Below are 72,089 nucleotides of genomic sequence, written 5' to 3' on the forward strand. Positions count from 1 at the left end.
GTGGTAGCTCTAAATTCTTCAGCCCCATGCTTGTGGATTTTATCTATCGGAGGCTTACCAATTTTAATAGGTTCAGCACCCTGTGGTACCTCAAGAATCGGTTGAAGAGCAAGTGGGGGAGGTCATTGTATAGCGGGGTTTGTTCTCAGATATTGTGTAAACCATTCATTCATCATTTGAAAGAAGGCTTGTTTCGCCTCCTAACTTCGACCCTCAGACACGGGTCTTTCACTACCAGACACAGAAGCAACTCTTTGAACTGAAGCTGAAGCATTTCTCTCAAATTCCTTGGATTCGGCTCTAGCTCGATTGGATGACATTACTATATGAAAAACACATTTAAAATTATTAGAAGTCATCACACTATCCAAATTATATAATAGCATGTATAACTAAACTCGTGTTTGCTACGTTAAATTTGAGAATCAGCTAAACCGTAACTCTGATGCCACTAAATGTAACACCCCTAACCCATATTTGTCGTTGAAACAAGGTTTCAGAGTGTTAACGAAACTTTCAAAACAAATTTAAGGTAATTCTCGTAAATTACTATGCATTGACTGAGATCATTAAAAAGTCCCTTAATTGGACCCTTGAGGCCCAATACCAGCATTAGAATCGAGTCAAGACTTAATCGAAAGCTCTAAGAATTTTTTGTAAGGTACAGGGCTTACACGCCCATGTGGTCCAAGGGACACGCCCGTTAAATAGGCTGTGTTCAAACCCATGTCACTCTCTGACTTGTCAACACGGCCATACCACATGCCCGTGTGCTAGGCCGTGTGGTTAATTAATTCAATTCGAAATTAGGTGCAGGTTTCACACGGCCAAGACACACGCTCGTGTTCTAAACGTGTAGCACATACGGCTGAGACACACGCCCGAGTCTCTGCCCGTGTGCTCAATTCTGAATATTCTATTTCTCAAAATTAAGGTGCAAGAGACACAATGACGGTCTAGACACACGCCCGTGTGTCTACCCATGTGGACAAAATATAATCATTTCCTAGCCTCAATTGTCACCCAAATTTACCATTTCACTGCACTAAAACATACTAAACACATTCCAACCAATTCAAGCATTCAAATTAAACAAATTCCATCATTCATCATGGCATACCATTATATGCATACATGCTTACAATCTTACCTTGGTTCAATCCATATATTAGACATAATTTGATCAACTATTTAACATATATTTAGCTGCCATAACATGAGATTACAAGTATATCAAAACAATCATTACTAGCCATTCCAATGGCTAGATTACAAGCACCATTATCAAGCCACTAATGGTCAAGTTGCCCTATATATGCCATTATACCAAAATGATTTTACTAAGTATACCCAAAATAAGCTAGATGATAGTGTGACGATGCTCCAATGATCTCCAACCTTCGCGAGTTTCCGAGCACTATAAAACAAGGGAAAATAAAATGAAGTAAGCATTACATGTTTAGTAAGTTCATATAACGGAAACTAAACTTACCAATCCCGTTTATTAAATCTAAGCATACAATATCATGTTTTCCCATCCATTAGAAAAATTGCCTAAACACATGCATTCAATTAAACATGTTAGTCACCAAAATCTTCATATCAATCAAGTAAACATAGATGAGCTCATCATGCAATATTCTTTCAAGTCATTATCATTTCATCTCATAATTCTCATACCATGTGAAGAGTTATGTTTGTTGAATTGTTGAATTTCCGATGGATGCTCAAGTAGTACACTCGAGGCGTACGATTCAATAATGCGTCAATTCTTATTTAAGAGTACCCATTAGGACACTTGATCAAGGAACACACTCTCGAGCCATATATCATATAACAGGATTACCAGTCCAGGCTAAATCCTTTATATAACGTATGCCTAGAAGAGCTTAATTAGGATTACCAGTCCAGGCTAAACCTTAATGTATACTCGAGAGGTATTATATCAGGATTACCTGTCTGGACTAAATCCTTTCTACAATGAGGTTAATAGGATTACTCGTCCTTTCTAAATCCCGTCCGCAACAAATACAGGACCTCATCCATTTCAGGAAAGCACATGTTTTCATCTTAATTCAATATTCAATCGGGACTTAACCCTTTTTCACCATTTCAAGCATGTATTAAATTGTCTAGTATAACATTCAAGTAATGCATTCCAATATAAGTCACATTACATACAAGCATAACATTCAATTAACATAATTACATACTCGATTAAGTTACACGAACTTACCTCGACACTTGTTCGCGTATAAAATCGACTAATCCGAAAACTTTTCTTTTCTTCGGTTTAACCTTAAATTTGTGTTGTCTGGATCTATATAAAAAGCTTTAATCATCAATTTCTCATTTTTCATATTTATTTGAACTCAATTTATGCCCTAGGAAAAATTATCGTTCTGCCCTTAACTTTTCCATAAATTCTAATTTCATCCCTAAGCTCGGAAAATGAAACTTATGCGATTTAATCCCTATTCCAAGCCTAACCAAAATCCCATTACAAAATTTACACCACAATATTCATAAATATTCAGCATTTTTCTTCATTTTCACAAGTTTATGTTTTAGTCCCTAAACCATGTTTTCATCAACAATCACTTTGTAAAAGTTATTGATCTATCAACAACCTTTCATTTTCTACCTTAAATTTCTAATTTTCAGCAGATACATCCATGCCCCATTTTCCACACTTTGATAAATTTTTAAATAAATCCCCCAAATAGATAGTTTAAGCTATCCAGGTTTCAAAAATATCAAAATTACTAAAAACGGGACAAGAAAACTTACCCAATTAAGCATTGAAAGTTTTTTCTCTCTCTCTTAGGGTTTCCATATAATTTTGGGGTTGAAGATGACAAAATAAGATGATATTTCTTTTTATCATCTTTTAATTATTTATTTATTTTAATTTTCAATTTAGTCCCTACTCTTTTCTAATTTTTCCATGGATGAGTCACCGAAAAACTCTACATACTTTTCTTTAATGACTTAATTACCATACTCTAGTTTTGAATTCCATAGCTATTTAATCCTTATAGCTACTAGAATTCAACTTTCGCATTTTATGCGTTTTAGTCCTTCTCGTAATTAAACACTTAATCGATAAAATATTCGTATCAAAATTTTCACACAACATGTCTATCATAATGCAGACCATATAATAAAATGAAAATAAACTTTATTTTTGGGTTGAATTTTTGGTCTCGAAACCACTGTTCCGATTTCACTAAAAAATGGGCTGTTACAACCCAAGTAAACCAATGTTCAGCATTTGTTGCGAACTTTCGCGTTATACTTTCTGTTTGGTGTGATTCGAGTGGATCAACTCTTACAAGCTTCTATTCAGCTCTTACGAGCTTCTGTTTAGCTTTTGAGCTTCTATTGGCATATTCGAGAGGACCAGCTCTTATGAGCTTTTGTTGACGATGTACTCTTACCCGTAAGTCGTTCTTTGAATGGAAAATCTCAATAAGGTAATTTTTTTTTAATAAATCTGAAAGACATGTTATTTATTTTGTATTGATTTGAATACGAATGTATTTATTGATTGAAGTTGTGAATGACAGGGTGTTCTCTTAGATGGTTTTTATTGTTTGAATTATTATAGTTAGTTCGATAATATTTATCATTTAACTCGTCGAACTTACTAAGCTTTATCAAGCTTATTTGTGTTTTTTAATGTCATTGTAGATTCTTGGAAGGTTAGACGATCAGATCGACACTTAAGTCACACTATCCAGCTTATCTTGGTAGTTTTTGAAACGTTTAATTCAAATTATATGGCATGTATAGGTTCTTGTGTGATTTTAGTTAATGTTTGGCTTATGAAAATATCATGAATGATATTTTTTGCAAATAACCAACTTACATATCATATGATAATGAGCTATAGATGTTATGCTAATAAGTATATTGAATATATAGTTAAATTGCTGTGATTGTGGTACCTTTGATAGGTATTTTGATTAGGTATTGCTTGAGTGAATTGATGAATCAAATCAATGTTTATTTTGTTGTATATATAATTATGGTACCAATGAGGGTACATTGGTTAGACACTTATTAGGTTGGTTTTGATGTATGTTTAGCTATAACAATGTCATTTTGAATTGGTATTTTGGTTGGTATTTGAGCTTCTTAAGGTCCAAGCAACTTGAAATGGTAAAATTGTGTTTTAGGGTTCATTTTTTAGCCAAACGGCTTGAGACTTTGGCATGTGTCTCAGTCGTGTATAACGCACGACCGCGACACGACTGTGTGTCCCTTTGTAGGTTAAATGCATACAAGTCAGGTTGTTACACAGTTTAGCACACGGCCTAACACAAGGGCGTGTGAGGTTATTTCGAAAGGTACACGGCCTGGCATACGGGTGTGTACCTTGGCCGTGTGACCTAAGTCAGTGAGTTACACAGGCGTGGCCTAGCCATACAGCCGTGTGACCCTTGCTGTCCAAATTTTACAACTTTTTCCTAAAATTTCAAAATATTTTTTATTTAGTTCCAGATTGTTTCTATAGTAATTTTAGGGCTTCGAGGGCTCGATTAAGGGCATTATGAATTTATTTGAATGAAATTTGATTATGATTGTATCAATGTGTGATTTGAATGGTTTACTACTCTATTTTTCTGGTAATGCTCTGTAACCCTGTTCTGATGATGGATACGGGTTAGGGGTGTTACAGGAATCCCTCCATCTTCTCCATTGCTTGGCAAGCCATAATATGTGGAAAGAGAGGTGATTTGGTCGCTTATTTTGAGCATAAAATCATGCTATAATTAGGCATAGAGTGGACGGTTTCAAAGGTAATCTCCTAAGGCTCTTTTTTGATTAAATTGCAACTGCATGGATCTCCAACAAAATATCCTAAAGCTGATTTTTGGGCAGCCATATGCTTGTCTCAAAATTAGGCTTGACTCCCCCTTGTTGGACGGTTTCATGATCCAATGAATAACTAGACATATCCTCTTTGTAACAACACTTTAGCTGGATAAAAGTAGCATTCTTCTGACCCAATTTTACATGGTTTTTTTGTCCAAGTAAGGTGGATATGTTCATGTCCATGAAACTTTATGATAATCTAATCTTCCATGCACCCATTGCATAATAATAATTAACTTGAAAATAATATAATTTATGCACAAAAATCATGTAATAAAGCATAATTTTGCATACTTTATAAATTCATGTCCAATATTAACATTTAAACAAAATCCACTTAATTTATTAATAATTACTCAAGATTAATATAATTATTAAGTCAAAAGGTGATAAAAATTGTTAGAAAATCCCTATATAATTTCAAGTTTACAAAAGCCTTTGTGGCGAGGTTATTTAGGAAGCCTTTATGATGAGTTATTCAGAAAGCCTATAAGGTGAATTGTAACACCTAAGTGACGAGTTGTTAGTCCACCTTTGTGGCAAGATTTGGGTATGCCTTTGAGGTATTTTCTGAAATAGATCACAGTAATGTATCTGACTAATGAAATCTGACATAAGTACTCGCTAGGTCAAAGAGAGAGAGAGAGAGAGAGAGAGAGCTTGGGATATATATATATATAATTATGGATGGTGTAAATGTCCGCCAAACTTGGAAGTTTTCACATTTTGTATCGAAGTCATTTGAGCTTTTATTGGATGATCTAAAATATTGTCTTCATCGACGAAGTTCATTGTCTAGATCAACTTAAAGATACGGTGTGACTGAAATTCTATCAACCGCCATAGCCAATATAAGAATCTGCCAATATTAGTATCTGCATGTATAAAATTTTGAGAAATGCATCTAAATTCTATCTTAAAAAGGGATTGTGAAATAGGATCTACATTATGGTGTGAAGCTTATGATACGCTCATAGGGTGAAATGTGTATAAAGTGATTAAGTATAGAGACAGGCATACAAATTAAGTGTAGAGATAGACACATAATTGTCCATCGGGAATCAGAAAAGTATCTACCAAAGTCTCAAGGAAGTCCAAAATCTTCAATTAGAGGAATCCAATAACAAAGTTAAAGGTAATATTGTTTGAGACTCACTAAGTTCCATTGAACTTATAGATGTTTATTTGTAACGTAGGTTCTAGAATGGAACCAGTGCACCAGAAGGGATTAAGCCAGGAATACACCATGGTGGCAGTCGAAGAGTGATATTATGCATACAGAGGGTATGTAACACCCCTAACCTATCTCCATCGCTAGATCAGGGTTACAGAGTATTACAATATTTAACAAATCAAATGATAACATAAACCATTCAAATATTACTTCAAATATCAAATTTTCAAAATCAATCATCATTCATAGCATATATACAAATACATGCTTTATATTAAGCTTACGGTACCTAAAAATCAATTTGGAAACAATTATGGACTAATTTGAAATAAAATAGAAAAAATGTTGAAAATTTGAAAAAAAGGGATCACATGGCCGTGTGGCAAAGCTGTGTGACAAAGCCCAGGTAGTGTGGCTTAGAAACATGGTCGTGTGGCCAAACCATGCACAGTTTGATAATAGGGTCACACGGTCGTGTGCCTAATCGGGTGCAATTCAAAAAAAGGTCACACGGCCATGTCAGAATTTGTGTAACAATCTGTGACCATGTGGGACAAACCTACACCAAAATATAATAGGCCAAATGCCCATGTGGGGTGATTGTGTGAGACACATGGCCATGTAGTAGATCGTGCCCTAGGCCGTGTGCATCTGAAATAACTTCAAAATCAAACCATTTCACCTACCATTGTGATAGGCGTCAAAACCACCAAGAATAATTCCTACAAAATAACTCTAAATAGTAAGAGTGGTAGTAGGGTCAAGTCCACAAGGATTGGATATTATAATCAACTTCCACGTATAACTTGTGATCAGAATTTTTTTCGTGTCAAAGTCGTGGCAAAAGTTGTGTCCATGACTCTAAACGGACTTGTTGAAAAAAAAAACAAATTAGAGGAGTTTTGAAAATGTTTAGAAACTAAATAATTGAAACAACATAAATAAATAATTAAATATATTAGAAATTAAATTGGAAATTAAACTCAGATTTTGTAATCAAAGATAATAAGCCTTAGCCATAGACTCGGTAGATTCCAGATTTTTGAACCGATCCTTGAAAAATAATTTTCTCCTCCTAGCAATAAGCTGGTTATAGTAGTTAAGAACGTCCTAACCACAAAATCTTCTTCTCGTAGCTGGTCTTAGTACGACATACAAACCAACCGTTACTGATTATCTAACCGAAATACACGTGTTCCGAATGCAAGATTCCGATAGCCTTGCACTCTGAAGAACCCAACTCGAATTAAAGGCCTCAACTGCGTGGGTCATTTAAAATCGATCACTTCTTCCTTGATTTGTTCTCGGAGATCCAAATACAACACGACCAACTCGTTTCTCCAACTATTAGCAAACACGACTCCAACACAACATGCACTTTTTGACTTGAAATCGAGTTAACTTTAAGGGATGAGTTGTCAATCCCGATACTTAGAAAAAATGTGAATACCAATTGGAAGGATTTTTAGTATGGATACGTATCTCATGATTCTCGACCGGAAATAACATCGGCCTAAAGCTAAGATGAAATTTAGTGAAACATGAATTTAATCATGCTTCATAGGTTATAAAAGGTGATTTGATGATAATGTAGGAAATTGGGAAAGGAAATGACTTGAAAGGCAATTAAACGAATTTTGAAAGAATATAGAAATAAGAATGAAAGTAACAGAACGCTACTTACGTCCAAATTTTGAAGAAAAAGAATAATGGCTCTTTAATTCCAAATGAAAATCAAAATGTAAAATATAATATGTTTTTCCTAAGTACATTAAAGCCCTATTTATATACATGATATTTACTAATTTTGGCTTTAACTACTTCAACATATAATTAAAATTAAATAAAAATTAAAATTATATTTTTTCTAATTTTGGCTTTTACAAAGTCAAAAGAATCTGATGAGTCCTTGGCTTTTTCCACATTTTTTATTTGGCTTCACTTTATTGACTATGTTTCAATTTGGTCCTATTCTGCTCTTTTTTTTTACTCTTTGCATCCCAATTGCATTCCTGTTAAGATTAAAACATAAAAGCACTAATTCAGCAGGGGTCAATTCAAAAATTAACCAAATTAAACACAAAAAGTCAAGCAAATTAACATGTTATCAAATCCCCCTACTTAGCTCATGCTTGTCATCAAGCATATTCTAATTTCAAACATTAGAAATTATTCAATAATTTATTAAAAATCGAGCCTATTTTCTGCATCCATAGTCAATGCAAACAACATATGCAAAAATAAATAAATGCTCAATATATATAGTTTGATCAACAAGTGTCATAAAACTGAAATATGTTAACTAAATCATTTCACTAAATTGAGTTTGAATCCAAAATTTGCAAGGTATTATTAATTAATCACGCAGTAATAAAAATTTTAGACACAGTCAAACCTTTTTACCAGAACTAGGATGACAACCCAAGCACCCTATCCCGGTTGCTCAGTTCAAACAATCTTTTTTTTAGGCTTGGTTAGCGGAATGTTTGTAAGTTCTTGATTTGTCACTCAAACCTTTTTACGCAAGATGAAATGACAATCCAAGCACCTCACCTCGGTTATTAAATTCTGTCACGTTTTCAAAACTTTCACTCATAACTTGAGCCTTTATTTATTTATTTTTCATTTTATTTATTTATTTATGTAAAAGAAATTTTTTTTCAAACAATCAATTTATATGAAAAATCAAGTTACATATATCAACCTTAAAACACAAATGTCGAGTAATCTAGATACTTAAACACTTTAATTCAAAACTTACCCAATTGTCCAAATTGACTAAGTAATGAGATTAGAGGCCCAATGTCAAAATAAACTATCGAATAAATCTAGCATAAGATTGAACATATGCAAAAGAGAGACATGCAGCAAAAATCAAGCATATTTACCATTTTTCATGCATATTTACCATTTTACTTACCATTTCAACCCCCCACTTAATCTATGCATGTCCTCAAGCATGTTTTATATGAAATAAAAGGTAGTAACCCAAATAACAAGTAAAAAGAAAAGTTAAGAATACTCCCCATGTGTCTTTTAACGATGTTGTCAGTGTTTGGGGTAATGACTTTACAGGATGTCGAGGATTGTGGAGACTTAGGTTTCCATTGTTCCAAGTCGAGCTTCGATTCGGCTTAAACGTGCCTCCACAGATTAAGGTTGCTCAACTTGCTTCTTAGTAGTAAAGTGTGGACGTTGGCGAAAGACCATATTTCCATGAGTAGTTCGTGTACCTAGAGGAACAAAATAACATGCAATAGGGGTGCCGGCAAGCAAACCCATAGAATCCAAGCAATATTTATCTAGGCTATCCATATTATATGCACATATTAAGGACGAGAAATCAACTTCAAGGGGAAAAAGTTGAGAGGTTAAATTCGTAGTATATGACCTAAGTATTAGTGGACGATTACATCTCAAAATAGCATGAAAGTTTTGTGCAAACCAATATTCTATATTAACTTTAAATCTTGAATGCATACACCACAAAAAAAACAATTCAGTTTTAGTTAAAAGAGATGACGAATTATTTCAACTTGAAAAACTAAAAGCTAAAAATCGATGAATATACCTTAAAGCGGGTCCATACAGCAAGAAGTCCTTTGTGGTCTTTGGATTATAAATTGATTTCTAGAATGAGTCAAAGCACAATAAACATCTTAAGTATCAAAGTTACTTGGAATATCTAATAGAGTAGTATGATAGGAATCAGGTTGAATATTGTTAGGGTCGACGAAACCCATGGCAAAGTTAAATTTAGAAATCGACATCCTAAAGTCCTTTCCAAGTAACCGAAAATAGATAATGCTTTGTGTTTCAACTGTTTGTAATACATTAATATTGAAACTAAATGTGGTGTAGAATTCATAAATCAATTCATAATATGCATTACAGGAAATATTTGCAAATGAACTCTAACCAATAGCATCAAAATAACCAATCACAACATCATGAATATTTAACATATCAAGAGTGTAAAGATCGATTTACTTACAGACCGGGAGCGGATGTTGTCAGATGTCATCGTATTTTGCGCGACGTTCCAAGTTCAAAAAGTTTAGAAACCCTCGTAATCGTCCTTCGATAGGAAGAGTGTTTTCACAACCTCGTCTATTGCGTTAACTATCTCGTGAAGGTCAAACATATTCGTTAAGAGTCGAGTGGGGGACTTGAATTTCTAGCAGCGTCAGTACTGCTGTGTGAGAGTGTCGCTGACTCATATGTTGGTCGTCGACGGGTTTGAGTGGTGGACGATCATGTTCGACGTTGAGAGACATGCTCGTTTATAGTTAAGGGACCTTCGATATGGTTGTTAGAAGTCCCAGCCTCCTCAGAATAACCTACATAATACATTAGTAAAGGTAAACCAAGTTGAGGATTAGGAATCGATCTTTCAGGACTAGCGGAGCTACTGTTCAAATGTTCTGTTTCGATCGGAGTTGGACTTCATCAGTGACGAGTTCTTATTGGTGTGGTCGTTCATATTGTAGGAGGTGTAGAAGGTTCCGAGTTATAGTCATCTAAATTAATGAATGGAGGCTCTGAAAATCAATGTCAACTTTGATTGAATGAAGTCAGAATATTGTCAGTCGTTTGGTTCTGAGTTCAAACCATGGTTTTCATATAAGTTTCACGAATAAATGGTTCTGCTTGCTACGGTGGTGGCGATGGTGACGATGGCAATGGATGATGGATGGCGTGGTTTGGGTCAATTTTTTGAAGGGTGATGGTGGGGTTTTAAATATGGTGACGGTTAAGGTGATAGGAGGGGTGATTTGGGGGTTTGATGGTTATGGTAGAATAGAAGAAATGAAAATAAATAAGATGGTGTTTGGGGGTTGGACAGAGCAATGGCGCGTGGGTGAGGGTTCCAATCTGCAAGAGTGCGGCGTTGATATGGTGAAGAAGGCTGTCGAAAGGTGTTTGAGAGTGTCGAACAGCAAATGGAAAAAGGAGAAGAACTATGGTTTGAACGACGGGCCCATGGAAATTGGTGAAGTCCGTGCTCGACGGTGACCGTGGATGATGATGGTGGTGGCAACACTTGACGACAGTGCAGACGATGGTTGAGGCGATGGTGATGTGGTATGGGGTTAAGGTTTTTTTTTGAAGAAGATGGAAAAGGAGGGAAAGGGGGAAAGGAAAGTAGGGGTTGGGTTGTTTTATTCTTTTTCTTCTTTTTTTCTTGTGGCCGGTTAGGCCTCTTGTCCATTTTTTTCTTTTTTTTCTTTTCTTTGGGCCAGCTAAGCCGTTCGGCCCAATTTCCTTTCTTTTCATTTTTTGGGTGTTAGGCTTATTTTGGGTTTATTGGATTTATTATGTGGGTCATTTGGTATTTGGGTAAGTGGATTTGGGGTAGGTATTAGATTGGTGGATGGGTATTGGATTTGGGTTTTGTGTTTTTATAAAGGTTAGGGAAGTTAGTTTTTTTTTATTATTAATAGGTAAATAATTGTCACCATTTAGCATGTCGTGCCTACGCCACCATCAATATCTGATTCTTAGAAAATTGACAACCTCTATTATGTTCCTAACCATATCAAATTAACTAGATTAAATAAAAATTTATTTATTTATTTACAACCTAAATCTTACTAAAACTCAAAATTAAATAAATGAAAATAAATTTGGGTTGCCTCCCAAAAAGCACTTTTGTTTAACGTCGTTAGCTCGACGACCTAGAAATTTATTTAATCGACTCTTCGAGAATTAATTCATCAACCATGTGAACTTGAAAATTTTCATAGAAAGGCTTTAATCGCTTTCTGTTGACCTTGAAAATTGTTCCAGACTCTTCACTTTTAACCTTGACTACACCATGTAGAAACACGTGAGTAATAACAAAAGCTCCTAACCACTTAGTTCGAAGCTTACCTGCAAAAACTCTTAATGTAGGGTCATAAAGTAATACTTTTTATCCTATTGAAAATTTTTTACGAGTTATCTTCTGATCATGGTATGCCTTGATTTTATACTTATAAATTTGGGCACTTTCATACGCTTTTCATCGAATTTGCTCAAGTTCCTGAATATGTAACTTACGATACTTACCTGCAGCTTCCAACTCCATGTTGCATTGCTTAACCACCCAAAACACTTTATGTTCTAGTTCAACAGGAAGATGACACGGTTTACCAAAAATTAGTCGATAAGGAGACATACATATGGGTCCTTTGTAAGTTGTACGGTACGTCCACGGTGCATCATTTAGTCACAAACTCCAATCTTTCCTATTTGGCTTAACGGTCTTCTCCAAAGTTAGCTTGATTTCTCGATTCAACACTTCTGCTTGATAGTTTGATTGAGGGTGATAACCGTAGCAACTCTTGCATCACCCCGTATTTTTTGAAAGTGTGTGGAGTACCTTATTACAAAAATATGTTCCCCGATCGCTGAGTAATGCTCACGGTGTGCCAAATCTGGAAAAAATATAACTTTTTAGAAAACTGACTACCGTTTTGGTATCAGCATGATGAGTGGCTTTTGCTTCCACCCAGTTTGACACATAGCCAATAGCAAGTAAAATATAAACATTACCGTATAATGAGAAAAAAGGTCCTATAAAATCAATGCCCTATATATCAAATATTTCACAGATATGTATAGTGGTTAGAGGCATTTCATTTTTTTGGCTCAAGTTTCCTACCTTTTGACACTTTTTGAATGTTTTATAGAACAAATATGCGTCTCAAAAAATATGTGGCCAATATAGTCCACATTCAAGTACTTTATGCATAGTTCGTTTAGGGTCAAAATGTCCACCACATGCGTAAGAATGATAAAAAGATAGAATCGATTTTACTTGAGTTTCTGCAATACATCGTCCAATTACCTTATTGGAATAGTACTTTCAAAGGTAGGGGTCGTCCCAAACATAGTATTGCGATTCACGTCTGATCTTATCTTTTTCATATCGCGTTAAGTTAGAAGTGACTATACCTGTAGCAAGGTAATTCACCATGTTTGCGTACTAAGGAAAAATTGTCTCAGTAGCAAGCAGACTTTTATTCGAAAAATCATCTTTAAGTGGCGTGACATCTTTCGATGGAGGTATTCGGCTCAGATGTTCAGCTACCAAATATTTGCGTCCTTTCTTATCTTTTATTTTGAGATCGAACTCTTGCAAAAGTAATATCTGTATGATTAGAAAAAACAACAATTTTAGTCCCTAATAAATATGAACGAAAATTTTCCAAAGCAAAGACTATAGCTAGAAACTCTTTTTCAGTAATTGAGTAATTACTTTGGGCAACATCCAAGGTCATAGATGTATAGGAGATAACCTATGGTTCTTTCTCGATTCTTTTCCCAAGGATTACTCCTATGCTATGGTCACTTCCATCGCACATTATTTCTAAAGGATAATTCAAATTTGGTGGTTAAACGATGGATGCCAAAATGAGCTTATGTTTGAGCGTGTCGAACGCATCCCTGTATGATTGGTCAAACTTGAACTCCTTGTCCTTCTGTAAGAGATTACAAAGCGGTTGCACAATTTTTGAAAAGTTTTTAATGAACCGCCTGTAGAAACCTGCATGACCAAGGAAAGAACGAATCTCCCTCACAGTTGTGGGGTATGACAGTGAGTTAATGATGTCAATTTTGCTTTATCAACAGAAATTCCCTCAGCAAAAATGATATGACCTAGGACTAATCCTTTATCCACCATAAAATGGCATTTCTCAAACTTTAGAACAAGATTAAATTCTAAGCATCTTTCCAAAATTTTTGCAAGATTTGACAAACACACATAAAAAGACTCACCATACACAGTAAAGTCATCCATCAACACCTCAATTATTTTCTCGACGTAGTCGGAAAATATACTTACCATACATATTTGAAACGTGGCTAGTGCATTGTAAAGTTCGAACGACATCTGTCTATAAGTGGACGTGCTAAATGGATATGTAAACATCTTCTTCTCTTGATCATTCGGTGCCACTGGAATCTGGAAAAACCCTGAGTAACCATCAAGATAACAATAATGAGATTTCTTAGATGTTCTAACATCTGGTCAATAAAAGGAAATGGAAAATGATCTTTCTGATTCAAGAAGTTCAACTTCCTGTAATCAATGCAAACTCCCCACTAGTTTTGGATCCGAGTGGGAACCATCTCACCTGCCAAATTCTCAATTATGGTTACGCTAGTTTTTTTGGGTACTACATGGACTGAGCTGACCCAATTACTGTCAGAAATGGGATAGATCATCCCAGCATCAAGTAAATTTTGAACTTCTTTCCTTACCACTTCCATTATGGGCGGGTTCAGACGCCTTTGAGCCTCTCTTTTGGGAATAACATTATCTATAATTTAAATTTTATGCATGCAAGTCGAGAGGCTCAACCCCTTAATGTTGACTACCGTCTATCCAATTACCTCTTTATAATCTCTAAGAACTCGTACCGAGTTTTCCTCTTCTACCTTTGAGAGTTTACTCGAGACTATTATTGTTAAGGTATTTCCTTTACCTAGTGGAGAAAATATTTTCCCCCACACTTACCTTTTCATTGCCCACGAGTTTCCTCTTACTCCTGCATAATTATTTTAAGAATTTTGCATATCGTGGAATCTGCTTAATCGCATCAATAAGAGGTATGTTGATTTTTACCTTTCGAAAGTTGTCGAGGATCTTCTTAGGTATGTTGATTTTTACCTTTCGAAAGTTGTCGAGTATCTTCTTCTCTTTTCGCTCCTTCTTGCATTGGACAAGTTTTCCAAGAAACAGAGGTGGTACTGCAAATGATTTTTGTGGTGCTGTCTCTACTGGATCCTTTATGTCAAGTTTCTCCTTATCTCGACTAGTGTTGTGGGCACAACTTGTGCCAGGTACGAGCTCCAAAACCTTTCCACTCATCAATGTCATAGCACTTGCATTGTGTCGAGGGTTTGACTCAGTTTGGGATGAAAGTTTACCTTGGGACTCCAAGCAGCTAACCGCGAACGCAAGCTTACTCACTTGCTTATCCAACTCCTGCAATTGCATGTCAGTTTTTTGTTGAAATTTCTCAGTACTATTGGTCAGCCATTCCACTATGGCTTCCAAAGATGACTTTGGGGGTAGTAATTGTTGATTTCGAGGCAGCCTTTGTTGGTATGGTTGATTGATCCGAGTATTCGACCAATAACATAGATCTGAGTGATCTTTTCACCCTAAATTATACGAGTTCGAGTATAGGTCATATAACCTTTGAGGCGGTCCTAGAAAATTCCCAACAACATTTGCTTATTCTGTCGAGTCCTCATGTAAAATCGGATATGAGTCAGTCGGATGATCTGGTTTAGCGCAAATTTCGCACAACCGTGCTGGGCCTATTTTATCTATGAGCAAAGTTTGAACAACATTAGTTAGCTTATTAATTTTATCTTCTAGGGATAAAGAACATAACCCATGAACCTATATTGTAGGTTCTGTGGCTAGTAGGAATTGTTGAGAGTTAACAACCATTGTTGAAATCAGCTCTTGTGCTCTCTAAAGATTCATATTGACTAGTGCCCCTTCACTTGGAGCATCTATCATTTTCATTTTCATCTGGAGCAATCCCTCATAGAAATATTGCAAGAGTGACTATTCAGTCAGTCCATATTGTGGGCAACTTGCACACAACTTTTTGTAACGCTCCCAAAATCGTAGAGCGATTCAACGTCCATTTGATGGATTCCCACAATGTCCCTCCTTAGTTCGGTCGCTCGAGCTGTAGAGAAGAACTTGTCAAGAAACAAACATGACATGTCAAACCATGTGTTGACAGATATCGGAGGTAAATAAAATAGTCACTCTCTAGCAGAGTCGACTAATGAGAAAGGAAAAGCACGAAGTTTAATTTGGTCTTCGGTTACTTTCTGAAGCTTCATGCTTATGCACACCATATGGAATTCTTTGAGATGTGTGTGCCGATTTTCATTTTGTAACCCACGGAAGGTGGGTAGTAAATGAATCAAACTTGACTTTAACTCGTACGGCGTTCCTCCCGCTGGATAGGTTATACATAAGGGTTGTTGTTTATCTGGTGCTACTGTGAGTTGGTGTATAGTTTGTTTGACCATCTCGTCTGGTTGTCAAACTAAAAAATTTCCTCGGTGTAAGATATGGTTTCAAATCCTGGATTTGGTCTTTTACCACGTTTAATGGCTTCTTTCTGCAACTGTCGGGCCAATTTCTTAATTTCTAGTTCAAACTCTAGAGTTCCCGGTTCTAATCTGGTCATAAGGTAAATAAACAAAAATTAGAACAATATCTCAAAGACGCCAAACTTTGATGAGTGTCGAAACCACCAAAAATAATTCCTACAAAATAACTCTAAATAGTAGTAAAGAGTGGTAGTAAGGTCGAGTCCACAGGGAATTGATATTATAATCAACTTCTGTATTTAACTTGTGATCATAATTTTTGTCGTGTCGAAAGTCGTGGCAAAAGTCGTGGAAAAAGTTGTGCTCACGACTCCAAATGAACATGCTGAAAAAAATAAAAAAAAAACAACTTAGGGGAGTTTTGAAAATGTTTTAGAAACTAAATAATTGAAACAACATAAATAATTAAATAATTAAATTAGAAATTAAATTGGAAATTAAACTCAAATTTTATAATCAATGATAATAATCCTTAGCCTTAGACTCGGTGGATTTCGAATTTTTGAATTGATCCTTGAAAGTTAATTTTCTCCTCTAAACAATAAACTGGTTATAGCAGTTAAGAATGTCCTAACCACCAATTCTTCCTTTCATAGCTGGTCCTAGTACGAGTTACAAACTAACCATTACCGATTATCTAATTGAGATACACGTGTTCCCAATTCAAGACTTCGGAAGTCTTGTGCTCTAAAGAACCAACTCGAATTAACGGCCTAAATCGTGTGAGTCGTTTAAACCCGATCACTTATTCCTTGATTTGTTCTCGGAGATCCGAATACAGCACGACTGACTCGTTTCTCCAATTTTCAGCAAACATGACTCCAACCTAACGTGCATTTTTTTACTTGGAATCAAGTTAACTTTAAGGGATGAGTTGTCAATCCCAATACTTAAGGAAAGTATGAATACCGATTAGAATAATTTTTAGTATGGATACGTATCTCACGATTCTCGATCAGAAATAACATTTGCCTAAAGCTAAGATGGAATTTAGTGAAACATGGATTTAATCATGCTTCATAGGTTATAAAAGGTGATTTGATGATAATGGAGGAAATTGGGAAATGAAAAGACTTGAAAGGCAATTAAACGAATTTTGAAAGAATAAAGAAATAAGAATAAAAGTAATAGATTGCTACTCACGCTCAAATTTGGAAGAAAAAAAATAATGGCTCTTTAATTCCAAATGAAAATCAAAATGTAAAATATAATATGTTTTTCCTAAGACATTAAAGCCTTATTTATATACATGATACTTACTAATTTTGGCTTTAACCACTTCAACATATAATTAAAATTAAATAAAAATTAAAATTATATTTTTTTTTCTAATTTTGGATTTTACAAAGTCAAAAGAATCTAATGAGTCCTTGGTTTTTTCCACATTTTTTATTTGGCCTCACTTTATTGACTGTGTTTCAATTTGGTCCTTTTCTGCTCGGTTTTTACTCTTTGCATCTCAATTGCATCCCTGACAAGATTAAAACATAAAAGCACTAATTCAGCAGGGATCAATCCAAAAATTAACCGAATTAAAACAAAAGTCATGCAAATTAACATGTTATCACATTGCTTGGTTACCAAGCCATACCATTTGCATCTATAATTACCCATTTTAAAACACACCAATTCATGTCAAAACATGTCATATACCATTCAACCTAAGTGCCTAACCAATATGCCCACAAAGGCATCTCAATTTACATTTCAAAACAACCAAATTGAATGAACTCAATTTACATTATAAGACACTTTTTCAATCACTTACCTAAACACAACCAACCTTTAAATCATCTTCATGCTTTAACATCAAATATATCAAAACACATCAAACATCTTTCCACATCTAAACATCAACCAAGAACATATAATAAGATATTTCTCTCATCTATAAGGATATTAAACATACAATTCAAGCAATTTGACATTTTATCAACCAAATACCATTACCTTCTCACATATACATACTTATATGTGTATATATATATACTTTATAAACATAATAAGCAAAACCATCAAGATACAAAATGAACTTATAACCAAAAGACTTTCTAGGTACATGTCAAAACCAAAATAAGAGCATCACCAACACTTGAGTTTGAGATTATCATTAGATGTTGAATCGACATACAAATTGAACAATACCTAACCTGGGCGTGAACAAATGAAAATGTACGCTAAGTATAACTCAGTGGTATTTCTATAGCCAACATTGAATTATAATATAAATTATGTAATGCATCACTTAACAACAAGATCTAATGCAAATTAATATTGAAGAGCTACATGTCATAATGCACCATTTAATATTATAATTTGATTTACTTATAATAATTCAATATAACATAGTTGTAACACATATACTTCTCCCTATAACAATCAAAGTAATTTTATCACTTCAATATTATATACACATTTCCAGACTTAATTCCAGTATCCTCTATTCAATTTCATTTATAATCAATGTCCCAAATCCATACCATTATTTCATCCATCATACTTTAATACATGTACACAATAATATATATATCATATCTCAAAACAGATTCAATTTCATATTTATATAATTATACGATATTTCCAAAACTATTCACTTTAATCCTCTCCGCAAATAATAAGTCTGAATCAAATCAATTCAACTTTCTTTATCATTTTTAGCTTACCTTGTGATCTTCCCATGCAATACAATTCATAAATGCAACAATTGAAGTAGTTCAGCTTATAGAAACACAAACCGTAAACTCCAAGCTATTTGTCGATAACTTTATCTTTTCCTTTCCGTCTTGAGGAATCCTGGTCGACGTTAACTACGAATTAACATAAATACACCAAATCATCAATACACAATCATTTTCACATTCAATTGCTAATTTATGCAAAACTTGCACTTTATTCAATTTAGTCCCTAAAATTGGGAATAACGTAACTTTCAATTTAAGCCTCAAATTTTTATTTCAATTTTACTATAGACCTAATTTAACTTCCTATTTTTCATTTGTACCACAAATTTTGAAATTTATTCATTTTAATTCCTATTACACAAAATCATCAATTGACTTTACAAATTAGTCCTATTTCACTTCTAACATTAAAATCTATCAAAATAACACCTCAAACTTCCATAATTTAACAATAGAAACATCTTCAATCTTGAACAATACGAAAAATACTATATGGGTTAGTTAGCTCGTATTATCGAGGTTCCAAAAACATAAAAATTACAAGAAAATGGACTAAATTAACTAACCAATTGAACTTCAAAGTAACAAAACCCTTCACCGTGCATTCTCCCCTTTCTCCAAGCTTCGAAACTTTGCCTAAAATGAATAAGAAATGTTTTTGGTTTTTCTTTCCACTAACTTAGTTTATTCTATTATCATTTTATCATTATACGTGATGCTTTATTAATGTTTTATTATATATAATACATATAAGTTTTATGTTATAACCAGCCACCATAATTGATTCAAGGGTATATTTGCTAAATAAATCCTTAACATGAGTTCTAATTATAGAGCCTTAAGTAAATTATATATTTATTACTTTTGCAATTTAATCCCTATACCTTAATTAATTCTTAAATCACCAAATTTCCTGATTGAATTTCATTTAACGTTTCTAATACAGCTATTTAATTATTAAATAAAAATATTTACAAGCTCGATTTATGGAAACGAGGGCCAGATACCTCAATTTCCAAAATCACTGACTTTAGAACAAATACACTTGTACCTTGTCTAACTTTCCAAATAACCAAAATTATTAGACCAAACTTCAGTTTAATACGATAATATATCCTCGTAAATATTAATAAAATAATATTTATTGACTTTATCATTGGAAAATAGAAATCTGAAACCATCGTTTCAACACCCCTGACTTTCGGGTCATTACAGGGGCATTCTTTAGAATTTAATGAATACAAATTTTAATGCTACGATTAAGTTTGTTTACAAATATTTAAATTGTAATGTCTTATACTAATTTGAGAATCTATTGAAATTAATAAACGCTTCCTACAACATCTTTTGACTTAGAAAATAGTATAAATAAATAAGAAGTATGTTCTATATGATTTTTTCCAGTTGTAAAATTTTTGTTAAGTAGTTAAGTATTGTGGCACTGTAACACACCTCACTCGTATCCGTTGCCAGAATAGGGTTACGGGGCATTACCAGTCTTATTTAACAATCAAACATATATTTCTTATACAATTATCAAATTCAAATACAAGTCATTCATAATTATTCATCAAGTCCCTAATACGAGCCTACAACGCCCACAACATGCTTTAGAAGTGGTTCGGGACTAAACCGATAACTCAGGAAATTTTCAAAAAACTTAGAAAATTTTTCAAAATATAGGGGACACACACCCATGTGGCTCGGTCATGTGTCTCACACGGCCGAAGACACGCCCATGTTACAGGCCGGGTGGACATTCGAAATGGAATCGCATTCTCAATTCACTTAACTAGATACTTCACATATGCATTTTCTTACCTAATTTCTCGTGCATACCAAATCTCTAAATATCAACTATTTGATATTCAATTTACCAATTCACAAACAACCATTCACCACAGACATTTACCTAACAATTACCATATGCATAACAAGGCTATTTACACATATATATGCATCACCAAATATACCAAATTAAGCCAACTCTCATGGCTATACACAAGACCAAACACTTAACATTTACAAGCCAATTCAAATGGCTAAATTCATTACCAAACCATAAACCAAAATGACCATAATTCCTATACATGCCATATAACCAAAACACAAGTTCAAAAGTACCAAAGTAGATGCTCAATAGTGTGATACAATCTCCGATGACTCCCAATCCGAGCTAGCTTCAATATTCACTATAAAACACAGGAAAATAAATAGAGTAAGCTATAAAGCTTAGTAAACTTGTATGCTAAATAAGTAAAACTTACCTACCAACAATTCAATAACATAAACATCACATAATACAACTCAAATTTGAAGCATAACTTAACATATATATATTCAATCCAAAGATTAAACACAATTCCCTTCAACTTCTTCAATTCACTGATTGTATAGTTCACGCACATAATTGTACAAGCTCGTATCGATCTCATACTCATCCATATCTTTGATATACCTATTGAACCATTCAAAATACTATCGAATACTCGGGAATCTCGCACCCTAAGTGCCATATACATAGTCGAAGCTATCTCAATCACATATATCATATAATGCTCACTCTCGAGCTATCAACGGGTCTGCTCACACAAGATGATGATCATGACGTAGATACACGGTGTTGCTCACACAAGCTGACGAGAATCCGCAACACATGCCAAATAACTCAGCCACCGGTAGGATGTACGGACCAGTACCCAAATTACATAACCCTTAATGACATGTCATTTGTATCCTAATCTATTCCTAAGGTTCAACCGAGATTTCTTATTTGTCGAATCATTGTCAAACATTTTCGTACAATCATATTCTTCAACAATTCAAATATAAAGCATTTAAAACACAATTACGATAATACTTATTAACATACGAACTTACCTCGAATGCAAAAACGATGAAATGAATCGATTAGTCCAACACTTTCTTCCCCCAATCTAAATTTGAATTTCGCTTTTCTTGATCTAGATGCAACCAAAATTAACTTATTTAATTATCATTCTATTCAATTTAGCCCAAAATACATATTATGGTAACTTTACACTTTTGCCCATAATATTTCAATATTTTTACAATAGTCCTTAATTCATATAAACACAAATCCATGCAATTTAGTCCTTAACCATGCTAGCCGAATTTCATATAAACCCCTAACAGCCTATATTTTTCATTTATTTCACAATTTAACCACAAACTTCACACATTTCACAATTTAATCTCTAATTGGAAATTTTACTAAAAATCACTTTACAAATGTTGTTTATCTAACAACAATCATACATTTTCTATCATCAAACATCAAAATACACCTATATTCATCAATGACAAAACCCTAAACCTTTAAAAATTTTACAAATTAGTCCTTAGGCTAGCTAGATTAAGCTGCAACAATCTCAAAAACATAGAAATCATTAAAAACGGGACAAAAATCGTACCTAGATGCCAGGATTGAAGATAGCCGAATGAAAACCCTAAATAGCTTGTTTTTATTCTTCAAATTCAGTGGATGTTGAAGATGAGTGAAAAGAATTTGATTTTGTTTATTTAATTTTAACTTCATTAACTAAATTACAAAATTAACCTTAAAAACTCTTATTAATTACACCTAATACCAAGCCACTATCATCCACTATCTCAATAACGGACTATTTACCTCATAAGGACCTCCACTTTAATATTCTATAGTTATTAGACACCTTAAGCTAAAAGAATACAAGTTTTACACTTTCCGGGATTTAGTTCTTTTTATCAAATTAAGCACTCAAACGATAAAATTTTTTAATGAAATTTTCACACATTTATACTGTCATACTGTAGACCTCAAAATATAATAAATTAATTATTTCAACCTCGAATTTTTGGTCCTAAAATCACTGTTCTAATTTGACTAAAAATGGGTTGTTACAGGCACCCTATATCAGGGTTCAATATATCTGGGTCGGGTATAAGGTGTTACATATTGAGCAACTTTTGGATGATAGATATAAGAAGGCAAGATCAATATTATTTGAATAAGCATGCAAGTACGTCTAGTTTTTAGGTCTACAGGTTGAGTTAAGCATATACCATAAAACTATCCATAATGGTCTCTGAAGCATATATGCAATTATTTAGTCAGACAAGCCATAAGCAGTTTTTTTACTCGGCGATGGAGTATCTGGTAGTACAGGAATGAAGTGCACCATCAAGCTATCAAAAAGCACATTATCAAGGTCATCCCTGAGCATCCTAATCTCTTAGCTAGACTTGGAGCCACCAAAACAGAATCAACCCTTATGCCTTTTTGACCTAATATCTTGGTAGGTTTCCATTCCATTTGGTAAGGGATCCAATCATGAAAAAGTCTCTTAGTCATTTTTTGTGGCTTAGATTATGGAAATGACATCAATGAATCTATAATTTACACAGTTCTTCAGTCAAATCAGCCTAAACACACCTCAACGCCTACATCCATTGCATCATTTATCTCTGATAGGGAAGCCAAGTGTACACTTCAAGTTATTTTGACAGACGCTTGAAATGGATGATTGGAAGGCAATGATGCACTAATCTAGGATCCACTTCCATGAAAACTAGCACAAAATCAATATCCACCAGGTTGTAAAATGCATCTTCAATCCCAACAGAACTTATGTATTTTTTTAGGGTTCAGTGATTAGAACTTTATGTAATTTATACCATTTATGTGAAATGATTTTTTGTTATTTGTATTTGGGTATACTTATTAATTTAGGATTTTTCATGCAACAATAGAGGTTGAGATAATTGAGAGGTAAATAAAGACAATAAATTTTAGTCTTTTCGGCACTAGTATATAAATTGTGAACATGTGGTCCAAAGTTAAATGCACATCACAATTTATATATATAGGGGAAATTATATCAATTGATCAAAAATTAATATCAATTTGATATATATTTGCATATGAGTAATATTGTAATTGAGTGATATTCTTTTTGAAACAAAGGGCTTGATGGTGGTTGGCCAAACTAGACTCAATGGAAGATGAAAATGGGGGATGAATTGTCAAGCAATTTTTTTTTTTGATGTTTCTATCGGTATGGATGTGACATCATGACACAAATAAAAAATAAATGAATACTATCCATTCCACATATTCTATACCAATGTTGATAAACAAGGAATCTACCAAGTTGGAGGATGTCTGATTAATAACACTTAAATAAAATTATAAATGAATTTCTTTTTTTACCTAAATAATATAAAAATAATAATTAATTACAAAAAAATGTATGAAAATAGGCTAATTATGAAAATAGACATTTGCTACAGTGTTCAAATGGTGTAGTTTGACATATTAACGACGCCAGACTAAAATGTAATGACCTAAAATATTCAGGACTTGATATGTAAATTACTATTTTAATTGGCAATTGAAAACAGGCTTTAAGGGTAAATTGCTTCATAAACCCTTTTTTTATTATTTTCTTTTATTTCCTTTTAACAAAAAAATAGAGAGGCCTTTTATCAATTAGTTCAAAAAGTTTTTTTTATCAAAAAGTACATTTTATAAAAAAATTTGATTTCAACTATAAATAAATTTTATTTGTTCTTTAAAAATAATTATAATTTTATTATCAATTTGATTTACAGACATGATATAAAATTATAATTATAAAAGCTTTAGAAATATTTTATTATTTATAAATTATAATTCTTAGTTAAATTTATAGTTTCCAAATATAATGTGAGTGAAAGAAAAATACTATAAATATTGTTAACTGTTATGTTGAAAAAAAATTATTTTTTGAAAACTAAATGAAATTTATTTCTAGTTGGAATCGACTTTTTTTACAAAAATACATTTTGGTAAAATAAAATTTTTGGACTAATTGATAAGAGGCCTCTATATTTTTAGTGTTAAAGGGGAATAAAAGAAATAATAAACAAGAGGGGGTTATGAAGCAATTTAACTTTTTTTAATGTTTGATGTCGCCGCACTGTCAAGTAGCATCTTAAAGCCCTCTTTGCAATTGCCAATTAAAATGGTAAATTTACATATCAGGTCTTTAAATATTTTAGATAATCACATTTTAGTCTGATGCCGCCAATATGTTAGGTGGCACCGTCAGAACACCATAGCATATGCCTATTTTCGTAATTAATATGTTTTTCATACTTTTTCGTAATTAATTATTTTTTATATTATTTAAATAAAAAAAATTGTTCCTATTATCTTCAAATGGTAAATGCAAAGAATCCAATAGTAAATCTTGAACCCACATAGAGTAATTCATGGATGATAAAGAAACCAATATTTAGCACACACCATGATTTTGTAAAGGGGTCTACAATTCATTAATAATGTTGGATGTGGCCTAAATCGGGTTGGGTTGTATTTATAATTAAATTCCGATGCATTTTGTAAGATATTTACGTCTGATTTATTATATCCAAATCATGTTTAATAATTTTATATATGTTGAATATGCGTTTGTGAAGTTTATAATTTATACGTAGAAAAAGATAAGATGGCATGAAAAACAAAGAGGTGAGATGTTGCTTATTTATATCTTCTCTCTAAAAACTCATTGTTATCTTAAACACTAATATTAAAGGCCAGTTTTGCATTGCTTTTCAAAAACATTTCTGGCTCTAAAAGCACTTCTAGAAGAAAAGCTGTGCAGAACAAATTGTTTTTTGGCTGAAATTTTTAACTTTTCAGAAGCTCAAAATTTTTAGCTTTTCCTCTCCCAAAAATACTTTTAATGCTTAATTACTTTTTCACCCCTCTAATAACATAGTACTTCTCCTTTTTTTTTCTTAGTATTTAATTACAAATGTATTAAAATCATTAATTAAAAATAACAATATTTTTTAAAATACTAATTACAAATATTTAATAGTTATATTTAAATATTTAAAATATAATTTATATATTTTAATTAAATTTTATAAATAATTAATATTTATTGCTTAAAAATATTTAAAATTTATATTTTATATATTAAAATATTAACAAGAAGTTATAATATTTTTTTATATTCTTACTAAAATATAATAATATTAACTAATTTAAATATTATTTAAATGTATATTTGTTACTTGATAATAACATGTCTAAAATGGACATTTTATTTCTCAAAAGTACTTTTTAACAACAATACTAAACACTCAAATTTTAAATCAAACTTTTTAAAAACACTTTTAAAAAATATTTTTTTACAAAACTTTTTAAAAGCATTAACAAACTATTCCTAACTAGTGCTGTTTGAGACATTTTTTTAATTCAATGCAGCGAACGAAGATATTAGGATTGTGATAAACAATGGGCTGTCTCTAAAACCAGCAGCCACCCAAAGATTCCAGCAATCTGGAATTTCATCTTTTTTCTTTCTTTAACAACTCAAGTAAAGCTTATTAAAATTTAGTATGGGAATTAAACTTGTTTAACGTTTGAATGTATTTCAATTCAGTTAGTATCAATATTATTATTAAAATAGAAGGGTTTGAGTTCAAACATGATTACACCTTTTTTTTTATTTAAAAATTTAAGAGTCCTTATAAGTAATTCTAGATTTTATATTAAAAAATACTAAACTTGTTTAATTCAACTTAATGGAATAAATTGAAATCGTTTAACTTTAATGAGATTAAACTGGATTAGCTAATTGGACCAAACATCAGTATCAACTTTTAAGTGAATTGTTTGGAATTGGTAAAAAATAAAATTCGAGAAAAAAAAAGGACAAAACTAGTATATAAATTTTCTTAATTTTTAAGAAAATTTTAATTATTTATTTAATTATTGTTGAATTGACAGTCTAACCAATTCAACCACCAATCCTATTTTTAAAATACTCCCACTTAGAGAAAAATATCATATCATAAGAGTATTAGTAATAAACTAACTCCACATAATAATTTTTAACTACTTAAGTGACTTGTTTTCAACAAATTTATTTTGAAACAATAAAAAAAATAACATTTATCACTCCACGTGGATAAATATATTAATCTTAAAAAAAGATAAAAGTTTATTAAAGAAAGAGAATTAATCAGTCTCGATGAATGCTTTTCACTTCTTCATCTTTGCATTTCCACAAAACAGAATCCGACCTCAAAATTTGTATCCATTCAGATGAAACTCGTCTATTCTTCTTTAACTTCAAATGAAATGGCTGCGCCTATGCTTCGTTAACTTCAAATTCCTCTATTCTCCTTCTAGGTTTAAATTAATTTAAAATATAAATTCATTAATTTATTTTAATAAAATTAGTGTCAGCTTGAATATAAAATAAATTATGTTATTTTTAGCCTTCTTGTCATTCATGCAAAATGCATTTACAATATTTTTTAATTTTATAGTTTTTAATATTTTTCAAAAAACTTTTATTAATACTTTTATTTTGGTTAGTGAAAGTCAATTGAGTTTTTTTTAGTGAAGACAATTGATTTTTGTTTTACCCTAATGGGTTAAAACATGCTATATAAGTCTTATACAATTAGGAATTTAGTTTTTTTATTTCTTAAATTTTAAATTTTAAGTTCAACGGTTAACATTTTTAAATTATTTTTTATTAAATTTGTTGCTATGACATTTTTGAAATAAAAAAGATATTTGTTTAGTTGTAATTACCTTCAATTTAACAAAAAAATAACCATATTAACTGTCACACTTGAATTTTAAAATCTCAAAAATAGATAAACTAAATTTCACAAAATAAAAATACACCGCAAAATTCCTATTTTTCGAAAATGTACAAGTACTATACAAGTTATGCGCTAGCAAACACCTAGCTTCCTTGTTCTACTTCACAGTGGGTACATAACAACGAAAAATCAATCCATGCATCAAAGTTCTATCACGTTTTATAATTTCAATCATTTCTAGCTGCAGCAACAAGAACAATGAAATTCAAACTTGCATGTATTCTCTTTGGAATTCTATGTGTCAGAACAATACCTTCAAAAGTGGGTGCCAGAAAAGCTGCCTACCACGAGCCACAGTTCACTGGGGTGATGGCATAATGTCTTACTTTCATGGCACGAAAGACAAGGAATTCCACTTGGTCTCTGATATTTTCATATCAATGCTCATTTTATTGGCAAGGGAAACCCGAGCGGAAGAGAAGAATGTTCCAACTTGTCTGCTTTTCTCATCAAGCAAAATCTACTAACGTATGCTGTCTCTGTGTACTTAGTACAGTGGAGGTTTCAACTGTACATGTGCTCCTCGTTATACTCTTCATAAACACCGAAAGTGGAGTTATTATAGTTCTGTCTTCAAAGCAACAACTACAATTGCAACTAGTAGTTTATATGAAGTTACAAATATCAATCAAAGAATTCTTTACACATGACTCCTCTGTTTCCAATGTTACACCAGTAATCTCTACAAGAACATAATCCATGACAAGTGATGAAACCGCTTTGAATCTTGAATTATGATGGCACACTTCTCAATCAGTGCTACAGCCTTTACCATACTATGACAATCACCGCATATTCTAAGGTTTTTGTTATAATCAGTGGGAGTGTAGCAAGGCCCAAATGCCATAGCTAACTTTTCACTATGTTTTTGATCATGTTCTCTTTAAGCTCCTCATCAACATCATGTAAAACAAACTCTGTCTCAGACATGAAATCGACTTTCCTTATCTTTCCAATTAATTCTTTCAACTTCTTATATATCCCATCTGCCTCAGGGTGAGATTTATCACCCACAACAAAGCGATGGATTTTATTTACATCCTCAATGAAACTACATCCAGCTGTTCTGTTGAGACCCATCTCTTCCATGACCCATCTCTTCCATTGATGTCCTCACTTTTGAGGCATCTCTCCACATTCCAGCTGCAGAATATATATTCGACATCATGATGTAGTTTCTGGCATATGATGTATCTAGAGAAAATAATCTTTATGCAACTTCCTTTGCAAGTTCAGTATTACCATACATTCTGCAAGCACCAAGAGGAGCACCCCAGACACCAGAATTTGGTTCTCTCGGCATGTAGTTAATCACATCATATCCATCAGTGAGAAGTCCCGAGTTGCCAAGAAGGTTAACCATGCAAGAATAATGATCTAACTTTTGCTCTACCCCGTAAACTTCAGACATAATCTTGAAGTAATGCTTCCCCTCGTTGACAAGTCCTGAATGACTACAAGCACTTAACAAGCGAGAGAAGGTAACATGATCAGGCTGTGCACTTCTCACCATAACTTTAAAGAGCTTTATTGCATCTTTTCCATAGCCATGTTCACATGGCAGTCCATGCCACTTTATCTAAATAGATAATCTCTCCAAAAGCTTTACTTGAAGCAGGTCCCTAACTTTACATACAAGTTCGAAAGTGCAGTTGCAATGGTCACATTAGCAATTAAACCAAACCTTGAAACTAAACCATGAATACTCCCAGCTATATTTTTCACGCCCATGTTTTCACAAGCCTGAAGAACAGTCAACATAGTAGCTTGATCAAACACAACTCCTGCCCTTCTCATCATTATGAAAATTCCCATAATTTCCTCGGCAAGCCCATTTTGAGCTTAAATTGCTATCATTGAATTCCCCGACACCAAATTCAGAAATGGAGTTGCTTCAAATAACGAACAAGCTTCACGTAAAAGTGCGTTCAAGATTTTCACTTCATTTAGCCCAATTTCACTGTAAAGCCATTAATGCACTAGCCTTCACTTAAAGCTCCCTTATCTGAGATAATAAATAAATAAATTAGCGACAAAATTTGGTTGCATATCTATTTCAAATCTCATTCTACAAAACGCACTCATGCATCTAGTTGTAAACCCACTTCGAGATAATCCCGAAATTAAAGAATTCCAGGAGACCAAATCTTGTTCGGGCATTTCACCAGATAAATTCCGTGCATCTTCAGGATATCCTGATTTTGCATACTTAGTCACCAACTGCTCGCCAATGAATCCGTGAGGTAATTCACATATTTGATAACTCAAGCATGAAAAGCCTGACAGTAGGAGACACGACAGCAAGAGTTTACAACAGCAATTAAAGCTGAGACAAGTGAGTCTAATTTTAAATGAGAGTGAAGTAGAAGAGAAGGAATGGCATTACAAAGAGCTCCCGGTTTAAGAAAGAAAGAGAATGCTGAACAAAAACCCGTTTTTCTCATCTCCCAATTTTCAACTCCAAACCATAAGTTTAAAAGGACATGTTTCTTTCGTCCCAAGAATCAAGGTTGAATGGCGCCAAAGTGATGATAGTTCAGCTAAGTTATGCAATTCCAACTAAAGTTCAATTCTAGTTTTACCCCTTATACTATCCTAGATTTAATCTATCCACTTGCATTTTGGTTTAATCTGATCTATCTACCTCAAGCAAACGGCAGGGGTGACCAAATTCTATTAGTAGTCCCAATACTATATCTATGTTATGTATTTAATCCTTGTACTCTTAGGCTATTGATATATAACTCCTAATCCAAACACTAGCAGTTACATTCTACTATTTTTAAAATCCTACGTGGCAAATATATAACCATTATAATGTCTTGTTATTTTCATATAATCCTGATAATAAAAGTCATGATATTTTAATTAATAGATTTAACGATTATCGTTTTAATTATGATTAATCGATAAAGCATAAGACCAAAAAAAATGATCAAATTGGAGAACAAAAATTCAATCTACAATTTATGCATAGTATAAGACTAATAACAAAATTTTACTTGACGGATTTAACAATAAACATTTGCATCAGGATTGAAATTTCAAAATATGAAAGTACAGGGACTAAAAGTAATCCAATTAGGATAAATACACTAAATTGGCAACATACACATAGCGTAGGGACTAAAAGAAAAGTTTGAGCAAATAAGAACCGTTTAGGGTTAATTTACTATTTGGTACCTGAGCAAATAAAAAACTTACGTATCAAATTGAAACAATTCAAATGTCAAATTGAAAATCGAAGCCAAACTCAGGTACCGAATTGAATATTAAAATCAGTCTCAGGTACCCAACGGTATATTAACCTAACTGTCTATAAACAGCAGAAAAGCTTTGAGAAAGGGCCAGACTGCAAGTCATGTTGGGTTGGATTTGGAGTATGGTTGTCTCTGATTCATTGGTTCTAATGGGCTGTTTGTTCACTAAATTGCGTACAATAAATGAATGGTTTTAAGCTACTCCGTAACGTGTCTCGAAGGCAATGGCCTTCAAACTTCTGACCCTGAATTTGTGTGTTGAAGATCAAACGAAATCGTGAAAGAACCATTCTTTCAAGCTCTCTTTTTTTTTTGGGTCTCCATCGACCACACAGTTTAACTCACCGCCTCGCCTATGGAAGCGCTCGGCTCTCAACCCCTCGCCCTTCTCTCCATCTTCTCTCCTAAACGAAAAGATTTCCCGGCTAGAATCATCCGCTTTCCCACCCATTCCAAAAGTACTTAATATCATCCTTTAATTTCAATCTTTCTTCCTTTTTTTTTTCCGTTTATGTCTTTCCTTGGCTGTAATAATCGTTTTAACACCAATATTTTCCTCTCTCTCTCTCTCTCTCTTTTCTGTTTTTAATTATCAGAGGACGGTAACGATTCCGATATCCAATCTGATCCTAACAACACAAGCATCGTTCCTCTCGTCGGCAATCAAACTTTCTCCCAGGTAAAAACAAATAAAGCTAGTATGTTTTTTTCAAGGACAAACTAGTGAATCGGGTTTTGCTTTGTGGATTTCAATTTAGGATGCAGCGATGGGGTTGGTTCTAAGCGCGGCGTCTGTAAGAGGATGGACAACAGGATCGGGCATGGAGGGTCCATCTGTACCCGCCCGAACCGATGATGACCAATCCAATACGGAGCAAGTTTCCACCTTTCCATGGTCTCTCTTTACCAAGTCGCCACGTCGACGGATGCGTGTGGCCTTCACTTGCAATGTTTGCGGTCAACGAACCACTCGAGCCATCAATCCCCATGCTTACACCGATGGCACCGTATTTGTTCAGGTAACTTGTCTAAAGTAAGAGAATCGAATTTCAGTATCAAGGTGGAGTCTTTTATTTGGGTATTCTGAATTCTGGGTTTGGAAGTGATTTGGTGATGGGGATGAATGCAGTGTTGTGGATGCAATGTTTTCCACAAGCTGGTGGATAATTTGAATCTGTTCCATGGTATGAAATGCTATGTCAACCCCAGCTTCAATTATAAAAGGGATGGCCAATGGGATGTTGGATTCAAGTTGTTCGATGAAGAAGACGATGGTGACGGCAATGTGTTTGATGGCTCATGAAGCGTACATTTCTTTGCTCATACTGGGAAACTGATTTCGGTCATGTTTGTATATAACTTTGCCCTTTGCCTGTCTTGGTGAAGTTAATTACTTTAGACACTTTGTATTTCCAGGGTAGTTGTAAAAAAATAAAAAATAAAAAATGGTCTTTAGCGTGAAAACACTAGTAACTCAGTGTGTAAAATTTCCTCAAGGCTATTTTGCCTGTATGACGGTGCTAAACTGCTAATTGACTGTTAATATATTGATATTCAATTACGTGTATATCCTCTTATTATTTTCCCTTTCTCTGATGGAATTCCAAGAACACGTGCTACATCAAAATTAGTTGGAAGAATTACAAAAAATTGTCAATTAGTATAGATTTTGGTGATTGCAATGCCTAAGGTTTCACATTAAACCGACCATGTACATGAAATTCAACCCTGTCCTCTGTTAACACAAGGATGCTTCTGCAATCTACGGTCTATATAGGAAGAGCTAGACTTTCCCCGCCCTGTTCCCCTTTTGTTTTTGACTTGAACCCAAACAGTCGTTTATCTGCACAATATATATATATGTAGGATGAACTAGACCTGCCCCCACCTTGCTTCCCGTTCTTCGGTGTTGAACTGAACCCATACAAGGATATGAACATGGAAAACATTGGAACCTATGTGGTAAGAGAACGAGGAAGTGTTGTTCGAGTTCCAAGTATCTTGCCACCAACATCCGGGAAGGTCTCTTGTCCAGGCAAGTGGCTTACTTTACCATTGCTATCTACCTCAATGGGATACTTGAGTAGGTGTCCCTGTAATTGCGTAAATGCCTCGCTCGTGTAGCTTTTCCAGTTTTCTTCAGCAATATTGTTCACAGCCTTAACGCAATCTAGACTTTCAGGTTCTTTAAACAGATCATCCACCTTTTCCATGTGTTCAGCCCACAGTGACATTCTATATCCATAAATCTGCATCATCATCCATCAATCAGATCAAACATCACTTCTCCAATAGACAGATTTATAATTGTATCGAAACACGAGATTGTGTTTATGATGTTCACATTTGTGGATTAAATTCTATCATCTAGGTATAAACTAAAACAAGGTCCTTCAGGTGTCAAAAATGAAAGAAAAAGAAAACAAAGATCATTCTATTTGTCAGCAATTTTAGGTCTTGGGCATCAGAGAAAAAACTGAGATGGCAAGGATGAAAATTCAAACCTGACCGTGTGGATGTCTTTTCCTCTCACCCCATGTGTAATAGGGTTGGTATGCACCCACTGCTATCTCAGTGTCCCTTGATCCAGCCAAAGATCGTTCATTAATATTGGCAGACCCCAATATCACATACTCGTCATCTACTATCATTCCCTTTGCATGTACGTAAACCATAAACCGTTGGAACTTTTGTGAAGCTGAAACCTGAAAATAGTGATTTACCCTCACATTCTTAGCTCCATAAAAAACCTCAATTCAAATCATGTTGTAAAAGTCAATTCAAGTGGCCCCTTAAAGCTGATAACAAAAGTAAACTTGTCCGAGTTCTGGCTTGGGACCAAACAGAGCCAACACAATCAAGTTCTAACAAGCAATCGACCAAGTATATAAACAAATGACAAAGGTAGTGTCACTGTTTGGTTACCGTTTCACTATGGTTACATTGGGATGAACTTGGCCCAGAACTTTTGGGAACTTCTTCCCTATTACCAAGGCAGTAGAAATTTAGGTAGTCTTGTGGATGAGAATTGTCGATACCCATGGATTTCAATTCTTGTGCTACGACTCCGTACATCATTTGAATTGTCTGCGCCTGAAAAAAAAAGAAAAAGAAAACTAAACTAAGCAATAAAATAATGAAATATTAAGCAATGACTAGAAATAATGATGAATAATCTGTTAGTGTCAATGAGTTTGATTTTACACTCTTCTTCTCCGATTCTAGGTTACATTACTATTACTGTAAAGCACAATCACTGTTTCATTCTAGTAATAAACAGTTCAGAAAGGGGAAAAAAAAGAAGAGAAAAACTAAAATCAGATTACCTGCCAACAGAGTATCTCTTGCACGGAAGCTGAAGTAGGGTCACCCTCAGGCCACATTGGTATAACAATATAAACCGCAAATCTTTCTTTTGCCCTTATCTTGCTAGCAATCTTCAAGGCCAATTCCATAGGAATTAAATTCTGAGCACCTAACAATAGGCCCCAAAAAGAAAAAGATGTCTCAGCTCCCGGCAACAGAAAGCAACACCTTTTCTCAATAATCCAAAGCAGTAAAGAATATATAGAATGTTTCCTAAACCTGAGTCTTTGTAAGATGGCCAACCATATGACGATCCAATGAAATATTGGTTCTCAATATATATGAAGTGCTGAGCAGCTCTAATTGCCTGCACATATGCTGTCTGAATGCTCTTGTCTATCACCAGATTTTTTGCACAAACAAGATTCTGCAGTAAGATAAAGTAAGACCTAAGTGAAAACGAAGTACAGTGAGTTAAAATATTAATATTGTTTTACTGTGGTTTAATCATAAAGAGAGTACAGACAAAGGAAATAGAAATAAAAACCTGAGATTCTGCTTCAAACACATTCTTCGGGAACCCTTTCACAGATCCTGAATCTATAGAGCGGAAAACCTGCCAATTCAAAAAACCCCTTAGCAAAAGGTTAAATCAAACTTACGTACTTTGCTTCAAGAGGCATGTGGTACTTACCTGAGTATGCCAGTTCTCTGGATCTTCTTCCTTGGAAACCCATAATGAAGGATCATCATTTGCAATTTTTGGGGAAGGGCTTAGTATCCAAGAAATCCGTTCTAACTTTATTAAAGAATCATCATGCCACCTAGAAACCCTTTTGAATTTAAGTCCAAACTCCGACCATTTTGTAGCTTTCCTCCAGCGCTGCTCAAAATTGGTAAGAATATCGTAAGCAGCTGGCCCTTCAACCTTACAATGTAAATCATGCCATGGTTGCCTCGGGCCCTTGGTTCCTGCCTAAAAATTATAAAATATTTAAACCAGTAAGAGCAATGACCTAAAAATTCTTGATGCTAATTGAAGGTTATATGGCTAATTAAAAGCATATCCAAATTCAATTTAGCAGATTAAATCAAATTCTCGTACAAAAGATATACTCACAGAAAATGTTGGGTTGTGATAATCATTTTGAAATACAGTATCAAGATCCCGGAACAGTCTATGTTCAGGTGTATCATAGCGACCATCACAAAGGTCCAGACCTCCAACAAAAGCAGTGATCTTTCTATTGTTTCCAGATGCTTGAGAATCCACAATCACACATTTCTGATGGTGCGTAAATAGGGTTCCAACAACCTGGATTACATGCCACACCACATCCTTAGCATTGCTAATTCACCATCTAGCAGTCAGCAGTTTTGATGGAAAAATGTGCAATATGAATAACTAGAGTGTATAAAGCATGCCTGTTGTTTGAAAATGCTAAGTTTACTGCTGGCATAACGGGGCGACAATACACATGAAACCGATGAGTGCTTGAAAAACTTCCGGGTTTCTTCATCATGTGTTTGCATCACTCCTGCCTGAATTTAAACACTTTCAAAGTAAAAAAAATTTGAACACCTAGCATAAACTACAATATAGCCTGGTCCCCAAAAGGAATCTCCATTAATATTAAACTAAAACGTCACTTTCTCAAGCTGTTGCATTGATTTTATTAGAAGCAGCCCGGCAACGTCAGGAAAAACAAAAGGCTAGCACTTTGAACAAAAGCCAAAAACATCATTGACTAGTTTTCTTCTTTAGACTGAACTGAAGTACAAGACTTTGACACAGCAACTTTACAGAGCCTAATGCAGAATCTAGAAACAAAGAAATCTTAGTACAAAATTTCCACTAGAAAAACGAAGACTTTGCAAAAGCTAACATCAGTAAATGCCAAAGACGAGAAAAATAGTTGAAAAATCGAACAACAAATAAAAGATTATAAGTTTGCCAAGGATATCTCAAAAGAAAACCCGTACCGTGTTAATGAAGAACTTGCTATGGGAAGTCTTGTCATCCCAGACTAACAGCAAAACTCTAACCCCTTCTTCGGACTTGTACTTCAGCAAATCCCCTAAACTCAAATTCCCACCGTTTGGCAATGGCCGTGTCGGCTCTCTTACGAGCTTCACCTGCGAAAAAATCGACCATCCGGCTATGTAAACCAAATGATGCGCTTCTAAAATTGCGTGACAGATATCTTCCCAACACGACTCGTGCTTAAACACGGTTCCATTCTCCAATTCAATCTCTGGCACCATCGATTCCTGGATGTGCGCGTCTTGGTATAAAGTAACGGAACCCCCGTGCCGGACAGGGAAATAACAGTTTCTTATTCCGAATTCGGTTGGGTTTGCCGCCATCCCATATCTGTATGAAGGCATTTCCTCGCATTTGATGAATCTCATTTCCAGGTGAACCCCGCAGTCAGGTTTAGGCGGTTTTCCATAAGAACCAATTATAGGGAACCAACCGCTAATGGTTTCACCGGAGAGAACCTTAACCGCAGGCACCGTTCCGACTCCGATTAAATCAGCGCCGAACAAGTCATTATCCTTAACGTGAAACTCGATTTGAGATGTGGGGTGGGCGAGGGCTAGTTTGAAGCGCTCGTTCCAAATCGGGTTTTGGGAATTCGAAATCACGCGCGTGCGCGCCACCGTAGCACCGGCTAGGCAAACCGTTACGTAAGGGTCGCTGGTGATGATATTATGGTGGCGGTGGTTCTTCTTCTTTCCTCTAGTACACGGGGCTTTGCACACGTCAAACACCGTGAAACATCGACGGAGACGCTCCGCCATTAAATCCATGTTTGGCAGACATCGAGCTTCGATGATTTTCAAATCAAGGTCGCCATGCAAAAACACAACAGGATCCGAAACATCTTCCCCCATTGAATCAAATGGAGAAATAAAGAAAAATTATTCAAAGACGGTCAATGAGAAAAATGAAGATGATACATAGCAATGTAAAACGTAGGCAAGGTAGGTTAAAGGAGCTTGAAAATGTTTTTTGTTTTTAGTAATTTATTAGTGTTCATATTGGTGTTGGCAATAACCGGAGAACAACAAACTCACTGCCGTGTAGGGACGTTATTTTCGAAACAGCAGAATCCCAGTTTGTTTTCTCCGACTAAAGCCAACGGCCAAAACCGAAGGCTGTAACAGGGAGCGGAATTCCAGAAGTTTACGGTTTTGTTTCTTTTTGGCTAATGTGGGTTATGTTTCTTATTTATGCTTGGGAAAAAGGTAGTGTTTTAAGAAACACGTGACAGTTATTTACGCCAGGATTTTCCGGGGTTTAAGCTACACCATTTTGATCTCATGTCATAACCATTACTTGTTTTTACTTTTCTTTTAAAACAAAACATGATTCAGTGGAAGGTTGAAAGGGGAAACGAAAAAGGAAGCAAAAGGGGAAAGTTGAATGAAAAGCTCAAACCAACTGGTGAGGATGGGGTTGGAACGTTGCGTAGTTGTCAGTCACGTGATGGCAGGACGTTTCTCAAGGTCCCATGCCACTGCACCACCATGCTTCATTCAAGCATTTATGCCAAAATTATTTGATTCTGCAATCGAGATCTAAAAGTTTTCAAAACCAAATTTTAGATCTAATTTTTGAAGTTGTTCATTATTTTTTTTGTCTTTTTTTTTTTTCACTTAAGATTGTCCTTTAAGATTAATTAGTTTATTCAATGGAAATTTTATTAAAATCATAAGCTGCGCGCTGACAACAATCCGAAGTTTTGGAAGGGAACGGCAGGGATTTTGGTTGGTTGTTTTCCAGCTTCACTTAATCTCAACTCCCTAATTTATTTTGTAATCATTCTATCCATATAAAACATCATTCATACCTCTCAATATTTTTTATCTTTCACCATTTATATATAACCAAATATATCTTTGATTCTTAATGTCATTGTTTATAAATATAGCTTAGAACCAATATGTTGAAACAAGGTAGTGGCTAAGATGGTCTAACACTCTTTGAAGCATTAAATAAATAAATAACACACAAATTTTCTTATAGTTGTATAGTCTAATTTACACTCTATTTAACAATTACAAATAAACTTACTTAATCACATACACTGGAATAATTTTTTTCATTTTTTTACTTTGAAAATATGATACTCTCATCACCATATTCACACTTTATGAACCCAACAAGTAAAATCACAACACAAAAGTTTACTATCAAAATACTACTCTTATAATAATATTCTCACAATAACATATCAAGTGTCTACATTCATTTAGACAAGTCTCTTAAATGTACAGACTTTATTTTGAGACTTGTTTACAATGAAGATCTAATTTAATCCCATTAATACAACAATACCATAAGAAAAATGGATTAAAATAATAACACATAATGTAAATATGAACTCTTGACCGCTCATCTCACAAAATCATCATCCAATCCAAAATCCATGATTCAAAAGTTGCATTGGTAATTTTGAATCAATTCAATCACCTATATACTATTTCCCAAGCAATATGATCTTCTATAATAGCTAAATATCAATCATACAATCAATATAACCCAATAAAACAATTCAATAAATTGTCAACACCCTAAATATGGAAACTTTCGTCCATAAATTTGATAGGCAAGGGAGTGGATACTCTCTCTAACACCAAATTGCCAGTTTCATATTTTTCAACAAATAATTTACATGTTGTAAAAAACTAAAAGTATTATAATATACTTATTTATTAAAAAAAAAGTATGGCAAAAAAATATGAACATAATTTATTTACATGTCCATGCTATATGTTATAGAAATATGCGTATTTATAAAAAAATGTTAACAAATATTGTGGAGAGGATATTTGTTGTTTTAATTTTTTTTTACATTAACAATATCAACTCAGTATAATATAAAAAAGAAACAAAATTGAATCATACTAACATATTGTATTTTTTATTACCTCATTTGTAGGTGAAATTGGGATGGTCCATTGTATGCATGAAAGAGAGATATCATGATAATTTTTAATGACACAAATATAGATTTAAATTTAGATAATGATGAACTCTATCAATGACTAATAAATGATGATAGTAATAAAGAGTGATGTTGTAAATGTTAAATGTTAAAAAAGAGAATTAAGAAAATAATATAGAATGCTAGAGAAATTATATAAAATTGCATATGATGTTTTAGCGATTGTATTATCAATTACTTTCTTGGACTAACAAATTACATATGATGATTTGATTTTAATTTTTGTTACTCTTTTAAAAATTCTTACAATTTGTAATATCAAACATCACATGAGATTACGATATAATTACACTTTCATCCAATTACTTTGTGCTGTCAAAACATACCCTTAATGTTTGAAGAGAGACGAAATTAGCAAGTGCATAAAAATATTTGAACCCATGGCCTATAAAAATATATGAACATGAGACCTTAGACCTTGCTGTTTTTAAGGCATTGGCTTAAGAAAGAAGACAGACGAGTATCCTTGAATTTGGTTATGCCCCCAAACTTCTTGCAGTTTCACCTGCAGGAAAGCTTCATTTCATTTAATGCCAACCAAACATGCTTTTGTTTTTTCTCCCTACCTACAAACTAAAAACTCACCATATAATAAAAAGTTCAACGGATCATAACTCCCAATTCTAAACAAATAAAGACATGGTACATAATGAATTAAAAAAAAATTCATAAATCATGTGCTTTATAGAACGAAGAACCACCATGCAGTGCTTCTTGCGAATGCAATTGAAACAAGGCTCCTTGCAGCAGCACTGATCCACACCATTTCAACTTGAGAAGTTATATTTGAACATTTCCAGTGGTTGCTAATACGTATATTCTCTTTTATAGTAATGCAAAGTTCAGTAAGGAATAATTCAGACCTTGCTTGCCTTCTCCATTTAGTGCAAGTTGCTAACTCTTTCACTTGAAATTGGAGGAAATGCCCTTATCATTAGACTCTGGACAAACGCTATCATCTGCATCAAAAATTTTCTATTAGTACATGAGTACGAGATATGACCCTCCAACAACAAAAATCACAAAAAAAGAAATTGAAAATATCCCAACACCAGCACCCAAGTTTGACTAACATAGACTGAAGGACTGAATTTATATTACTGCATAACATGTCCACAGTCGACTTTCTGCATAGAGGAAAAGAATACCGACTATGAACAAATGATGTTCTTACCGAAGCAAACCCAACGCACATGATACTGAAACCAGGGAAATTAAATGGTGCTCTTTCCGACAGGAACAAAGCTGGAAGATTTGAGTAAAGTATGTCAGTCGTAAGTTAGAAGGAGCCTAAGGATGAAATGACTGGAGTTTTAGTTAACCTGTTAAAGGAGAGAAAAGTAAAGGAGAAGCAACATTAGCAAAGGAACCTATGCCTGATATGAACCCTTGAGCCTTCCCCTGAGAAAAAGAGTCAAAAAGGACAAAGGCATTAGTCTGATTTAACAAACAAATAAACAAAACCAAAGTAACCAATCAGAATAGGTAGATAATTCTTATCAAGGGAAACTATACATAATTTGCATATTTGCATCAAATTTCATTTCTATCCATTTACTATGTGTTTATTGGATTTGCCTGTAAAATATTTTAGACCTATGTTGCTTGAACTCTTCACTTTTCTTAAAGCAACCGTATTCAACACATATTCTGATATGCATATGGGGTCATAACATACAGTCCTCCAAGGATCCACCAAATACATGAGAGGCGGTATGAAAACATGAAAAAGGAAAAGACTTCTACTTATTTAATAAAAACAAGATTCATATTCACAAAACTTGTGGTAAAATGCTGTCGAAAAGGAGCTTATCTACCAAAAGAATACCTGCTCACAGGGTCCAACTTGTTTAGACACGATGCTCCTTATCTGCAAAATTTAAAGTAAAAAAATAAGTTTAAAATATGGTAGATGACGGACGTGTTGAAGATTTTGTAACATTAAATGAAGTAAAACAAACTTACACATGGCTGTGAAAAAACATATAATAAGGAAAACAGAGCTGCTGCATAAGGTACCTGCCATTTTACAAAACCATAGTATCAGCCATATTAAAAATATAACTTAATCTAGTTGAAGCAAAAGGGGCAGTTAATCATATTAAAAATTGAAGGAAAATAAAGTTTTGAATGTTAGTTTTAAGTTTCAAGAATTACCCAAAAAGACCACGCAATGCTGTAGACGATCATCTGCATTCAACCCCGTAAATCATTAAATAAAGAATTTAAGAAACATTTCAATTACAACAGTTTATGCATAAGATCATGTCATAATAATCAAATGATCAACAATAAATCTATGAAACATCAAAGGAACATGTAAGCTTACATGTGCACAGTTAAAGAAAAGCCCTATTGACAGCAATTTCGCTTCTCCAAGAACAGGAGCTAGTATAGGCATGAGAAGAAGCTGAAAGATTGCTTTCAATTTTAGATCAACAGAAAAGTATTGCAAATAAAAGAAGAATCAAATGACTAAAAAAAAAAAAAAAAGAGTCATGCCTGGGATACAGTCCCTGCAATTCCAGTGATGACCATTAAATCAGCGAACTGATCTTTGTTGAAGTGAAACCTGGCCTTCAAATAATACTGCAAACAAAAGTTCAACTGGTTCATCTTCTCAATTGGAGTCGAGTACTAAAATGCTTTATAAAATTCAGAGTCACAGTTAGAATGGGATTAGAAAAGTACCAGTAAAGAAGCATGGAGGCCGACATCGGAAAGAGTGCTGAAAAAAGAAACAATTGCTGCTTGTGAAAACGTCAAGCTGCTTTTCAACAAGGCAAGCATATCTTCTATTGAAGGTAGGGTTTTAAACATCTGAATTTTCTTGTCTGACTCTTCATCCTGATTAACAATGCCATCAAGTTTTCCTTCTGACAAAATTGGAGTAGAAAGATTATCATTTACGATCGAATCCGGGAGGAAAACCCTCATGTAAACCGCTGACAGCATCGCCATTGCTGTCGCGACCTAGTCAAAATGGAGATATTCAAACGCCGCTCATTTTAAAGAAATTTGCATCGGAGATTAAAAGGGAGGAAGAAGGTAATCAGAAACCTGGAAAGTGGAAGCAGTAGAGAGGAAACGGGTAGACAGAGTTCCGCAGACAAAGGCAGAAGACCCAATGCCTGAAAGAATCCCAAAAGCTGATGCTCGTCGACCTTCCGGAACATTGTCTGCCTGAAAACAAAAACACAACTCAAATTTCAGACACTGAAGAACAATTAGATGGCATAGGAATCATGGAGGGAACTGTGTAACTGCAACCGCCGTTAGCAGACAAAACCTCACTAAGCCCAAAAACAAATCCTGACTTGGAACTGTTCCAAACCTTTGTCTCAGCCTCTCTTGGGCTTAGTAGATGTGGCAAGCAAAAGAAGAAAAGGAATCTGAGGCCCAAATTCCAATTTATCCTTCTTGGACAACAATCAACATAGCCAGGCTTGGATCTGGTATGTCCGCAACGTCAGTCTACAGTACAGAGGCAGTCCCTCCTGGGACCAATGATAAACCTCATACCCCCATTTATTTATCAGTGTAAATAACTTGGCTTCTTTTTTTAAAATATATATAGTAAATTGTAATACTAACTTATTTCACTTTTTAACTTTAAAAAAAATTATTTTAACTCTTTATCAAATTTTTTTTTGTCTATTTTAGGTCTTAAACTTGTGTTATTCTTTGTCAAATCACCTCAAAATGGACGTCGTAGTCCTCGTGTATTTCCAGTTAACAATTATTTTTTAAACATTTGAGATTATTAATTTTTTTATAATGTTTATATTTTTAAATTGTAAAAAAAATTAATTAATTATTTCTAATACCATTAAATGTGACACCCTACATCTGACTCAGTTGCCGAATCTAAACGCGTGACATCACGTTATTGCAGTAATCCAAACTATTTCAAAACATTTCACTAAGTAATTGGGCATTCAATCTCATACATTCTCAATTATAAACATAAGCATGATTAATAAATGTCAAATTATCACATTTAAAGTGTTTGAATTCAAACGGGTCAAGTACAACATTTGGATTCAAATCCAAACTCAATTTATCAAAATTCAGCAGTATGTCTTGAGAAATTGAAAACTATGGTTTGAGACATATTTTTCCTATTTTTCTATTTTTACTTCAAAATTCAAATGTCTTGAGACAGTGAGCTTATGTCTAGACACTATCTTTAGACTTGACTTCTTATATCTCGAGACAAGTCTCAATACTTAATTCTCTTATTTCAAACCTCTAGCTTTGATGTTTAGATGTCTAGAGACAAGATAACTATGTGACAACTCACGTATATGCTACGTCAGCAAAGTTAACATCGTTAACTTTTTCTTTCATTTGGGTGATTTAGCAAACAATAAGTATTAAAAGAAACGAAAATTTTTAACTAACAATAAGTGTTAAAAGAAACGAAAAATTAAATAGAAGAATAAAATGAGTTTTTGGTTTTAGTTTGGTCCTCATTATGCCTAGTAAAATTTCATTAATCAGCAGCTCCAACAAACTCCTGAATGGCCAAGAACATTTCGGATAATCCGTATCAAACAGTAAAAGACTATTGTGATTTTAAAATGTGTTATTTGGATTTAAACCAAGGTTAAGTTTTTGGTTAGTCAGTGTGGAAAAAGAGAGGAAAGAGATGTTTTACCACATAAGCAAGAGAGAGGCAATGGACGCTTCCTTCACAAAACATGGAAGTCAGAATCTTGAAGACGTAGTAAGCATAAAAGAATTTCCTGCTTCTGCTGTAAGCCAATATGGCTGCCAACAAAAATGAATACGTCATCTGCATTTAATTTCTCATTATCTTGGACAATTACAGTTATCCAGCTTTCCTCGACAAGATGCATTACAATTTGGTATGCGAAATTGGGATGTAATAATGCTGGATCCTACTACATGTTGATTTATATTCCATGAATAGGGGTAAGAGCTCACTAGAAAATGATCTTTCAGCACCAAGGAGGCCCACTCATCATCCTCATATAATTACACACACTCAACTTTTGACTTATAAAACAAAAAGGGATGGTTAATGCTTTGTTGCCACTCCTCCATGTTCCCCTCTTTTACTTTAAAATAGATTTTGATAACAAATCAAGGCAATCACCCATTCTTGGAGTTTAATTTCCCTGCACGTAATACATTTGCCACTGTCTTTTTCAATTACGAAAATCGACCACTAATTTTATGACCAAAAACTTCTCATAGAACTTTCCTTTGTTGGCTTTCTCTTAAGGTCCAATTTAATTTTATTTGCAAATATTTTTTAGAAAAAAAAAAAACAAAACCCAACGAACTTGATTGAGTTTCCTTGAAACCAATCAAATTTAATCCGACAGCAGAGTTATTTTAATTTGATTGATTAATAATATAGGTGTGTTAAATTACTGTGCCGCACTTGGGTTTCGACATAGCCAAAGTAGGATATAAATTTGATTTTGATTTTGATAGTGATAAAATAAAGGGGCCTGCAATTACCTAATGGAATTATGGTCAGAGTGATAGGGAGTGTCAGCAAAGCCTTCCTTCCATACTTATCCGAGAGATTACCAATGAGAGGCATCATCACAAGGGATCCAAGCCCAATGATCTGCATAAACCGCACTTTCCTTCATGTTATAATTTATATACACCATTTTAACATCTTATTCATCAATTATACTTAATTATTGTATTTTCATAAAATCAATACAAATTTTTACCCATAATTATCAAAATTTTAACTTGGTTTGTGGCGCAAGACAAAACACAATTTTCGTTAACCCCACAAAATGGGGAGTGTATTTGTAAAACAAAAGTACACCATAACATATGTTACTTTATTATAAATGCTGGTTCATAAAAGACGATATTCAGGGAGGGGAAGAAAGAAACAAAGCAAAGCAGCATATCCGACATTTGAAAGACGGATGTGTGTGTGGGGCGGACCCTTCCATTTACTCGAAGCTTTCCCCCACACAAAGACAAAACCGAGAGTTTTTTCCCTGAAACCGAGGGGAAGTTTCCTTTCATTTATCTCAATAAAATTTGTCCTTATGCTAATCAGTCACAAGCTAGGAACCACCAACTTTAAGCCCTTAATATGATCATCTTTTACTTTAACCTTGGATTAGAAAAAATAAAAAAACTACCCCTGGAAAATGGAGAAATGATTACATACTGATTTGGATGCAAAAAATGTCATTAAGGTTGGAATTCGAGAATTTAGTATTGAATATTACAGTAAAGTTGAAATGAAAATTCTGATAAATGTATCTAAATTACCAAAACAGCATGCAATTAGGTTAGAAGAACACAGAAAGAGAGGGGAATAGTACGGAGTACCGCTTGCTGAAATCCAGAGAGTAATATAGCGAGGGAGCATTCGATTTCCCCAGGACAAAGAGCAGACATGGTAACATCGACGATGACGGGAGCCGTCATGAATGTTGCGAAGTTATAGAGAAAGAATGTGAAACAAAGATGGGTCAAAACCGGTAATTTTACCATATCTCTTTCTCTGTCAGGCAGCTCAGAGATCAGAGAAGGTTAAAAGAAGAGAGTATTTTGGGAGTTGGGAGATGTTGGACACCTCGCTTGTTAACTCTTTCAAACTTAATAACGTAAGCGCCCATTGGTGCATGTCTATTTAACTGTTGTAATAATTTTAGAGTGACAGCACAGAGGAGGGAAATCAAGATTCATGCGCCAAGCGGCACTCTGTTAAGTATTAACGCCGTTGAAACTTGGATCAACCGATTCCCAACATATGAAAAACGATCAAAGGGCGAAGATTCATTTAACTCGCCTTTTTCTATAGGGAAAAACACCATAAATCACAGATTATATTAGTTTTGGTATTTTTGTTTAAAATTTTATTGAATTTTACCATTAAAATAATCAAATAGTTACACATAAACTTTATATTAATATACAAAAATTAATTTTTAACCATAAAAATTTAACTAAAAAAATTAATTTACTCTTTAATTTAAAATATATAAATTTCTTTATTTATTTTGAATAATAATAAAATAAAATTCAACTCCCCTCGATGATATTTTTACTCTTTTTATCTATTTCCTATCGATAGCGATGTTTTCAATTGCTTGAATTAGCATTGTTGGCAACACTTCAAAGGATTAATGACAATGACAAATTATTGCTTCTGACTTGTGAGTTACTCGATTATGCAGTTCCCTTTTCAATGAATTTAGGAAACAAGATCAAAGAAAATTATGTACCTAATATTTATTAAGATGAAAACAAAAAAACCCCGGGTTTCCACTCAAAGCAAGCAATTGTCCTTTTGTACCTTATGTTTACCAATATTAATCTATCTTAATTCTCAATCAGAAATTAAATTAAGGTTAATTAATTATAGGTATAGTGAAGTTTTTAGTCCTTCAATTTAAAAATAAATATATTTATTTTAACTTTTCATTTAATTTTTCACCTATTTTAACCCTTGAACTTATAATTTTTTTTATCAAATCACTTAAAAATATATGCAAAAAGTTAATATTTGTTAACTTTGCTAACATGATATATACATGACGACATCGACAATTAATTAATTTTTAAAAAATTAATTAATTGTTAACGTGACATAGATGGGACAAATCATATATAGCGAAGTCAATAAAAATTATTTTATTTTTATTTTTTTCAGGATGATTTAACAAAAAAAATCTAATTTTAAAGTTAAAAAAGATAAAAAAATTAAATGAACAGCTAAATGATTTTTTTTAATAAAATTGGAGAGAAAAAATCATTATATATGATGTAATAAAGTTGGATAGAAAACTTCGTGGTCCACATATATAATTGGGGTGAACTAAAAAGTAAAAAAGAAAAGAAGCATATCCTTGAAAATTAAAATTGAAGGGAAATTTCGTAGAGTGAGTGAGACAAAGAAAGATTTTAACTTTTTGCCATTGCTCATATTCTCCATGGATGAGCTTACTGTTTCCTAATGCTTAACATACCAGTTCACCAATATTCTACATTTCTACTTTACAATCTAGATATCACTTTCCAATTAACATTAATTACCCAAGACCGACCTTCAATTAAATGTAATTATGAACACCTTAGACATTTAGACACTCAACGACAATAAGAGCAGAATTCTACCTACTGAGCTATATCCTGAGTCAACTCAGCTTATTATTGTGCTAATTAGGTGGTAAAATTGGAATCTAATGCAACTGAATATCTGGGTTTGGAATGCAATGAAGCTTCAACATACTATATAAAAATATGTGTAAAATTACTATAGAGGCCCTTGTATTATAAGTTAAAGACTTAAAATATAGATAAATTAAATCTTATATATTATATTAAAAAGCAAACTAATCTTTTTGTTAAAAATTTTATCTATTTTTATTGTTAAAAATTAATTCTTGCATGTCAACATGAGATGCACAAGTTATACTATATGTAATTGTCTGGTTATTTCGTCAGTCATGTTAGTTTTTAACAATAGAAATAGATTAAAATTTTAATAGAAATAACTAGTTTACTCTTTATTTTAATATACATAAATTAATTTACTCACTTTTTTAATAAATGAGTCAAAATACAAATTGAGTCTTTGCATAAATTCTTTACGGTACTTTTACCAAGTATATGCAAGAAAGAAGTAAAACTAAAGCATGACAATATTGTTACCGCATGTTGCAAACCGGAGAAGTAAATTGCGATAGAGCATTCATCTTTTCCAGGACAAAGCGCCGCCATTGTAACATCTGTGATGGCAGGAATCACCATGAACGCGGCAAAGTTATGCAGGAAGATTGTCATAAAGAGGTGGCTCAGCCCCGACAACTTCTCCATTGCTCTGTTTCTCTCAACTTGTCACACTAGCTAGAGCTATATATAATGGGAGGAAGCACGAAAAGCAAAAAAAAAATCCTGAAGCTAGCTCTCTCGATCTACAAGCAAACACTTTCAAAGCAAGAAAGTGGTCAAGGAAGACGTCAGTTTAAAGACAAAGTGAAGTGTAAACCTTTCCGTTTTATTCACATATAAATGTTTCTTGCAAGTCGATTTCGATACTCCCACAACACATTGGTGTATCGACTTTATAGAAATGACAGACAAAACAGAACAAACTCGATACGGAGTCTAGTGTAAATAGATTTGTCTTCTTGATGCCGAAGTAAAGAGGGAAATTTCACAGCTTGGAGCTTTAATCACCCTTCTTTTTCTTTGGTTAAAATGTGCTATTAGTCCCTGTATTTTGATAAATTTTGAGATTTAGTCCCTCTACTTAAAAAGTTAAAAATTAAATCCTTCTATTTTTGTAATTTAAGAATCTCAATCAAATCATTAACATTGTTTTTTTTTTTTGTCAAAATTTGTCAACTTGACATATCAATTAGGCCAATTATTCTATCCACTACTAGTGGATTAAAAAGACTTCACAAGCAAGCCTAGGATGATGCAAGCATTTTTTAATTATTTTATTATTATTTATTATACCGTAGAAATAATCGGCATCAATTCAGATCTACTTGTAGAGTTTTTTACTCTACTGGCAATATATAGGATAATTATCTTATTAATTACACTAATCTCATATGACATGGTATATGATTGATGAAAAATAAACATGCTAAGTTAACAAATTCTAATGAAAACTACCAAAAATGATGATGATTGAATTAAGATTTTGTAATGACCCTATAGTCAGAGGTGTCAGAAAGCGCATTCTCGGGGCTCCATTTCCGTAAATCGGACTCGTAAATATTTATTAAAAAATATTTACGAAATTAGTTGTGTAGTTAATTAGATTTCGGTTAAGTGAATTTGCATGAATTAAGAATTGTTTTGTATAAGGACTAAACTGTGTACGTAGTTAATTAGATTTCGGTTAAGTGAATTTGCATGAATTAAGAATTGTTATTGTATAAGAACTAAACCGTGTACAGGATAAAAGTTGAAATATAAATTAAAAATTAATTAAAGGATTAAAGTAGTAAATATACCTTTATATATGTATAGTGGACGGCATTTATGGTTTGTATTAAATATATATGATAATTTAATATATATTATATGTTTTAATAAATGAAATATAATTTATATTTATAAGTTATAAAATAGTAATAATAGTTATTATATTAAAACAAAACAAAAGAAAGGAAGAGAACATGCAAATTAAATAGGAAAGAAAAGAAAGAAAAGAGAAAGAAATAAAAGAGGAGAAAGACGCACGGCTATAGGTACCTTAGGGTTTAAATTCAAAATTAGCTAGTTAATTTAGTCCATTTTCTTGTAATTTTTATAATTTTGGAATTTCGGTGTTAAGTACTACCCAACCTATGTCAAAATTTTAACATTGATTAAGATTTTGGATATTTTTATTGTTGAATAGTTTTAGTATTAGTGATTTAATTGATAGATTTTTTAAGTTGGAAATGGAAAAGGATTAAATTGTAGAACAAATTGTAAATTTTGAGTAATAGGGACTAAATTGTAAAAAAAATAAAATTTAAGGGTTTAATGGAAAATAGGGAGCTAAATTTAGCTTAAAGTGAAATTAGTATAAAAATATGGGATTAAAAGTGAAGAAAAAAATTAGTCTCGGTTTAGGGATTAAATTGGAATTTAAGCAAATATTGAGTAAAAATTGAAATATTCAATGTGGAATTGAATTGTGTAGTATTAATGTGTTTTAATTGTTTTAATTCCTAGCTAACTTCGTACAGAAATCCTCGACTATAAAGAGGAAGGATTAAATCGACGTCAAATAACTCAAAATCCACAGTTTGTAATTCTATAATCCGAACCTAGTTGTTAGTTGTTATAATTTGATTTAATGCATATGGTAAGTGGTTGAGGTGAGTATTTTGGCACTTTGATAATGAATTGAAATTATAGTTGATTGAAATGGATTGAATTGATATATACATTATGAATGTATTGATTATTTGAATTGAAATGAATATATGTGTAAATGTGATAATGTGCAAATATGAGTATCGTATATTGGTTGTATTCGGAAAGTGAAATGAAACCTTATTAACTGTATCGGGCTGAGTCGGATATAGATAGCATGCCATAGGATAGGAAGAGTTTAGGGATTTCTTCGACTTCAAGTCGCTGAGGCACTGGGTGCCAATTTACTTCGGTTTAACCAATGAGACACTGGGTGTCAATTTATATAGCGCTAGGTGCAGTTATTACTTCGAATTTATCCGATGAGGCACTAGGTGCCAAACTGGTGTGTTGGTTGGATCCGTATATTTGTTCGAGTCCGAGTCATGTTAATAGGGGTAAATAAATAATAAAGTTCTATAATTGATATTGAAATGGCATGGTATGTGAAATGGAAATGAGATAGTGAATTGAAAATGAAATGTGAAATATGTTGTGAACAAATGGAATATATGAGTTATGTACTCATGAATTCAATATGGAATGGATAATGTCATTGTTTAAATGAAATGTGGATTGATATGTGAAAAGCTATTTATATAGCAAGTGATGTGAATTGAGATATTTGTTAAACAAATCAAATATGATACCATGTGAAAAATTAATATGGTATGAAATGATATGGTTGTATGCATGAAATTGAAATGATGGTATATGGTAATTGTAAGCTTAGACAATAATATGTTCGTATAATTCAAATTATGCATTCTTGTATCGTTATGTCTTTAATTGTTCAGATTATAGAAATATCACTGAGTTGTGCGGTTTTGTTTTTAGTGCCTAGGTTAGGTACTTCTATTTGATCACCGACTCAGCATCCAAAACGGTCTTGATCTCAAATGTGGTGATGTTTACCTTTTGTGACGGCATGTTTACCTTTTGTGACGGCATATATGAGTTAAGGGTGTTACATATTTTTAATTGAAAAAGTAAGAAAATTAAATTTTCACTAACAAATAAATACTAACAAGAAAATGATCTTGATCTCAACTCCAAAATGCTTCCTATTTTGAAACTAAAAGCTAATTATAGACGTTTGAGACGAGAAAAATGACAATGCAAAGGTATTGCTAGTGATAAATTGATAGGTTCATTTCTTTGTCCTCTTTTGGAATCATTTTTCACATGTTATTTGAGGAATTCTTTTGCCCAAGTTAATGGATCCAAATGGGAAAAAAAATTGGTTGAAGATATGCATCTTGCACATTCATTGTAAAAATTTCAGCTCTAAACTCAAAGTAAATTAAGAAATATGATCCAAACACGAAAGTGCATCAAAACTGTCGATCAATTCGAAACTTGTAACTTTCTCTTTACTTTTGGATTTCTTCCTGATGCATTTTGGCATTGGTGTTCCAATATTTGAATAGATCTTCATACTCCTTTTTTGACGATATAAAGTATACCCAAAATGGAGTCTTGGAGCTCGAGATATGATCGAAACACTAAAAAGTATTATAACTAGAAGTTGTAAATGTGTCCAAGTTATTATAACATTTGAATCTTTAAAACATTGGACTATCACTTATTATCTTAGATAAACTTTAGGCTTAGTGCATTTGATCTTATGGGTCCACGTATTGACATCTTCTTCCCAAGTATATTTTACCCACAAATGCCACAATAAATGTTTTATTGAAACTAAATGCATGAAAAACACTAAAAACAAACAATATTTACAATGCAATCATGAAAAGCCAAGTCAACTAAAATGAATCTAAAAAAATATAAAAACACTCAAGAAACTAAGAAAATGTAAGTAAGATATAACTCAGGATAATCATGTGATGATGACTCATCAAACACTCATAACTATCAAGGTCATTATGTAAAAAATATCATACCTTAACATCCATGGGTGTCGAGCTCTTACTACATCAAGCTAAATCTGTAACAACAAAGTACAAGATCCCTAAAAAAAATTCTAAAGTCTTTAGATGAACCTTGACATCCATATGTGTCAAGGTCATAGTGGTGTCATCTCATCATCAAAAATTGATTAAATGACATATTAATTGTTCTAAACTATAAGGGAACATAACATGTAACGACTCGATTTTAAGTGGCATCGAAAAATGCGATTTTGAAACCCTATTTCTGTAAACCGAGTCTGTAAGGATGAAATATAAAGATTAATGAAGCTAACATGAAAATATATTGAAGATTAATTAAGTAATTTAATTGAGAAATAGTTAATTAAAGCTGGCGAACTAACTTGTAATCGTTAATGAGTTTTAATTTAAAAAATGCTTGGGAACCTAGATAGCAATTACCCAAAGAACCAAAATGATAATTGAATCATTTTTTCTTTTAAAATTAGTGGAAAATGATGATGAATGACACTTAGTTTAATTTATAATAAAAATGTTTTAATTAATGCATTAATAATGGTTAATTAAGTTAATTAAGCTTGTAATCTTAGTATAAATAGCCAATATAGTGGGAAGAAAGATGAAAGCTTACCATCTTCCTTTCTTGTCATCCACCATTAAAAGAGAAAGAAGAAAATTTCAAGCTTTCAACCTTTTACATTCGGCTATTCAATTGAGTAAGATAACCAAGCCTTTTCTTATAATTCCTATAGATTTTTTTTATGGGAGTTGAATTAGCTAGCTCATGTATCAATTTGTTGAATTAGTTTATATTTAAGAAGTTTCTATTGAAATTAAATTGATGATTTTGAGTTTTAATTAAAGAAATTAATAGTTAGCAAGCTTAAATTATGATAAGACTAAATTAGAAAGCAAGTTAAACTTGTTAGATAATATTTTAACATGATGAACTAAATTGAATAAGCTGAAAACAACCATGAGATTATGTTGTAGATGAAAAGTATAAGTTCCCTAATGAAAGAATGTGAAATTGGATTTTGATCTAATGTTAAATATTGAAAAATATGTGTATTTTGAGTATAGGGACTAATTTGAATAAAATGAAAAATATATTGGTTATGTATTTGGATGTAAACTAACATTGTTTTTATTATTGAATTATTGAACATAATTAAAGATGACACCAGGCTATCATGAGAGAAGGGAAAGTCGAGAATCGTAGACGAGTAGCAGACAATTTTTGTTTGTACTTTTATTATTCGAGATTGTTATACTTATATATACATGTTGATTGCATGATTAACTTTCAAGGTAGGCTTATATTGATTATTTAAATTGATTCATATTGAATGATAATATGTCGTTACTTGAATTAATATGTGCATATCATAAACGATCAGATATGAACTTGATAATGGCATTTGATGTGAGTTGATGATGAAATGGTATGAGATCATGATATGTGAATTGGTTTATAAAATTTAATTGGACCATTGGTATCCTATTAACTATTCAAGCATATTTGAATATAGTTTGCATGCCATAGGATTAGATTTTGTATGAGTTACACTTCAGTTATATATCAATGAGTGCTAAATGCATATTACTTCGGACTTTCTTGTAACACCCCTTGCCCAACTCGATCACCAAGTCCTAGCTACAGGATGCCACATCTGTTTCTGGAGCAACTATCATCAAATACACCATACATAAATCATTCAAACATTTAACCATCATAAAAACATTCACATTATGATACACGATTAAATCCAAGCCTTAATTGAGCTTATCAAAACTCTTTTGTTGACCCAAGTATGAGATAGGACCAAATTGTAAAGTTTTAAAAAATTTAGGGTCGATGTTGTGACGTCACCTCTTCTACGTTGTGATGTCGCCAAACAGTTTTTCATGTCGTGACCTCTGGCCACTTGACATCGCGAGGTGACTCACTGTCGATCGATGTTATGACAAGGAAGATTGCCTGTATCTCTACCCATGTGCTCAATTTTGAGCATTCTGTTTTGCAAAAATTAGAGTGCAGGGGACACATGGCCTAAACACATTGTGACAGCCCTAATTTGACCCTAGTCGGAAAGTGGTTTCGGGACCACTGAACCGAATCATAAAAATAATTAACCGTTATATTCCATGCTTATTGTATGTGTACATGCATGTGTGAAAGTTTTATGCTTTAATTTTGTCATTTGTATGTGAATTATTAAATAAGACTTAGGTGAGACAATTGGGAAAGATGATAGGTAAAATTAAAAGTGGCCTATTAATGCATGTCATAAAAAAATTGGATTTGCATGTCAAATACCCATTTTTTTGTTTATGGTGACCGGCCATAATGATGGTGTTGGGATAATATATGTTTATTTAAGTATTATAATATGATATGGCATTATTTTGCAATAAAAATAATTAGTAAAATAAGGTAAAGATAATAAAAATAAGGGAGACTCATCTTTCTTTCTTCATTGCCGAAATTGAGAAAGAAAATTTTGAAGGAGAAACCACCAAGGCATTCGGCCATGGCTATCCTAATTTAAAGGTATGTATAGTGATTTTTATTTTAATTGATTATGAGACTAAATTGATAAGGGCTTAGTATAGTTAACCCATGGTTTGAATTCATGAATCCTTGATCATATAGCCATTCAGCAAGTACATAAATTTGTGTTAATTTGATAAGTTTTTTTTAGAAGATGTGGTTTATATGTTAAAGTAGCTTAAATGAATAAGTTGAATTCATGGTTGGGAGGTGTGAATTGAAGTTGCCGTATGTATATAGATATATGCATTTTAGAAAGAAAATTTTGTGTTATTTGAATGCTTTTATATATGTGCATTCGGTCATTAGGGGTAATTAGATGAATTTAAAATGTTGTGGTTGTTTATAAGATTCGTTGAAATTTTTGTGGTCATTGCCGAATACATGTTTAGTTAAGGAAAAAATTCTAAAGTGTTTAGTTAATTAGTAAATTAATGGTGTGTGTGCACAAATTATGTGAATTATAAAGGTTGTATGAATACTTAAAAGATGTACATGAATTTGGTTTAATTGATCCAATTATGTTAGGAGAATAGGAATAAATATCGGGCTGATGAGCTATATAAATATATATGTATATATATATTCGGCTATATATATATATATAGATTTGATGTGTACATGAAAATATGATAAGCCTTATGAGATTGTATTTGTGTATGTGAACTAGATGTTTAATGGATATTCGGCTAAAAAGGAGTTAAAGGTTAAGTCATAAGAATTTTAGGTGATATTTATATTTGGACATTAAGGTTACATGTACTTTGGTTATGTGAGTTATGTGTTAATTAAGCTATTTATTTGATATGCATATTCGGTCATTGTTCAGCAAGACTGAAACCTATGTGCAATTTGCTACAATTGATCATGAAATGAAATTGTATATGAAAGCTAAGTTTGAGTGTTTAGGGTCGAATGTGGCATATAATATATTAAGGCATGCTATAAATATATATGTGTGTTTACGTGGTTGTGCATAAAATGAGTAATCGATTAAATTATGTTAATCACATATAGGTATATATATATGCCTCATGTAAGTACCTCGTGACATAGAGACATTCGGTTATATATATTATATATAGTTAAATTGTGATTATGGTAACCATGACTAGTTGGTTGTTGAATGTTTTGAATTAAAAGAAGGTTATAAGTTGAGCTAATGTTAAAAGAAAATTTTGAAAAGATGCATAGCGCCGAATGTGTTTGAATGTAACTTATAAAGTACATAAATTTGAAAATGAAATGGTGATAGACTTAAAGTGGACAAATGATACAAATAAATTGGTTTTTGAAATGTATATGGTTGTCGTATGTATGTGTTTGATTGAGAATAAATTTGTTTGATTTAGCTCAAGAGCTTAGAGGACCAAAGTTGGATAGGGGAAAGGAGAAAGTAACCGAATAGCCGTTGAAATCGATCGACAACATCTGAGGTAAGTTTTAAGTAGTTTCCTTTAGTATATAATTGATGATGCCTTTATAAGAGTATAGTAGGTGAATTGCGATCTTTGGCTTGCACTTGAATAAAGTTGTATATTAGATAATGCATGTATATGACTTATAATCTGATGGTCACTTTGAGTTTAAGATTAACTGGTGAAAAGAATGAGTGATATGAGATATAACTCCTGAGATGAAATGTGAATGATGATGTGCATATTGAGTTTATATTCGAATGTAATATATGACTATTAAGTGATAAGATGACTGAGATGTGTTAAAATATGACCAAATATATATAAGATTGGAAATATATCCGGACATGAGGTCCGCAGGCTGTATGCTGGAAATATATCCGGACATGAGGTCCGCAGGCTATATGCTGGAAATATATCCGGACTTGAGGTCCACAGGCTACGTGCTGGAAAAATATCCGGGTTAAAGACCCGCAGGCTTACGCTAGTAATGTATTCTGAGCTCTAAGACTTGACAGAACCGATGCCAGTAAGTTAAGTAAAATTGCGACTTCGAATGTCCGTGGTAAACATCGTTGTGTAAGTATTATATATTTTACATGTTAAGGTTCGTGTTATGTGCTCATATTTGAATTGAATTCTAAGTGATTTATTAGTATCAAAAAATGATATATTTATGTGTGTGAATGAATTCGGTGTTTGAGGATAAGACAAGGATATAATTGGTCAATGTAAGTCATCATATGAAAGTATGTGACTAAAAGTATAGTATAAGCTATGTAGATAGTGAAATATGTGCTAGAAGTTTTCTTGTGTATACATACATACATAATCGGCCAATAGGTTTTATAACTACTGTACTGGTGTATATTTGGCCAAGTGAATTACAATTAGAATACGAGTTTTGTGATACTCAATGTTCAATTTTAATGACAAGTTTTAATAGTATGAATTGCTTAAAACTTACTGAGCCTCGAAAGCTTACTCTGTTTCTTATTTCTCTATTTTATAGATTGTTGATTTTGGCCACCGTCTCGGGGATTGTCAGCAGTTCTTCATACTATCAATCTTTTTGGTACAGTTATATTTTGGACTCAATATGGCATGTATAGGTTAGGTTGTTGACAAAATATGTTTTGTAATTGTAAATATTTCGGCCATATGAAAATGGCATGTATATAACTCAAGGTTCGGTATATGTTCAGCTCGATTTCTGCCTTTATTGCTAAATTTTGTGAATGAAAAATTAAATGTTTAGCTCGGTGATACCTTATAGCCTAAACTGGTGATCGGACTCTGGCTAGGGGTGTTACACACATGCCAGTGGGGTAAGCCATATGTCACACACGGCCTAGACAGAAGCCCGTGTGTCTACCCATGTGGACAAAAATAAGGTTATTTCCCAAGCCATTTTCCCACCCTTTAATGCACACACCTACACAACATAACATAGCACCAATTCTAGCACATATATACAACCAAATCAACCACAACCAAGACATCAACACATCATTCGCATGCTACTATCTTTCATACACAAACATCACATACTCATCAACCCAAATCATGTAAATTTCCACATCCATGAAAGCATCATGATATAAATTACTTATACCAATAGTAGCCTATTTCAAATGGCCTTATACAAAATGAACTTCCAACCAATATAAGCCAACACATTTGGCCAAATCAATTATGACACATAACAAAATGACCAAGTTCCCTATACATGCCATAACTCAAAATATTGAAATCATTTGTACCAAAATAATTGTTGGTCATGTGAGTGGATCTCCGACGATCACCTATCCCCGAGCTAGCTTGGTGACACTCTAAACATGGGAAAGGAATGGGAGTAAGCTTTAAAACTTAGTAAGTTCCTATGCAAATAAAATGCATCATAACCAGACATTTAACATACAATTAACATGATGAAAATTAGCATGAATGTTATTAAAATCTTATAGTCATAACTTACTCAATTACAACCTTACCAAGGTTTCATCACATATCGAGCTCATTATGTATGAGTTTTATGTACATATCTGTACCAACTCGCAACATAACCATAATCTATCACAACTTTGACATTCTTGTTGAACACTTGGAATATTAACGGATACTCGAAAATTTTTCACATAAGTGCTATACATGTAGCCAAAGCTACTTCATATCTTATAATACATATAGACTCGTTTTTGAGCTATTCTCGAGCCTACTCACACAAGCTGTCAGTCAAGACGTAGCTACACAGTACTGCTCACACAAGCTGTCAGGTTTCCATAACATATGCCAGCATACCCAGCCATTAATAGGACATACAAGACCAGCACCCGGATCACATAAACACATGGGTTCCTAGTGACATGTCACTTGTATCCTATTCTATTCTTAAGGCTCAACCAGGAATTCTCGCTTGCCGAAACTTTGTCGAATACGTCCAAATAGTCAACCATAAGTAATACAATATTAAAGCATTTAAAACATAAATATAACAATACATTATTTACATACGAACTTACCTAGGTACAAAAATAGTAGAATTTGACCTAATCGTCAAATACTTTGTTTTTCTCCCAATTTAGGTCCGAACCTCGTTTTTCTTGACTATAATAAAAAAATTTAGCTTATTTAATACTCACATTGTTCAATTCAGTCCAAAAATCATATTATGACAAACTTATATTTTTGCCCCTAATATTTCACATTTTTACAAATTAATCCCTAGGCTCGTAAATTGAAATGTATTAAATTTCTTCAAAACCCAAGCCTAGTCAAACCATTTTCATACTAATAAACCCACATTTTCCACTTAATCACACTTTTACTACTTATTTTATAACTTTTACAAATAGGTCCTTTTTGACATTTTTACCGAAAATCACTTAGCAAAAGTTATTTTTCTAACATCAAACATGCATTTTCTACCATTATCCATCAAAATACACACATGTCTAACATGGGTCAAACCCTAGACCTTAATCATACCTCAAATTAGTGCTAGAAATAGGTAAATCGAGTTACAACGACTTTCAAAAATGTAAAGAGCATTAAAAAGGGCCTAGAACGGATTTAAATCGAGCTTGGAAGCTTGAAAAACCCTAGCTATGCCTTCCTCTTGTAAATTTCGGCCAAGGGGTAGAAGATGAGCAAAAATTGGCTTTTAATTTGCTTATTAATTCATTTAATTACCAAATGACCAAAATGCCCTGTTCTTAAAACAATAAAATTTCTCTTACTTCATGTCCATTTTTGTCCACTAACTTAACAAATGGTCTAATTACCATTTAAGAACCTTCAATTTAAAATTTCTTAGCAATTAGACACCTCTAGCTTCTAGAATTCAAGTTTTGCACTTTTTGTAATTTAGTCATTTTTACTAAATTGAGTGTTCAAACGTCAAAATTTTCGAATGAAATTTTCACAAAATTATTCCATAAAATTGTAGACCATAAAAATATAAGAAAAATAAATTTTTTGTGTCGAATTTGTGGTCCCGAAACCACTGTTCCAACTAAACCCAAAATCAGATTGTTACAACTCTCCCCACTTTAGCGATTTTCGTCCCCGAAAATCTTACCAGAAAATAGGTTTGGGTACTGTTTTCTCATAGCTTCCTCGGGTTCCCATGTAGCCTCTTTAACTCGATGTCGTTGCCACAAAACTTTCACTAGGGTTATACTTTTATTTCTCAATTGTTTAACTTCTCGAGCTAAGATCTTGATCGGTTCTTCACCATACGTCATATCCGGTCGAATCTTAATCTCTGTTGGAGAAATCACATGTGAAAGATCAGAACGATATCATCACAACATCGACACATGAAACACATTATGAATCCTTTCCAACTCTATCGGTAAAGCTAACCGATATGCCACTGGCCCTATTCTTTCGATAATCTCATATGGCCCAATGAAACGTGGACTTAACTTGCCTTTACGGCCAAATCTCAGAATCTTCTTCCACGGATATAGTTTTAGAAAAACCTTATCACCAATCTGAAATTCAATCTCTTTTTTTTTCAAATCTGCGTACGACTTTTATCGATCTGAAGTAACTTTTAAGCAATCACGGATTACCTTTACTTTTTCTTCTGTTTCTCTAACCAAATCAACCTCGTGAAAATATATTAATAATATATAAATAATATTAATAATATAATAATATAGAAAGAAAATATTTGTCTCTCACTGAGCTCGGTCCAGTAGAACAAAGTTCGACATTTGCTGCCATAAAATGCCTCATAGGTATCATCTTTATACTCGACTGAAAACTGTTGTTATAAAAAAATTCGACTAAAGGTAGATATTTATCCCAACAACCTTCGAATTCTAGAATACAACATCGGAGCATATCTTCAAGAATCTGAATTACTCTTTCAGATGACCATCGATTTGCAGATGAAACGCGGTACTAAAATTTAACTTCGTACCCAAAACCTCTTGTAATTTCTTCCAAAATTTCAAAGTAAACCTCGGTCTCTACCCGAAGTAATAGAAATAGGCACTCCATGCAATCTCATAATCTCATAAATGTACAATTCAGCTAACTTATCAAGTGAGTAATCAGTACGTACTGGAATAAAATGAGCCAATTTCGTCAATCTATCAACAACAACCCAAACGACATCTTTCTTTTTCAGAGTCAAAGGCAAACCCATCACGAAGTCCATTGTAATTCTATCCCATTTCCACTTGGGTACCATCACTGGCTGAAGTAAACCCGAAGGCACTTGGTGTTCGTCTTTTACTTGTTGATAAACTAAACATCTCGAAACAAACTTTGAAATATCTCGTTTCATACCTGATCACCAATACAATTTCTTCAAATCATTATACATTTTCGTACTACTCGCATGAACTGATAAGCAACCACTGTATGCCTCGTATAAAATTTTATGAATGAGTTCATCATTTTTCGGTACACATACTCTATCCTGGAACATCAAACAGTCATCTGAACCGATCCGAAAGTCTGTATCACTACCCGATTCACACTTACCTTTTTTTGCTTGAAATTCACTATCATTTTTCTGAGCTTCACAAATTTGCTGAATAAATACCGGTCTAACTCTCAACTCGACCAAAATTGAACCATCATTAGACAAGGTAAATCTCGTATTCATAGCTCTCAAAGCAAACAAGGACTTTCTGCTCAAAGCATCTGCGACTACATTCGCTTTTCCCGGATGATAGTCAATCACTAGTTCATAATCCTTCAGTAACTCGAGCCATCTCCGTTTTCGCAAATTCAGATCTTTTTGAGTCATCAAGTATTTTAAACTCTTATGATCAGTAAAGATGTGGCATTCTCACCGTACAAATGATGACGCAAAATTTTCAGAGCAAAAATGATGGCGACTAATTCCAAATCGTGCGTCGGATAATTCTTCTCTTACGGTTTCAACTGTCTTGAGGCATAAGCTACCATTTTGCCCTCTTGCATCAATACACAACCCAAACCATTCAATGAAGCGTTACTATAAATTATAAATTCCTTTCTCGATTCAGGTTGTACTAAAACTGGTGCCTCAGTCAGTAATGCTTTCAATTTCTTAAAACTTTGCTGATATTTTTTGGACCATTCAAATTTAACATCTTTTTACAACAACTTGGTCATAGGAGTAGTAATCATTGAAAATCCTTTGACAAAACATCAGTAATAACTGACTAAACCTAAAAAGTTTCTAACTTCAGATACACTCCTTGGTGGTTTCCAATCAATAATTGCCGAAATCTTACTTGGATCAACCCGAATACCATCACCTGAAACAATATGCCCAAAAATCTGACTTCTCGGAGCCAAAACTCACTTTTACTGAATTTAGCAAACAATTTCTTATCCCTCAATGTCTGCAATACAGTTCTCAAGTGCTCGACATGCTCAAACTCGTCTTGAGAATAAATCAGAAAATCATTAATGAACACCACCACAAACTTATCTAAATACGGTCGGAAAATTATATTCATCAAGTCCATAAAAATGACATGAGCATTAGTTAATCTGAAAGGCATAACAAGAAATTCATAATGCCCATACCTTTTTCTAAAAGCAATTTTTGGCACATCCAACTCTTTAACTCTCAACTGATAGTAGCCGGATCTTAAATCAATCTTCGAGAACACTGTTGCTCCTTTCAACTGATCAAACATGTCATTTATCATCGGCAAAGGATACTTATTCTTTATAGTCACCTTGTTGAGTTGTCAGTAATCGATACAAAGTCTAATAGATCTGTCTTTCTTCTTTACAAATAACACTGGAGCACTCTAGGGAGAAAAATTCGGTATCGCAAAACCCTTATCTGTCAACTCTTACAACTGAGCTTTCAATTCTTTCAATTCAGTCAGAGCCATCCTATACGAAGCAATCGATATCGGTGAAGTCCTAGGTACCAAATCAATAGCAAACTCCACTTCTCTAACATCTTTATAACTCTTTTGGCAACTATTCTGGGAATACATCCGAGTATTCACAAACTGTCAGCACTGATTCAATTTTTAATCAGACATCTTTGTATTCAACACATAAGCAAGATAAGCTTCACAACCTTTTCTTACATACCTCTAAGCAGACATAGACGAAATCACAATAGGCAATTCACTTGATTCATCGATATCAACCCAAAGAACCTCACCATTTTCACATTTCAATTCAATAGTTTTCTGTCTACAATTTACTATGGTATCATGCAATGTCAACCAGTCCATACCCAAAATAACATCGAATTCATCAAATGGAAACAATATTAATTTGACCGAAAAAAAGTGACCTCGAATCACCAAAGGACAATTCTTACAAACTTTATCAACTAACACATATTTGCCTAAGGGGTTTGACACTTTAATCACAAACTTAGTAAACTCAACAGGCAGATTCTTACTAGATACCGAATTCACATAAACATAAGAATGAGTCGATCCAGAATCAATCAATGCGATAACATTAGTATTACAAAGATAAAATGTACCAGTAATCACATCGGGAGATGACGCATCTTCACGAGCACGAATAGCATAAGCTCTAGCAGGTGCTTTGGCCTCAGATCTTACGGCTGTATCTTTTGTCACACCTTTACTGCTAGTTTCATTTCCAGTATTTCTCGGTGGCTTACCTCTATTAGCAGTACTACTCAGCCTTACACTCTAAAATTGTTTATTTTCAGCTATCTCAGGGCAATCTCGGATAAAATGCTCTTGGGAACCACACTTGAAACAAGTTCGGTCATTCATCCTATACTCGCCGGGATATTTTCTTCCATAATGCTGACATTCGAGTCTGTTAGACCTAACATTTCCCATACTTGCCATGGAAGTAGCTTGAGATTTAAAGCTCGAATATTGCTTCTCACAATCTCTGTGTGAATACCAAGCTGATACATTCGAACGAGAATTCATTTATCTAGATTTCTTTGTTTGAGATTGAAATGACTTACTCATCGGCCTTTTTCTTGCATATCTAGCCTCACTCTCGACTTTTCTTTTCTCTTTACTTAGCTCTTTAGCTTTGCAAGCTCATTCAACCAATACAACAAATTCTTTTAGCTCTAAGATTCCAACTAACAGTCGGATATCCTTATTCAGCCTATTTTCGAACCTTTTACACATAATAGCTTCGGAGGAAAAACACTCTTGGGCATACTTACTGAGCCTGACAAATTCTCGCTCATAATGTGTCACTAACATTCGGCCCTGTTTCAAATCAAGAAATTCTTTACGATTCTGATCGATGAACCACTGACTGATATATTTCTTTCAGAATTCCTCTTGAAAAAACTCCCATGTAACCCCCCTCTCGGTACCACAGATACTAATGTCTTCCACCAGTGATATGTTGTGTCCTTCGATACTGATATGGCACATTTCAAACATTCTTCGGGTGTACATGATAATTCATCAAATACCCTGATACTATTCTCAAGCCAGAACTTGGCTCTATCAGGGTCATCATCTATATTAGCCCTGAATTCCTCAGCCCCTTGCTTTTAAATCTTATCAACCGAAGGCTTATTCTGTCTTACCAAATCCACACCATGAGGAACTATAGGAATAGGTTGAAGATAAGGAGGGGGTGGAGGATGTTGAGCATTCGGATTTGTTCGAACAAACTCTGAATACCACTCATTCATTATATGGAGGAAGGCTTCCCTAACCGCTCCTCCCTGACTGACCGTGGGAGGTCTATTTTTCGATGACGCTGTCCCTTGAGCGGGAGCCAGCGCATCACTTTCTACATCATCAACTACAGCTCGGTCAGAATCCATTTACTATATGAAAAGACAGTTTAAAATCGTCAAAAGTCATCACACTATCACAGTTCAAATATGGCATGTATAGCTAGACTCTTACACACGCTACATTAGTTCGAGAATTGACTAAACCATGACTCTGATACCACTAAATGTAACACCCTTTACCCGTATTCAACGTCGGAATGGGGTACAAGGCATTACCAGACTTATCGCACGAATATACATACAATTTCGAGTCATAAATTTTTGTTCATATTAAAACTTTTCACATTCAATCATAAAGTCCCTAATACGAGCCTACGAGGGCTAAAACATACTATGGAAGTGGTTCAAGACTAAATCAAGAACTTTAGAAAATTTTACAACATTTAGAAAATTTTTCACTAAACAGGGGTCACACGCTCGTGTGGGCAGGTCGTGTGGTCACACAAGCCCGTGTCCCTAACCCGTGTAACTCTCTATTTATCACCCAAGAACAAATTGAAGACACACAGCCAAGTCACACGCCTTTGTGCTAGACTGTGTGGTTGATTTAAAATTTATTATTTTTCATAAAATAGGTGCGAACTTCACACGTCTAGGACACATGCCCATGCATGAGGCCGTGTCATCCACACAGCTGAGACACACGCCCGTGTCTCTGATCGTGTACTTAATTCTGAGCATTCTATTTTGTAAAAATTAGAGTGTAGCGGACACACGGCCTAAACACATGCCCGTGGGGTAAGCTGTGTATCTACCCGTGTGGACAAAAATAAGGCTATTTCCCAAGCCATTTTCCCACCCTTTAATGTACACACCTACACAACATAACATAGCACCAATTCTAGCACATATATACAACCAAATCTACCACAACCAAGACATCAACACATCATTCGCATGCTACTATCTTTCATACACAAACATCACATACTCATCAACCCAAATCATGTAAATTTCCACATCCATGAAGGCATCATCATATAAATTACTTATACCAATAGTAGCCAATTTCAAATGGCCTTATACAAAATTAACTTCCAACCAATATAAGCCAACAAATTTGGCCCAATCAATTATGACACATAAAAAAATGACCAAGTTCCCTATACATGCCATAACTCAAAATGTTGAAATCATTTGTACCAAAATAATTGTTGATAGTATGAGTGGATCTCCGACGATCACCGATCCCCGAGCTAGCTTGGTGACACTATAAACAAGGGAAAGGAAGTGGAGTAAGCTTTAAAGCTTAGTAAGTTTCTATGCAAATAATAAGCATCATAACCAGACATTTAACAAACAATTAACATGATGAAAATTAGCATGAATGTTATTAAAATCTTATAGTCATAACATACTCAATCACAACCTTACAAGGTTTCATCACATATCGAGCTTATTACGTATAAGTTTTATGTACATACCTGTACCAACTTGCAACATAACCATAGTCTTTCACAACTTTGACATTCCCGTTGAACACTCGGAATATTAACGGATACTTAGAAATCTTTCACATAAGTGTTATACATGTAGCCAAATCTACCTCATATCTCATAATACATATAGACTTGTTTTTGAGCTATTCTCGGTCCTGCTCACACAAGTTGTCAGTCCGAACGTAGCTACACAGTGCTGCTCACACAAGCTGTCAGGTTTTTGTAACATATGCCGGCATACCCAACCTGGTAGGACATACAAGATCAGCACCCAGATCACATAAACACATAGGTTATCATATTCTATTCCTAAGGCTCAACCAAGAATTATCGCTTGTGGAAACTTTGTCGAATACGTCCAAAGAGTCAACCACAATTCATACAATATTAAATCATTTAAAATATAAATATAACAATGCATTATTTACATAGGAACTTACCTCGGTACAAAAATAGTAGAATTTGACCTAATCATCAAACACTTTGTTTTTTCCCCGATCTAAGTCCGAACCTCATTTTTTTATTATAATAACAAATTTAGCTTATTTAATACTCAAAATTTTCAATCCAGTCCAAAAATTATATTATGACAAAATTATATTATTGCCTCTAATGTTTCACATTTTTACAAATTTGTCCCTAGGCTCGTAAATTGAAATGTATTAAATTTCTTCAAAACTCAAGCCTAGCTGAACCATTTTCATACTTATACCAACCCACATTTTCCACTTAATCACACTTTTACAACTTAATTTATAACTTTTACAAATAAGTCCTTTTTTTATATTTTTACCCAAAATCACTTAGCAAAAGTTGTTTTTCTAACATCAAACGTGCATTTTCTACCATTAGCCAAAAAAAATACACACATGTCTAACATGGGTCAAACCCTAGACCAATCATACCTCAAATTAGTGCTAGAAATAGGTAAATCGAGTTACAACGACTTCAAAAATGTAAAGAGTATTAAAACAGGTTTAGAACAGACTTACAATCGAGCTTGGAAGCTTGACAAACCTTAGCTATGTCTTCCTCTTATAAATTTCAGCCAAGGGGTAGAAGATGAGCAAAAATTAGCTTTTAATTTCTTATTAATTCATTTAATTACCAAATTACCAAAATGCCCTTTTCTTAAAATACTAAAATTTCTCTTACTTCATGTCCATTTTTGCCCACTAACTGAACAAATGGTCTAATTACCATTTAAGAACCTTCAAATTAAAATTTATTAGCAATTAGACACCTCTAGCTTCTAGAACTTAAGTTTTACACTTTTTGTAATTTAGTCCTTTTTACTAAATTGAGTGCTCAAACGTCAAAACTTTTAAAAGAAATTTTCACAGAATCATTCTGTAAAATTGTAGACCATAAAAATATAAGAAAAATAAATCTTTCTGCATCGGATTTGTGGTCCTGAAATCACTGTTCCAACTAGACCCAAAATCTGGCTGTTACAGTATGAGTCCAAGAGACACACCCATGTCGTAGGCCGTGTGGGCTTTCAAAATAGGGACACACGGCCATGTCCCAACCTATGTCCGTACCCATTTAACTCACTGACTTGAGCCACATGGCCAAGCCACACGCCTATGTGCCAGGCCGAGTACCCTTTGAAATAACCTCAGACACTTGTGTGCCAGGTCATGTGCTCGACCATGTAACAGCCTGACTTGTAACCCTTTGAAAGCTACAGGGGACACATGGCTGTGTCGCCTGGCCGTGTGTCACATATGATTGAATACACGCCCTTGTCTCTGCCCGTATGGACAAAAAATAGGCCATTTTCTAGCCATTTTTCTCACCCAAATTCATACCACTTCTATAAGCAAAAAAAATCTATAATAAAGCATCCAAAACTCACTTAACATATGCAAAATTCAAGCTTAAACAACCTAAAACTATCCATAAAACCAATATGTCAAAATGGCACCTCAACTTCCACATTCAAATTTACCTAAACAACTATCCAATTCATTCATGTTCAAACCATACCAATTGGACAACCATAAAGCCACATTTTCCCTATCGTTCATATACCAAAAATATATACACAATAGGTACCATTATAACTATTTGCATACCTATCATGCATCTTACCAATTAGACCGAAACCATCTACATTTAAAACTACCGAAACCAACTACATTTAAAACTACCATACCATTCCCATCAACATTTTCTTACCATAAACTTAACTAACACAAACATCAAATTAACATCCACACATAATACCATATAATCTTAATATCATACCAACTAGTTTATCAACCAGAATAACACATATACAAGTCACACATAACGGCTAAAATCATTAAACAAAATGCCTATACATACCATTATAACCATAACTGAAAATCGTCAAAATACACCAATATAATCGATGGATAGTGTGATGGATCTCTGACAACTTCCAATCCAAAAGAGCTTCCGATTATCTAAAAACACAAAGGAAATAACACATAGTAAGCATATAATGCTTACTAAGTTCGTAATTCATAAAAAAAGCTTACCATTTCAATTTATAATCATAAAAACAATTTGAGATAAACCAACATGACTTGGTAGTAGCCTAAGCAACAACAACCTTTCAAATTAGACAATTACAAAGCTTAGCAAATCATCTGAAAACATCATAGCTTTTGTACACGTTACTTACAAGCATTCATATTTTCAAGCATGTGGCTAAGCATATTTCAAACATCATCAACTCATACCTTTTCAAATTTTCATAGCAACACCTATCGAAGCATTTGCCGGACCTTCCCTTTTTCATACCCTTTGAACCATTAGAATAATATCGAATACGTGGGAATCTCGTACACTATGTGCCATCATGTGGTCGAAACCACTACTACCTCATATCTCGTAACAATGCTCTCTCTTGAGCCATAAATGGGTCTGCTCACACAAGTTGTCAGTTAGGACATAACTACACGGTGTTGCTCACACAAGCTGTCAAGTAACCGCAACACATGCTGGAAACTCAGCCACCAGTAGGATGTACAAGACCAGCACTCGAAACACGGTAACCCCAAATGACATGTCATTTATATCCTATATATTCCTAAGGTTCAAATGGGATCCAAAAGTCTCCAAAACTTCGTTGGATATTTTTGTAGAGTTGTAATTTCAATATACATAACATGAAACAACTAAATCGAACATAATTCAATGTTATAAATTAACGAACTTACCTCAAACACGAACGGAGAAATATGATCGATTAAACTAATACTTTTTCTTTTCCCTTATCTAAATTTGTACGTTGCTTTTCTTGATCTATACAATCAAATTTAGTTCATTCAAATTTCATTCTATTCAATTTGATCGAAAATAAATCATATTTTGGAAAAAATTATGCTTTTGCTGCTTAAATTTTGAATTCATTACAATTTAGCCCCTAGCTTATAAAAATGAAAATTCATGCAATTTAGTCCCAACCCATGCTAGCTGAATATCATCTAAGCCCTTAGCAAGCCCTACATTTCAATTATTTCACATTTTCACCATGGACATTTTTCTATTTTCAATTTAATCCCAAAATAACAAATTCATCAAAAATTCCTTAACAAAAGTTGTTCAACTATCATCCAATATTCATTTTCATTCATCAAATATATAAAAAAAAACTAACATACATTCATGGCAAGACCCGAGAATTTTAACATTTTTACCAATTAGTCCCTAGGCTAACTAGATTAAGTTACGACTCCAAAAACATAGAAATCATTAAAAATAGAACGAAAAATACTTGCATACATGAGAACTAAGTATGGTCGAATGCTTGGATGGTATTTAATGGGTTCCCAAGCTAATATTCGGTTGGTAAAATGAAGAAGAAAGATGATGTTTTTCTTTTTCATAATTTAATTTTAGTTTATTTTATTAATTACCATAATAACCTTACTTATAATACTTTATAATGCTTAATTAATGTCCAACTTTCTCCACTAAAAATAATTGTGGTCTAATTACCATTTAAGGCAACTCATGTTTTAATTTCATACCAAATTGACACCTTTTTCTAATAGAACCTAAATTTTGCGCTTTACGCAATTTAGTCCTTTATATCAAATTAAGCATGCAAACGATAAAATTTATTCATGAAATTTTTATACGATCTTACTAACATGTTATAAACATTAAAATAATATTAAAATAAAATTTTTTGACGTTAGATTTGTGGTCCCGAAACTACTGTTCTAATTTCACTGAAAACGGGCTATTACAACTCTCCCCCCAAGAAATTTTCGTCCCCGAAAATCTTACTAGAGAATAGATTCAGATATTCTTTTATCATAGCTTCCTCAGGTTCCCAGGTGGCTTCCTCTATCTCGTGACGTTTCCAAATAACCTTTACTAAAGCTATGCTTTTGTTTTTTAACTCTTTAATTTCTCGTGCCAAAATTTTGATCAATTCTTCGTTACATGACATGCCAGGCTAAATCTCAACATCTACCAGAGAAATTATATGCGAAGGGTCTAATCGGTACCGTCGTAACATGGATACATGAAACACATTATGAATATTTTCTAACTCTGATGGTAAAGCTAGCGATACGCCACCGGCCCTATTCTTTCGATAATCTTAAACAGCTTGATAAACTGCGGACTAAGCTTCTTTTTTCGACCAAAATGAAGAACTCTTTTCCAAGGTGACACTTTTAGGAATACTTGGTCGCCGATTTGAAATTCAATATCTTTATGTTTCAAATCTACATACAACTTCTGTCGATTTGAAGTTGCTTTCAAACTATCACGTATTACTTTAACTTTTTCTTCAGTCTTTAAAATCAAATCGACCCCGTATATCTTTCTCACTAAGCTCGATCCAATACAAAGGAGTTCGACATTTACGACCATACAATGCTTCGTACGGTGCCATCTTTATACTTGATTGATGACTGTTATTATATGCGAACTCAAACAAGGGTAAATATTTCTCCCAATTACCTTTGAATTCTAATATGCAACAACAAATCTTATCATCGAGTATTTGAATTACTCGCTCGAACTAACTATCTGCCTGAGGATGAAATGCAGTACTAAAATGTAACTATGTACCTAGAGCTTCCTGCAACTTACTCTAAAATCGAGACATAAACCAAAGATCTCTATCTAAAATAATAGAAATTGGCACCCCATGCAATCTGATAATCTCAGAGATGTATAACTCAGCTAATCTCTCAAGGGAGTAATCTGTATGTACCGAAATAAAATTTGCTGACTTCGTCAAACGATCAACAACAACCCAAATGGCATCCTTCTTCCTCGGAGATAGGGGTAAACCCGATACAAAATCTATAGTAACTCATTCCCATTTCCACTCTGGTATCATCACTGGTTGCAACAAACTAGAAGGTACCTGATGTTCAGATTTTACTTGCTGACATACTAAACATCTCGATACAAAATCTGAAATCTCATGCTTCATTCCTGGCGACCAATACATCTGTTTTAAATCATTGTACATTTTAGTGCTTCCAAGATGAATGGACAATCTACCACAATGAGCTTCGTACAAAATCTTCCGAATCAAATTTGAATCTCTCGATACACAAACTCTGCCTTTAAAAAGTAAGCAATCATCGGACCCTATCTGAAAATCTAAATCAAGATTCGTCTCACATAATTTCCATTTATATATCAACGCATCATCGCATTTCTGAGCTTCACAAATCTGTTGTAAGAATAACAGCTTAGCTTTTAACTCAACTAAAATTGAGCCATCAACAGACAATGACAACCATGTGTTCAACGCTCACAAAGAAAATAAAGATTTTCTGCTCACAGCATCAGTTACTACATTTGCTTTACCCGGATGATAATCAATAATCAGATCATAATCTTTCAACAAGTCGAGCCATCTGTGCTGTCTCATATTCAAGTCTTTCTGTGACATTAAATACTTCAAACTCATATTATTAGTATAAATATGGCATTTTTCGCCATATAAATGATGTCGCCAAATCTTCAACGCAAATACAATTGCTGACAACTCTAAGTCATGTGACTAATTCTTTTCAAAAGGCTTTAACTGTCTGGAAGCATAAGCTATTACTTTACCTTTCTGCATCAAAACCAGCCAAAACCATTCAAAGATGCATCACTGAAAATTACAAATTCTTTACCCGATTCAAGCTGAACTAGAATTGGTGCCTCAATCAATAGTGCTTTCAGCTGATCGAAACTTTGTTGTCTTCTTTCTGACCATTCGAACTTCACATCTTTCTGTAATAAACACGTCATTGAAGTAACTATCATTGAGAATCCTTTGACGAATCTTCTATCATAACCAGCTAATCCCAGAAAACTTCTAACTTTTGATACGTTTCTCGAAGGTTTTCAGTCAACAATTGTTGAAATTTTACTCATATCAACTTTGATTCCTTCAGCTGATACTATATGTCCAAAAAAACTGACTTCTTGAAGCCAGAATTCACATTTACTAAATTTAGCAAACAATTGCTTCTCACACAAGATTTGCAATACAATTCTCAAATGTTCGGCATGCTTAGACTCATTTCGAGAATAAATTAGAATATCAT

General features: G+C 33.5%; 4 protein-coding genes and 1 pseudogene across 6 annotated transcripts; 1 reads left to right on the plus strand and 4 right to left on the minus strand.

Annotated features, from left to right (window-relative positions):
* Positions 1–13,434: 13,434 nt before the first annotated feature.
* On the minus strand, positions 13,435–15,044 carry LOC107917377 (uncharacterized). The gene is made up of 3 exons (XM_016846736.1): positions 14,715–15,044; positions 13,820–14,006; positions 13,435–13,586 (listed from the first exon to the last, which is right to left on the minus strand). Exons 1-3 carry the CDS (start codon positions 15,042–15,044, stop codon positions 13,435–13,437), a joined length of 669 nt encoding a protein of 222 aa, XP_016702225.1.
* Positions 15,045–27,566: 12,522 nt separating this feature from the next.
* LOC107917378 (pentatricopeptide repeat-containing protein At5g40410, mitochondrial-like) lies at positions 27,567–30,194 on the minus strand (annotated as a pseudogene).
* A 790-nt stretch (positions 30,195–30,984) lies between these two features.
* On the plus strand, positions 30,985–32,370 carry LOC121202971 (uncharacterized). The gene is made up of 4 exons (XM_041074586.1): positions 30,985–31,261; positions 31,400–31,482; positions 31,562–31,822; positions 31,933–32,370. Exons 1-4 carry the CDS (start codon positions 31,159–31,161, stop codon positions 32,104–32,106), a joined length of 621 nt encoding a protein of 206 aa, XP_040930520.1. The 5' UTR covers positions 30,985–31,158; the 3' UTR covers positions 32,107–32,370.
* Positions 32,371–32,372: 2 nt separating this feature from the next.
* On the minus strand, positions 32,373–37,471 carry LOC121204538 (phospholipase D delta). The gene is made up of 10 exons (XM_041074556.1): positions 36,093–37,471; positions 35,535–35,651; positions 35,230–35,424; positions 34,804–35,085; positions 34,657–34,725; positions 34,389–34,536; positions 34,130–34,278; positions 33,729–33,896; positions 33,308–33,508; positions 32,373–33,052 (listed from the first exon to the last, which is right to left on the minus strand). Exons 1-10 carry the CDS (start codon positions 37,005–37,007, stop codon positions 32,759–32,761), a joined length of 2,538 nt encoding a protein of 845 aa, XP_040930490.1. The 5' UTR covers positions 37,008–37,471; the 3' UTR covers positions 32,373–32,758.
* Positions 37,472–39,587: 2,116 nt separating this feature from the next.
* On the minus strand, positions 39,588–47,971 carry LOC121203433 (hippocampus abundant transcript-like protein 1). Of its 3 annotated transcripts, none has more exons than XM_041074682.1 (14): positions 45,464–45,820; positions 44,618–44,729; positions 43,785–43,897; positions 42,185–42,307; positions 41,816–42,097; positions 41,627–41,713; positions 41,454–41,534; positions 41,282–41,314; positions 41,090–41,143; positions 40,953–40,994; positions 40,447–40,525; positions 40,299–40,369; positions 39,988–40,083; positions 39,588–39,629 (listed from the first exon to the last, which is right to left on the minus strand). In XM_041074682.1, exons 1-13 carry the CDS (start codon positions 45,626–45,628, stop codon positions 40,006–40,008), a joined length of 1,320 nt encoding a protein of 439 aa, XP_040930616.1. In that variant the 5' UTR covers positions 45,629–45,820; the 3' UTR covers positions 39,588–39,629; positions 39,988–40,005. The 3 variants fall into 3 exon arrangements, with proteins under 3 accessions (XP_040930616.1, XP_040930588.1, XP_040930563.1); XM_041074654.1 differs by having other exon boundaries at positions 39,588–39,876; positions 45,464–45,816; XM_041074629.1 differs by lacking the exon at positions 45,464–45,820 and adding an exon at positions 47,792–47,971 and having other exon boundaries at positions 39,588–40,083.
* Between the last annotated feature and the right edge of the window lie 24,118 nt (positions 47,972–72,089).

This window comes from Gossypium hirsutum, chromosome A01, assembly GCF_007990345.1.
Source record: "Gossypium hirsutum isolate 1008001.06 chromosome A01, Gossypium_hirsutum_v2.1, whole genome shotgun sequence".
Classification (NCBI taxonomy): Eukaryota; Viridiplantae; Streptophyta; class Magnoliopsida; order Malvales; family Malvaceae; genus Gossypium; species Gossypium hirsutum.

Bases quoted from the DNA above. Each gene is read 5' to 3' on its own strand.
- LOC107917377 (XM_016846736.1), bottom strand. From the start codon at position 15,044: ATGCAATTGCAGGAGTTGGATAAGCAAGTGAGTAAGCTTGCGTTCGCG. The intron at 14,007-14,714 runs GTAAAAATCAAC...GGGTTTTTCCAG, and splicing joins TACTCGACAACTTTCGAAAG to ATTCCAGTGGCACCGAATGA. The intron at 13,587-13,819 runs GTGAGTCTTTTT...TTGGTCATGCAG, and splicing joins GGATGACTTTACTGTGTATG to GTTTCTACAGGCGGTTCATT.
- LOC121202971 (XM_041074586.1), top strand. From the start codon at position 31,159: ATGGAAGCGCTCGGCTCTCAACCCCTCGCCCTTCTCTCCATCTTCTCT. The intron at 31,262-31,399 runs GTACTTAATATC...TTTAATTATCAG, and splicing joins CTTTCCCACCCATTCCAAAA to AGGACGGTAACGATTCCGAT. The intron at 31,823-31,932 runs GTAACTTGTCTA...GGATGAATGCAG, and splicing joins ATGGCACCGTATTTGTTCAG to TGTTGTGGATGCAATGTTTT.
- LOC121204538 (XM_041074556.1), bottom strand. From the start codon at position 37,007: ATGGGGGAAGATGTTTCGGATCCTGTTGTGTTTTTGCATGGCGACCTT. The intron at 35,425-35,534 runs GCATGCTTTATA...CATGTAATCCAG, and splicing joins TTAGCATTTTCAAACAACAG to GTTGTTGGAACCCTATTTAC. The intron at 35,086-35,229 runs GTGAGTATATCT...TATAATTTTTAG, and splicing joins ATCACAACCCAACATTTTCT to GCAGGAACCAAGGGCCCGAG.
- LOC121203433 (XM_041074629.1), bottom strand. From the start codon at position 47,956: ATGGAGAAGTTGTCGGGGCTGAGCCACCTCTTTATGACAATCTTCCTG. The intron at 44,730-47,791 runs GTAACAATATTG...CGGTTTATGCAG, and splicing joins TCTCCGGTTTGCAACATGCG to ATCATTGGGCTTGGATCCCT. The intron at 42,308-43,784 runs GTAAAACATCTC...TTTTGTTTTCAG, and splicing joins GCCTCTCTCTTGCTTATGTG to GCAGACAATGTTCCGGAAGG.